A 72,089-nucleotide genomic window follows, 5' to 3' on the forward strand; every position below is an offset into this window, starting at 1 on the left:
TTCACGCTACATCTGAGACCCCGACCTTTCGGTTAACAGCTGAACGCGCTAACCATTGCGCCACGGAAGCCCAAAAATTAAATGTTCGTCAGGTATTGTGGAAAAACTTTTGTTTTTACGTTACATTTGAGACTACACAACACCGCTCCCGGGTGTGATCGAACCACCAACCTTTCGGTTAACAGCCGAACGCGCTAACCATTGCGCCAAGGAAGCCCAAAAATTAAATGTCCGTCAGGTATTGTGGAAAAACTTTTCTTTTAACGTTACATTTGAGACTACATAACACCGCTCCCGGGTGGGCTCGAACCACCAACCTATTGGTTAACTGCCGAACGCGCTAACCATTGCGCCACGGAAGCCCAAAAATTAAAGGTTCGTCAGGTATTGTGGAAAAACTCTGACTTTTTACGTTACATTTGAGATCCCATAACGCCGCTCCCGTGTGGGCTCGAACCACCAACCTATTGGTTAACAGCCGAACGCGCTAACCATTGAGCCACGGAAGCTCAGAAATTAAATGTTTGTCACGTATTGTGGAAAAGTTTTGACTTTTTACGCTACATCTGAGACACCAAAACACCTCTCCCGGGTGGGCTCGAACCACCAACCTTTCGGATAACAGCTGAACGCGCTAACCATTGCGCCAAGGAAGCCCAAAAATTAAATGCTCGTCAGGTATTGTGGAAAAACTCTGACTTTTTACGTTACATTTGAGATCCCATAACGCCGCTCCCGTGTGGGCTCGAACCACCAACCTATTGGTTAACAGCCGAACGCGCTAACCATTGAGCCCCGGAAGCTCAGAAATTAGATGTTTGTCACGTATTGTGGAAAAGTTTTGACTTTTTACGCTACATCTGAGACACCAAAACACCTCTCCCGGGTGGGTTCGAACCACCAACCTTTCGGATAACAGCTGAACGCGCTAACCATTGCGCCAAGGAAGCCCAAAAATTACATGCTCGTCAGGTATTGTGGAAAAACTCTGACTTTTTACGTTACATTTGAGAGCCCTTAACACCGCTCCCGGGTGGGCTCGAACCATCAACCTATTGGTTAACAGCCGAACGCGCTAACCATTGAGCCACGGAAGCTCAGAAATTAAAAGGTTGTCAGGTATTGTGGAAAAGTTATGACTTTTCACGCTACATCTGAGACCCCACAACACCTCTTCCGGGTAGGCTCGAACCACCAACCTTTCGGTTAACAGCTGAACGCGCTAACCATTGAGCCACGGAAGCTCAGAAATTAAATGGCTGTCAGGTATTGTGGAAAAGTTATGACTTTTCACGCTACATCTGAGACCCCAACCTTTCGGTTAACAGCTGAACGCGCTAACCATTGCGCCAAGGAAGCCCAAAAATTAAATGTCCGTCAGGTATTGTGGAAAAACTTTTCTTTTAACGTTACATTTGAGACTACATAACACCGCTCCCGGGTGGGCTCGAACCACCAACCTATTGGTTAACTGCCGAACGCGCTAACCATTGAGCCACGGAAGCTCAGAATTTAAATGGTTGTCTGGTATTGTGGAAAAGTTATGACTTTTCACGCTACATCTGAGACCCCACGTCACCTCTCCCGGATGGGCTCGAACCACCAAATTATTGGTTAACAGCCGAACGCGCTAACCATGGAGCCAAACAAGCTCAGAAATGAAAAGGTCTTCAGGTATTGTGGAAATACTTTGACGTTTTACGTTACATTTGAGATCCCTTAACACCGCTCCCGGGTGGGCTCGAACCACCAACCTTTCGGTTAACAGCCAAACGCGCTAACCATTGAGCCACGGAAGCTCAGAAATTAAATGGTTGTCAGGTATTGTGGAAAAGTTATGACTTTTCACGCTACATCTGAGACCCCACAACACCTCTCCCGGGTGGGCTCGAACCACCAACCTTTCGGTTAACAGCTGAACGCGCTAACCATTGCGCCACGGAAGCCCAAAAATTAAATGTTCGTCAGGTATTGTGGAAAAACTTTTCTTTTTACGTTACATTTGAGACTACATAACACCGCTCCCGGGTGGGCTCGAACCACCAACCTATTGGTTAACAGCCGAACGCGCTAACCATTGAGCCACGGAAGCTCAGATATTAAATGTTTGTCAGGTATTGTGGAAAAGTTATGTCTTTTCACGCTACATCTGAGACCCCGACCTTTCGGTTAACAGCTGAACGCGCTAACCATTGCGCCACGGAAGCCCAAAAATTAAATGTTCGTCAGGTATTGTGGAAAAACTTTTGTTTTTACGTTACATTTGAGACTACACAACACCGCTCCCGGGTGTGATCAAACCACCAACCTTTCGGTTAACAGCCGAACGCGCTAACCATTGCGCCAAGGAAGCCCAAAAATTAAATGTCCGTCAGGTATTGTGGAAAAACTTTTCTTTTAACGTTACATTTGAGACTACATAACACCGCTCCCGGGTGGGCTCGAACCACCAACCTATTGGTTAACTGCCGAACGCGCTAACCATTGCGCCACGGAAGCCCAAAAATTAAAGGTTCGTCAGGTATTGTGGAAAAACTCTGACTTTTTACGTTACATTTGAGATCCCATAACGCCGCTCCCGTGTGGGCTCGAACCACCAACCTATTGGTTAACAGCCGAACGCGCTAACCATTGAGCCACGGAAGCTCAGAAATTAAATGTTTGTCACGTATTGTGGAAAAGTTTTGACTTTTTACGCTACATCTGAGACCCCACAACACCTCTTCCGGGTGGGCTCGAACCATCAACCTTTCGGTTAACAGCTGAACGCGCTAACCATTGAGCCACGGAAGCTCAGAAATTAAATGGCTGTCAGGTATTGTGGAAAAGTTATGACTTTTCACGCTACATCTGAGACCCCAACCTTTCGGTTAACAGCTGAACGCGCTAACCATTGCGCCAAGGAAGCCCAAAAATTAAATGTCCGTCAGGTATTGTGGAAAAACTTTTCTTTTAACGTTACATTTGAGACTACATAACACCGCTCCCGGGTGGGCTCGAACCACCAACCTATTGGTTAACTGCCGAACGCGCTAACCATTGAGCCACGGAAGCTCAGAATTTAAATGGTTGTCAGGTATTGTGGAAAAGTTATGACTTTTCACGCTACATCTGAGACCCCACGTCACCTCTCCCGGATGGGCTCGAACCACCAAATTATTGGTTAACAGCCGAACGCGCTAACCATGGAGCCAAACAAGCTCAGAAATGAAAAGGTCTTCAGGTATTGTGGAAATACTTTGACGTTTTACGTTACATTTGAGATCCCTTAACACCGCTCCCGGGTGGGCTCGAACCACCAACCTTTCGGTTAACAGCCGAACGCGCTAACCATTGAGCCACGGAAGCTCAGAAATTAAATGGTTGTCAGGTATTGTGGAAAAGTTATGACTTTTCACGCTACATCTGAGACCCCACAACACCTCTCCCGGGTGGGCTCGAACCACCAACCTTTCGGTTAACAGCTGAACGCGCTAACCATTGCGCCACGGAAGCCCAAAAATTAAATGTTCGTCAGGTATTGTGGAAAAACTTTTGTTTTTACGTTACATTTGAGACTACACAACACCGCTCCCGGGTGTGATCGAACCACCAACCTTTCGGTTAACAGCCGAACGCGCTAACCATTGCGCCAAGGAAGCCCAAAAATTAAATGTCCGTCAGGTATTGTGGAAAAACTTTTCTTTTAACGTTACATTTGAGACTACATAACACCGCTCCCGGGTGGGCTCGAACCACCAACCTATTGGTTAACTGCCGAACGCGCTAACCATTGCGCCACGGAAGCCCAAAAATTAAAGGTTCGTCAGGTATTGTGGAAAAACTCTGACTTTTTACGTTACATTTGAGATCCCATAACGCCGCTCCCGTGTGGGCTCGAACCACCAACCTATTGGTTAACAGCCGAACGCGCTAACCATTGAGCCACGGAAGCTCAGAAATTAAACGTTTGTCACGTATTGTGGAAATGTTTTGACTATTTACGCTACATCTTAGACACCAAAACACCTCTCCCGGGTGGGCTCAAACCACCAACCTTTCGGTTAACAGCCGAACGCGCTAACCATTGCGCCAAGGAAGCCCAAAAATTAAATGTCCGTCAGGTATTGTGGAAAAACTTTTCTTTTAACGTTACATTTGAGACTACATAACACCCCTCCCGGGTGGGCTCGAACCACCAACCTATTGGTTAACTGCCGAACGCGCTAACCATTGCGCCACGGAAGCCCACAAATTAAATGTTCGTCAGGTATTGTGGAAAAACTCTGACTTTTACGTTACATTTGAGAACCCTTAACACCGCTCCCGGGTGGGCTCGAACCATCAACCTATTGGTTAACAGCCGAACGCGCTAACCATTGAGCCACGGAAGCTCAGAAATTAAATGGTTGTCAGGTATTGTGGAAAAGTTTTGACTTTTCACGCTACTTCTGAGACCCCACGTCACCTCTCCCGGGTGGGCTCGAACCACCAACCTATTGGTTAACAGCCGAACGCGCTAACCATGGAGCCAAACAAGCTCAGAAATGAAAAGGTCTTCAGGTATTGTGGAAAAACTTTGACTTTTTACGTTACATTTGAGATCCCTTAACACCGCTCCCGGGTGGGCTTGAACCACCAACCTATTGGTTAACAGCCGAACGCGCTAACCATTGAGCCACGGAAGCTCAGAAATTAAATGTTTGTCAGGTATTGTGGAAAAGTTATGTCTTTTCACGCTTCATCTGAGACCCCAACCTTTCGGTTAACAGCTGAACGCGCTAACCATTGCGCCACGGAAGCCCAAAAATTAAATGTTCGTCAGTTATTGTGGAAAAACTTTTGTTTTTACGTTACATTTGAGACTACACAACACCGCTCCCGGGTGTGATCGAACCACCAACCTTTCGGTTAACAGCCGAACGCGCTAACCATTGCGCCAAGGAAGCCCAAAAATTAAATGTCCGTCAGGTATTGTGGAAAAACTTTTCTTTTAACGTTACATTTGAGACTACATAACACCCCTCCCGGGTGGGCTCGAACCACCAACCTATTGGTTAACTGCCGAACGCGCTAACCATTGCGCCACGGAAGCCCACAAATTAAATGTTCGTCAGGTATTGTGGAAAAACTCTGACTTTTACGTTACATTTGAGAACCCTTAACACCGCTCCCGGGTGGGCTCGAACCATCAACCTATTGGTTAACAGCCGAACGCGCTAACCATTGAGCCACGGAAGCTCAGAAATTAAATGGTTGTCAGGTATTGTGGAAAAGTTATGACTTTTCACGCTACTTCTGAGACCCCACGTCACCTCTCCCGTGTGGGCTCGAACCACCAACCTATTGGTTAACAGCCGAACGCGCTAACCATGGAGCCAAACAAGCTCAGAAATGAAAAGGTCTTCAGGTATTGAGGAAAAACTTTGACTTTTTACGTTACATTTGAGATCCCTTAACACCGCTCCCGGGTGGGCTCGAACCACCAACCTTTCGGTTAACAGCTGATCGCGCTAACCATTGCGCCACGGAAGCCCAAAAATTAAATGTTCGTCAGGTATTGTGGAAAAACTTTTCTTTTTACGTTACATTTGAGACTACACAACACCGCTCCCGGGTGTGATCGAAACACCACTCTTTCGGTTAACAGCCGAACGCGCTAACCATTGCGCCACGGAAGCCCAAAAATTAAATGCCCGTCAGGTATTGTGGAAAAACTTTTCTTTTTACGTTACATTTGAGACTACATAACACCACTCCCGGGTGGGCTCGAACCACCAACCTATTGGTTAACAGCCGAACGCGCTAACCATGGAGCCAAACAAGCTCAGAAGTTAAATGGTTGTCAGGTATTGTGGAAAAGTTATGTCTTTTCACGCTACATCTGAGACCCCAACCTTTCGGTTAACAGCTGAACGCGCTAACCATAGCGCCACGGAAGCCCAAAAATTAAATGTTCGTCAGGTATTGTGGAAAAACTCTGACTTTTTACGTTACATTTGAGATCCCATAACGCCGCTCCCGTGTGGGCTCGAACCACCAACCTATTGGTTAACATCCGAACGCGCTAACCATTGAGCCACGGAAGCTCAGAAATTAAATGTTTGTCACGTATTGTGGAAAAGTTTTGACTTTTTACGCTACATCTGAGACACCAAAACACCTCTCCCGGGTGGGCTCGAACCACCAACGTTTCGGATAACAGCTGAACGCGCTAACCATTGCGCCAAGGAAGCCCAAAAATTAAATGCTCGTCAGGTATTGTGGAAAAACTCTGACTTTTTACGTTACATTTGAGAACCCTTAACACCGCTCCCGGGTGGGCTCGAACCATCAACCTATTGGTTAACAGCCGAACGCGCTAACCATTGAGCCACGGAAGCTCAGAAATTAAAAGGTTGTCAGGTATTGTGGAAAAGTTATGACTTTTCACGCTACTTCTGAGACCCACGTCACCTCTCCCGGGTGGGCTCGAACCACCAACCTATTGGTTAACAGCCGAACGCGCAAACCATGGAGCCAAACAAGCTCAGAAATTAAAAGGTCTTCAGGTATTGTGGAAAAACTTTGACTTTTTACGTTACATTTGAGATCCCTTAACACCGCTCCCGGGTGGGCTCGAACTACCAACCTTTCGGTTAACAGCTGAACGCGTTAACCATTGCGCCACGGAAGCCCAAAAATTAAATGTTCGTCAGGTATTGTGGAAAGACTTTTCTTTTTACGTTACATTTGAGACTACACAACACCGCTCCCGGGTGTGATCCAACCACCACCCTTTCGGTTAACAGCCGAACGCGCTAATCATTGCGCCAGGGAAGCCCAAAAATTAAATGTCCGTCAGGTATTGTGGAAAAACTTTTCTTTTTACGTTACATTTGAGACCACATAACACCGCTCCCGGGTGGGCTCGAACCACCAACCTATTGGTTAACAGCCGAACGCGCTAACCATGGAGCCAAACAAGCTCAGAAGTTAAATGGTTGTCAGGTATTGTGGAAAAGTTATGTCTTTTCACGCTACATCTGAGACCCCAACCTTTCGGTTAACAGCTGAACGCGCTAACCATAGCGCCACGGAAGCCCAAAAATTAAATGTTCGTCAGGTATTGTGGAAAAACTCTGACTTTTTACGTTACATTTGAGATCCCATAACGCCGCTCCCGTGTGGGCTCGAACCACCAACCTATTGGTTAACAGCCGAACGCGCTAACCATTGAGCCACGGAAGCTCAGAAATTAAATGTTTGTCACGTATTGTGGAAAAGTTTTGACTTTTTACGCTACATCTGAGACACCAAAACACCTCTCCCGGGTGGGCTCGAACCACCAACGTTTCGGATAACAGCTGAACGCGCTAACCATTGCGCCAAGGAAGCCCAAAAATTAAATGCTCGTCAGGTATTGTGGAAAAACTCTGACTTTTTACGTTACATTTGAGAACCCTTAACACCGCTCCCGGGTGGGCTCGAACCATCAACCTATTGGTTAACAGCCGAACGCGCTAACCATTGAGCCACGGAAGCTCAGAAATTAAAAGGTTGTCAGGTATTGTGGAAAAGTTATGACTTTTCACGCTACTTCTGAGACCCACGTCACCTCTCCCGGGTGGGCTCGAACCACCAACCTATTGGTTAACAGCCGAACGCGCAAACCATGGAGCCAAACAAGCTCAGAAATTAAAAGGTCTTCAGGTATTGTGGAAAAACTTTGACTTTTTACGTTACATTTGAGATCCCTTAACACCGCTCCCGGGTGGGCTCGAACTACCAACCTTTCGGTTAACAGCTGAACGCGTTAACCATTGCGCCACGGAAGCCCAAAAATTAAATGTTCGTCAGGTATTGTGGAAAGACTTTTCTTTTTACGTTACATTTGAGACTACACAACACCGCTCCCGGGTGTGATCCAACCACCACCCTTTCGGTTAACAGCCGAACGCGCTAATCATTGCGCCAGGGAAGCCCAAAAATTAAATGTCCGTCAGGTATTGTGGAAAAACTTTTCTTTTTACGTTACATTTGAGACCACATAACACCGCTCCCGGGTGGGCTCGAACCACCAACCTATTGGTTAACAGCCGAACGCGCTAACCATGGAGCCAAACAAGCTCAGAAGTTAAATGGTTGTCAGGTATTGTGGAAAAGTTATGTCTTTTCACGCTACATCTGAGACCCCAACCTTTCGGTTAACAGCTGAACGCGCTAACCATAGCGCCACGGAAGCCCAAAAATTAAATGTTCGTCAGGTATTGTGGAAAAACTCTGACTTTTTACGTTACATTTGAGATCCCATAACGCCGCTCCCGTGTGGGCTCGAACCACCAACCTATTGGTTAACATCCGAACGCGCTAACCATTGAGCCACGGAAGCTCAGAAATTAAATGTTTGTCACGTATTGTGGAAAAGTTTTGACTTTTTACGCTACATCTGAGACACCAAAACACCTCTCCCGGGTGGGCTCGAACCACCAACGTTTCGGATAACAGCTGAACGCGCTAACCATTGCGCCAAGGAAGCCCAAAAATTAAATGCTCGTCAGGTATTGTGGAAAAACTCTGACTTTTTACGTTACATTTGAGAACCCTTAACACCGCTCCCGGGTGGGCTCGAACCATCAACCTATTGGTTAACAGCCGAACGCGCTAACCATTGAGCCACGGAAGCTCAGAAATTAAAAGGTTGTCAGGTATTGTGGAAAAGTTATGACTTTTCACGCTACTTCTGAGACCCACGTCACCTCTCCCGGGTGGGCTCGAACCACCAACCTATTGGTTAACAGCCGAACGCGCAAACCATGGAGCCAAACAAGCTCAGAAATTAAAAGGTCTTCAGGTATTGTGGAAAAACTTTGACTTTTTACGTTACATTTGAGATCCCTTAACACCGCTCCCGGGTGGGCTCGAACTACCAACCTTTCGGTTAACAGCTGAACGCGTTAACCATTGCGCCACGGAAGCCCAAAAATTAAATGTTCGTCAGGTATTGTGGAAAAACTTTTCTTTTTACGTTACATTTGAGACTACACAACACCGCTCCCGGGTGTGATCCAACCACCACCCTTTCGGTTAACAGCCGAACGCGCTAATCATTGCGCCAGGGAAGCCCAAAAATTAAATGTCCGTCAGGTATTGTGGAAAAACTTTTCTTTTTACGTTACATTTGAGACCACATAACACCGCTCCCGGGTGGGCTCGAACCACCAACCTATTGGTTAACAGCCGAACGCGCTCACCATTGAGCCACGGAAGCTCAGAAATTAAATGGTTGTCAGGTATTGTGGAAAAGTTATGTCTTTTCACGCTACATCTGAGACCCCAACCTTTCGGTTAACAGCTGAACGCGCTAACCATTGCGCCACGGAAGCCCAAAAATTAAATGTTCGTCAGGTATTGTGGAAAAACTCTGACTTTTTACGTTACATTTGAGATCCCATAACGCCGCTCCCGTGTGGGCTCGAACCACCAACCTATTGGTTAACAGCCGAACGCGCTAACCATTGAGCCACGGAAGCTCAGAAATCAAATTTTTGTCACGTATTGTGGAAAAGTTTTGACTTTTTACGCTACATCTGAGACACCGAAACACCTCTCCCGGGTGGGCTCGAACCACCAACCTTTCGGTTAACAGCCGAACGCGCTAACCATTGAGCCACGGCAGCTCAGAAATTAAATGGTTGTCAGGTATTGTGGAAAAGTTTTGACTTTTTACGCTACATCTGAGACCCCACAACACCTCTCCCGGGTGGGCTCGAACCAGCAACCTTTCGGTTAACAGCCGAACGCGCTAACCATTGCGCCACGGTAGCCCAAAAATTAAATGTTCGTCTGGTATTGTGGAAAAACTCTGACTTTTTACGTTACATTTGAGACCCCATAACACCGCTCCCGGGTGGTCTCGAACAACAAACCTATTGGTTAACAGCCGAACGCGCTAACTATTGAGCCATGGAAGCTCAGAAATTAAATGGTTGTCAGGTATTGTGGATAAGTTATGACTTTTCACGCTACATCTGAGACCCCACAACACCTCTCCCGGGTGGGCTCTAACCACCAACCTTTCAGTTAACAGCCGAACGCGATAACCATTTCGCCACGGAAGCCCAAAAATTAAATGCTCGTCAGGTATTGTGGAAAAACTCTGACTTTTTACGTTACATTTGAGAACCCTTAACACCGCTCCCGGGTGGGCTCGAACCATCAACCTATTGGTTAACAGCCGAACGCGCTAACCATTGAGCCACGGAAGCTCAGAAATTGAAAGGTTGTCAGGTATTGTGGAAAAGTTATGACTTTTCACGCTACTTCTGAGACCCCACGTCACCTCTCCCGGGTGGGCTCGAACCACCAACCTATTGGTTAACAGCCGAACGCGCTAACCATGGAGCCAAACAAGCTCAGAAATGAAAAGGTCTTTAGGTATTGTGGAAAAACTTTGACTTTTTACGTTACATTTGAGATCCCTTAACACCGCTCCCGGGTGGGCTCGAACCACCAACCTATTGGTTAACAGCCGAACGCGCTAACCATTGAGCCACGGAAGCTCAGAAATTAAATGTTTGTCAGGTATTGTGGAAAAGTTATGTCTTTTCACGCTACATCTGAGACCCCAACCTTTCGGTTAACAGCTGAACGCGCTAACCATTGCGCCACGGAAGCCCAAAAATTAAATGTTCGTCAGGTATTGTGGAAAAACTTTTGTTTTTACGTTACATTTGAGACTACACAACACCGCTCCCGGGTGTGATCGAACCACCAACCTTTCGGTTAACAGCCGAACGCACTAACCATTGCGCCAAGGAAGCCCAAAAATTAAATGTCCGTCAGGAATTGTGGAAAAACTTTTCTTTTAACGTTACATTTGAGACTACATAACACCCCTCCCGGGTGGGCTCGAACCACCAACCTATTGGTTAACTGCCGAACGCGCTAACCATTGCGCCACGGAAGCCCACAAATTAAATGTTCGTCAGGTATTGTGGAAAAACTCTGACTTTTACGTTACATTTGAGAACCCTTAACACCGCTCCCGGGTGGGCTCGAACCATCAAAATATTGGTTAACAGCCGAACGCGCTAACCATTGAGCCACGGAAGCTCAGAAATTAAATGGTTGTCAGGTATTGTGGAAAAGCTATGACTTTTCACGCTACTTCTGAGACCCCACGTCACCTCTCCCGTGTGGGCTCGAACCACCAACCTATTGGTTAACAGCCGAACGCGCTAACCATGGAGCCAAACAAGCTCAGAAATGAAAAGGTCTTCAGGTATTGAGGAAAAACTTTGACTTTTTACGTTACATTTGAGATCCCTTAACACCGCTCCCGGGTGGGCTCGAACCACCAACCTTTCGGTTAACAGCTGAACGCGCTAACCATTGCGCCACGGAAGCCCAAAAATTAAATGTTCGTCAGGTATTGTGGAAAAACTTTTCTTTTTACGTTACATTTGAGACTACACAACACCGCTCCCGGGTGTGATCGAACCACCACTCTTTCGGTTAACAGCCGAACGCGCTAACCATTGCGCCACGGAAGCCCAAAAATTAAATGCCCGTCAGGTATTGTGGAAAAACTTTTCTTTTTACGTTACATTTGAGACTACATAACACCACTCCCGGGTGGGCTCGAACCACCAACCTATTGGTTAACAGCCGAACGCGCTAACCATGGAGCCAAACAAGCTCAGAAGTTAAATGGTTGTCGGGTATTGTGGAAAAGTTATGTCTTTTCACGCTACATCTGAGACCCCAACCTTTCGGTTAACAGCTGAACGCGCTAACCATTGCGCCACGGAAGCCCAAAAATTAAATGTTCGTCAGGTATTGTAGAAAAACTCTGACATTTTACGTTACATTTGAGATCCCATAACGCCGCTCCCGTGTGGGCTCGAACCACCAACCTATTGGTTAACAGCCGAACGCGCTAACCATTGAGCCACGGAAGCTCAGAAATTAAATGTTTGTCACGTATTATGGAAAAGTTTTGACTTTTTACGCTACATCTGAGACACCAAAACACCTCTCCCGGGTGGGCTCGAACCACCAACGTTTCGGATAACAGCTGAACGCGCTAACCATTGCGCCAAGGAAGCCCAAAAATTAAATGCTCGTCAGGTATTGTGGAAAAACTCTGACTTTTTACGTTACATTTGAGAGCCCTTAACACCGCTCCCGGGTGGGCTCGAACCATCAACCTATTGGTTAACAGCCGAACGCGCTAACCATTGAGCCACGGAAGCTCAGAAATTAAAAGGTCTTCAGGTATTGTGGAAAAACTCTGACTTTTTACGTTACATTTGAGATCCCATAACGCCGCTCCCGTGTGGGCTCGAACCACCAACCTATTGGTTAACAGCCGAACGCGCTAACCATTGAGCCACGGAAGCTCAGAAATCAAATTTTTGTCACGTATTGTGGAAAAGTTTTGACTTTTTACGCTACATCTGAGACACCGAAACACCTCTCCCGGGTGGGCTCGAACCACCAACCTTTCGGTTAACAGCCGAACGCGCTAACCATGGAGCCAAACAAGCTCAGAAATGAAAAGGTCTTCAGGTATTGTGGAAAAACTTTGACTTTTTACGTTACATTTGAGATCCCCTAACACCGCTCCCGGGTGGGCTCGAACCACCAACCTTTCAGTTAACAGCTTAACGCGCTAACCATTGCGCCACGGAAGCCCAAAAATTAAATGTTCGTCAGGTATTGTGGAAAAACTTTTCTTTTTACGTTTCATTTGAGACTACACAACACCGCTCCCGGGTGTGATCCAACCACCACCCTTTCGGTTAACAGCCGAACGCGCTAATCATTGCGCCTGGGAAGCCCAAAAATTAAATGTCCGTCAGGTATTGTGGAAAAACTTTTCTTTTTACGTTACATTTGAGACCACATAACACCGCTCCCGGGTGGGCTCGAACCACCAACCTATCGGTTAACAGCCGAACGCGCTAACCATTGAGCCACGGAAGCTCAGAAATTAAATGGTTGTCAGGTATTGTGGAAAAGTTATGTCTTTTCACGCTACATCTGAGACCCCAACCTTTCGGTTAACAGCTGAACGCGCTAACCATTGCGCCACGGAAGCCCAAAAATTAAATGTTCGTCAGGTATTGTGGAAAAACTTTTCTTTTTACGTTACATTTGAGACTACACAACACCGCTCCCGGGTGTGATCGAACCACCACCCTTTCGGTTAACAGCCGAACGCGCTAACCATTGCGCCACGGAAGCTCAGAAATTAAATGGTTGTCAGGTATTGTGGAAAAGTTATGTCTTTTCACGCTACATCTGAGACCCCAACCTTTCGGTTAACAGCTGAACGCGCTAACCATTGCGCCACGGAAGCCCAAAAATTAAATGTTCGTCAGGTATTGTGGAAAAACTCTGACTTTTTACGTTACATTTGAGATCCCATAACGCCGCTCCCGTGTGGGCTCGAACCACCAACCTATTGGTTAACAGCCGAACGCGCTAACCATTGAGCCACGGAAGCTCAGAAATCAAATTTTTGTCACGTATTGTGGAAAAGTTTTGACTTTTTACGCTACATCTGAGACACCGAAACACCTCTCCCGGGTGGGCTCGAACCACCAACCTTTCGGTTAACAGCCGAACGCGCTAACCATGGAGCCAAACAAGCTCAGAAATGAAAAGGTCTTCAGGTATTGTGGAAAAACTTTGACTTTTTACGTTACATTTGAGATCCCCTAACACCGCTCCCGGGTGGGCTCGAACCACCAACCTTTCAGTTACCAGCTTAACGCGCTAACCATTGCGCCACGGAAGCCCAAAAATTAAATGTTCGTCAGGTATTGTGGAAAAACTTTTCTTTTTACGTTTCATTTGAGACTACACAACACCGCTCCCGGGTGGGCTTGAACCACCAACCTTTCGGTTAACAGCCGAACGCGCTAACTATTGAGCCACGGAAGCTCAGAAATTAAATGGTTGTCACGTATTGTGGAAAATTTATGACTTTTCACGCTACATCTGAGACCCCACAACACCTCTCCCGGGTGGGCTAGAACCACCAACCTTTGGGTTAACAACTGAACGCGCTAACCATTGCTTCACGGAAGCCCAAAAATTAAATGTTCGTCAGGTATTGTGGAAAAACTCTGACTTTTTACGTTACATTTGATCTCCCATAACACCGCTCCCGGGTGGGCTCGAACCACCAACCTATTGGTTAACAGCCGAACGCGCAAACCATTGAGCCACGGCAGCTCAGAAATTAAATGGTTGTCAGGTATTGTGGAAAAGTTTTGACTTTTTACGCTACATCTGAGACCCCACAACACCTCTCCCGGGTGGGCTCGAACCAGCAACCTTTCGGTTAACAGCCGAACGCGCTAACCATTGCGCCACGGTAGCCCAAAAATTAAATGTTCGTCAGGTATTGTGGAAAAACTCTGACTTTTTACGTTACATTTGAGACCCCATAACACCGCTCCCGGGTGGGCTCGAACAACAAACCTATTGGTTAACAGCCGAAAGCGCTAACCATTGAGCCACGGAAGCTCAGAAATTAAATGTTTGTCACGTATTGTGGAAAAGTTATGACTTTTCACGCTACATTTGAGACCCCACTACACCTCTCCCGGCTGGGCTCGAACCACCAACCTATTGGTTAACAGCCGAACGCGCTTACCATTGAGCCACGGAAGATCAGAAATTAAATGGTCGTCAGGTATTGTGGAAAACCTTTGGCTTTTTACGTTACATTTGAGACTTCACAACAGCGCTCCCGGGTGGGCTCGAACCAGCAACCTATTGGTTAACAGCCGAAAGCGCTAACCATTGAGCCACGGAAGCTCAGAAATTAAATGTTTGTCACGTATTGTGGAAAAGTTTTGACTTTTTACGCTACATCTGAGACCCCACAACACCTCTCCCGGGTGGGCTCGAACCAGCAACCTTTCGGTTAACAGCCGAACGCGCTAACCATTGCGCCACGGTAGCCCAAAAATTAAATGTTCGTAAGGTATTGTGGAAAAATTCTGACTTTTTACGTTACATTTGAGATCCCATAACACCGCTCCCGGGTGGGCTCGAACCACCAACCTATTGGTTAACAGCCGAACGCGCAAACCATTGAGCCACGGCAGCTCAGAAATTAAATGGTTGTCAGGTATTGTGAAAAAGTTATGACTTTTCACGCTACATCTGAGACCCCACCACTCCTCTCCCGGCTGGGCTCGAACCACCAACCTATTGGTTAACAGCCGAACGCGCTTACCATTGCGCCACGGAAGCCCAAAAATTAAATGGTCGTCAGGTATTGTGGAAAAACTTTGGCTTTTTACGTTACATTTGAGACTTCACAACACCGCTACCGCTTGGGCTCGAACCAGCAACCTATTGGTTAACAGCCGAACGCGATAACCATTGCGCCACGGAAGCCCAAAAATTAATGTTCGTCAGGTATTGTGGAAAAACTTTGACTTTTTTCGTTACATCTGAGACCCCACAACACCTCTCCCGGGTGGGCTAGAACCACCAACCTTTGGGTTAACAACTGAACGCGCTAACCATTGCTTCACGGAAGCCCAAAAATTAAATGTTCGTCAGGTATTGTGGAAAAACTCTGACTTTTTACGTTACATTTGAGATCCCATAACACCGCTCCCGGGTGGGCTCGAACCACCAACCTATTGTTTAACAGCCGAACGCGCAAACCATTGAGCCACGGCAGCTCAGAAATTAAATGGTTGTCAGGTATTGTGGAAAAGTTTTGACTTTTTACGCTACATCTGAGACCCCACAACACCTCTCCCGGGTGGGCTCGAACCAGCAACCTTTCGGTTAACAGCCGAACGCGCTAACCATTGCGCCACGGTAGCCCAAAAATTAAATGTTCGTCAGGTATTGTGGAAAACCTTTGGCTTTTTACGTTACATTTGAGACTTCACAACAGCGCTCCCGGGTGGGCTCGAACCAGCAACCTATTGGTTAACAGCCGAACGCGATAACCATTGCGCCACGGAAGCCCAAAAAATAAATGTTCGTCAGGTATTGTGGAAACACTCTGACTTTTTACGTTACATTTGAGATCCCATAACACCGCTCCCGGGTGGGTTCGAACCACCAACCTATTGGTTAACAGCCGAAAGCGCTAACCATTGAGCCACGGAAGCTCAGAAATTAAATGTTTGTCACGTATTGTGGAAAAGTTTTGACTTTTTACGCTACATCTGAGACCCCACAACACCTCTCCCGGGTGGGCTCGAACCAGCAACCTTTCGGTTAACAGCCGAACGCGCTAACCATTGCGCCACGGTAGCCCAAAAATTAAATGTTCGTCAGGTATTGTGGAAAAACTCTGACTTTTTCCGTTTCATTTGAGATCCCATAACACCGCTCCCGGGTGGGCTCGAACCACCAACCTATTGGTTAACAGCCGAACGCGCAAACCATTGAGCCACGGCAGCTCAGAAATTAAATGGTTGTCAGGTATTGTGAAAAAGTTATGACTTTTCACGCTACATCTGAGACCCCACTACACCTCTCCCGGCTGGGCTCGAACCACCAACCTATTGGTTAACAGCCGAACGCGCTTACCATTGCGCCACGGAAGCCCAAAAATTAAATGGTCGTCAGGTATTGTGGAAAAACTTTGGCTTTTTACGTTACATTTGAGACTTCACAACACCGCTCCCGGGTGGGCTCGAACCAGCAACCTATTGGTTAACAGCCGAACGCGATAACCATTGCGCCACGGAAGCCCAAAAATTAAATGTTCGTCAGGTATTGTGGAAACACTCTGACTTTTTACGTTACATTTGAGTTCCCATAACACCGCTCCCGGGTGGGTTCGAACCACCAACCTATTGGTTAACAGCCGAAAGCGCTAACCATTGAGCCACGGAAGCTCAGAGATTAAATGGTTGTCACGTATTGTGGAAAAGTTTTGACTTTTTACGCTACATCTGAGACCCCACAACACCTCTCCCGGGTGGGCTCGAACCAGCAACCTTTCGGTTAACAGCCGAACGCGCTAACCATTGCGCCACGGTAGCCCAAAAATTAAATGTTCGTCAGGTATTGTGGAAAAACTCTGACTTTTTACGTTACATTTGAGACCCCATAACACCGCTCCCGGGTGGGCTCGAACAACAAACCTATTGGTTAACAGCCGAAAGCGCTAACCATTGAGCCACGGAAGCTCAGAAATTAAATGTTTGTCACGTATTGTGGAAAAGTTTTGACTTTTTACGCTACATCCGAGACCCCACAACACCTCTCCCGGGTGGGCTCGAACCACCAACCTTTCGGTTAACAGCCGAATGCGCTATCCATTGCGCCAAGGAAGCCCAAAAAAAAAATGGTCGTCAGGTATTGTGGAAAAACTTTTCTTTTTACGTTTAATTTGAGACTACACAACACCGCTCCCGGGTGGGCTCGAACCACCAAACTATTGGTTAACAGCCGAACGCGCAAACCATTGAGCCACGGCAGCTCAGAAATTAAATGGTTGTCAGGTATTGTGAAAAAGTTATGACTTTTCACGCTACATCTGAGACCCCACCACACCTCTCCCGGCTGGGCTCGAACCACCAACCTATTGGTTAACAGCCGAACGCGCTTACCATTGCGCCACGGAAGCCCAAAAATTAAATGGTCGTCAGGTATTGTGGAAAAACTTTGGCTTTTTACGTTACATTTGAGACTTCACAACACCGCTCCCGGGTGGGCTTGAACCCCCAACCTTTCGGTTAACAGCCGAACGCGCTAACCATTGAGCCACGGAAGCTCAGAAATTAAATGGTTGTCACGTATTGTGGAAAATTTATGACTTTTCACGCTACATCTGAGACCCCACAACACCTCTCCCGGGTGGGCTAGAACCACCAACCTTTGGGTTAACAACTGAACGCGCTAACCATTGCTTCACGGAAGCCCAAAAATTAAATGTTCGTCAGGTATTGTGGAAAAACTCTGACTTTTTACGTTACATTTGAGATCCCATAACACCGCTCCCGGGTGGGCTCGAACCACCAACCTATTGGTTAACAGCCGAACGCGCAAACCATTGAGCCACGGCAGCTCAGAAATTAAATGGTTGTCAGGTATTGTGGAAAAGTTTTGACTTTTTACGCTACATCTGAGACCCCACAACACCTCTCCCGGGTGGGCTCGAACCAGCAACCTTTCGGTTAACAGCCGAACGCGCTAACCATTGCGCCACGGTAGCCCAAAAATTAAATGTTCGTCAGGTATTGTGGAAAAACTCTGACTTTTTACGTTACTTTTGAGACCCCATAACACCGCTCCCGGGTGGGCTCGAACAACAAACCTATTGGTTAACAGCCGAACGCGATAACCATTGCGCCACGGAAGCCCAAAAATTAATGTTCGTCAGGTATTGTGGAAAAACTTTGACTTTTTACGTTACATCTGAGACCCCACAACACCTCTCCCGGGTGGGCTCGAACCACCAACCTTTCGGTTAACAGTCGAACGCGCTAACCATTGCGCCAAGGAAGCCCAAAAAATAAATGGTCGTCAGGTATTGTGGAAAAACTTTTCTTTTTACGTTTCATTTGAGACTACACAACACCGCTCCCGGGTGGGCTTGAACCCCCAACCTTTCGGTTAACAGCCGAACGCGCTAACCATTGAGCCACGGAAGCTCAGAAATTAAATGGTTGTCACGTATTGTGGAAAATTTATGACTTTTCACGCTACATCTGAGACCCCACAACACCTCTCCCGGGTGGGCTAGAACCACCAACCTTTGGGTTAACAACTGAACGCGCTAACCATTGCTTCACGGAAGCCCAAAAATTAAATGTTCGTCAGGTATTGTGGAAAAACTCTGACTTTTTACGTTACATTTGAGATCCCATAACACCGCTCCCGGGTGGGCTCGAACCACCAACCTATTGGTTAACAGCCGAACGCGCAAACCATTGAGCCACGGCAGCTCAGAAATTAAATGGTTGTCAGGTATTGTGGAAAAGTTTTGACTTTTTACGCTACATCTGAGACCCCACAACACCTCTCCCGGGTGGGCTCGAACCAGCAACCTTTCGGTTAACAGCCGAACGCGCTAACCATTGCGCCACGGTAGCCCAAAAATTAAATGTTCGTCAGGTATTGTGGAAAAACTCTGACTTTTTACGTTACTTTTGAGACCCCATAACACCGCTCCCGGGTGGGCTCGAACAACAAACCTATTGGTTAACAGCCGAACGCGCTAACTATTGAGCCATGGAAGCTCAGAAATTAAATAGTTGTCAGGTATTGTGGAAAAGTTATGACTTTTCACGCTACATCTGAGACCCCACAACACCTCTCCCGGGTGGGCTCTAACCACCAACCTTTCAGTTAACAGCCGAACGCGATAACCATTGCGCCACGGAAGCCCAAAAATTAAATGTTCGTCAGGTATTGTGGAAAAACTCTGACTTTTTACGTTACATTTGAGATCCCAAAACTCCGCTCCCGGGTGGGCTCGAACCACCAACCTATTGGTTAACAGCCGAACGCGCAAACCATTGAGCCACGGCAGCTCAGAAATTAAATGGTTGTCAGGTATTGTCAAAAGTTATGACTTTTCACGCTACATCTGAGACCCCACTACACCTCTCCCGGCTGGGCTCGAACCACCAACCTATTGGTTAACAGCCGAACGCGCTTACCATTGAGCCACGGAAGATCAGAAATTAAAAGGTCGTCAGGTATTGTGGAAAACCTTTGGCTTTTTACGTTATATTTGAGACTTCACAACAGCGCTCCCGGGTGGGCTCGAACCAGCAACCTATTGGTTAACAGCCGAACGCGATAACCATTGCGCCACGGAAGCCCAACAAATAAATGTTCGTCAGGTATTGTGGAAACACTCTGACTTTTTACGTTACATTTGAGATCCCATAACACCGCCCCGGGTGGGTTCGAACCACCAACCTATTGGTTAACAGCCGAAAGCGCTAACCATTGAGCCACGGAAGCTCAGAAATTAAATGTTTGTCACGTATTGTGGAAAAGTTTTGACTTTTTACGCTACATCTGAGACCCCACAACACCTCTCCCGGGTGGGCTCGAACCAGCAACCTTTCGGTTAACAGCCGAACGCGCTAACCAATGCGCCACGGTAGCCCAAAAATTAAATGTTCGTCAGGTATTGTGGAAAAACTCTGACTTTTTACGTTACATTTGAGATCCCATAACACCGCTCCCGGGTGGGCTCGAACCACCAACCTATTGGTTAACAGCCGAAAGCGCTAACCATTGAGCCACGGAAGCTCAGAAATTAAATGTTTGTCACGTATTGTGGAAAAGTTTTGACTTTTTACGCTACATCTGAGACCCCACAACACCTCTCCCGGGTGGGCTCGAACCAGCAACCTTTCGGTTAACAGCCGAACGCGCTAACCATTGCGCCACGGTAGCCCAAAAATTAAATGTTCGTCAGGTATTGTGGAAAAACTCTGACTTTTTACGTTACATTTCAGATCCCATAACACCGCTCCCGGGTGGGCTCGAACCACCAACCTATTGGTTAACAGCCGAAAGCGCTAACCATTGAGCCACGGAAGCTCAGAAATTAAATGTTTGTCACGTATTGTGGAAAAGTTTTGACTTTTAACGCTACATCCGAGACCCCACAACACCTCTCCCGGGTGGGCTCGAACCACCAACCTTTCGGTTAACAGCCGAACGCGCTATCCATTGCGCCAAGAAAGCCCAAAAAATAAATGGTCGTCAGGTATTGTGGAAAAACTTTTCTTTTTACGTTTAATTTGAGACTACACAACACCGCTCCCGGGTGGGCTCGAACCACCAAACTATTGGTTAACAGCCGAACGCGCAAACCATTGAGCCACGGCAGCTCAGAAATTAAATGGTTGTCAGGTATTGTGAAAAAGTTATGACTTTTCACGCTACATCTGAGACCCCACCACACCTCTCCCGGCTGGGCTCGAACCACCAACCTATTGGTTAACAGCCGAACGCGCTTACCATTGCGCCACGGAAGCCCAAAAATTAAATGGTCGTCAGGTATTGTGGAAAAACTTTGGCTTTTTACGTTACATTTGAGACTTCACAACACCGCTACCGCTTGGGCTCGAACCAGCAACCTATTGGTTAACAGCCGAACGCGATAACCATTGCGCCACGGAAGCCCAAAAATTAATGTTCGTCAGGTATTGTGGAAAAACTTTGACTTTTTACGTTACATCTGAGACCCCACAACACCTCTCCCGGGTGGGCTCGAACCACCAACCTTTCGGTTAACAGTCGAACGCGCTAACCATTGCGCCAAGGAAGCCCAAAAAATAAATGGTCGTCAGGTATTGTGGAAAAACGTTTCTTTTTACGTTTCATTTGAGACCCCACGTCACCTCTCCCGGGTGGGCTCGAACCACCAACCTATTGGTTAACAGCCGAACGCGCTAACCATTGAGCCACGGAAGCTCAGAAATTAAATGGTTGTCACGTATTGTGGAAAAGTTTTGACTTTTTACGCTACATCTGAGACCCCACAACACCTCTTCCGGGTGGGCTCGAACCAACAACCTTTCGGTTAACAGCTGAACGCGCTAACCATTGCGCTAAGGAAGCCCAAAAGTTAAATGTTCGTCAGGTATTTTGGAAAAACTCTGACTTTTTACGTTACATTTGAGATCCCATAACACCGCTCCCGGGTGGGCTCGAACCACCAACCTTTCGGTTAACAGCTGAACGCGCTAACCATTGCGCCACGGAAGCCCAAAAATTAAATGTTCGTCAGGTATTGTGGAAAAACTTTGCTTTTTACGTTACATTTGAGACAACACAACACCGCTCCCGGGTGGGCTCGAACCAACAACCTTTCGGTTAACAGCGGAACGCGCTAACCATTGCGCCAAGGAGGCCCAAAATTTAAATGTTCGTCAGGTATTGTGGAAAAACTCTGACTTTTTACGTTACATTTGAGATCCCATAACACCGCTCCCGGGTGGGCTCGAACCACCAACCTATTGGTTAACAGCCGAACGCGCTATCCATTGAGCCACGGAAGCTTAGAAATTTAATGATTGTCACGTATTGTGGAAAAGTTTTGACTTTTTACGCTACATCTGAGACCCCACGTCACCTCTCCCGGGTGGGCTCGAACCACCAACCTATTGGTTAACAGCCGAACGCGACAACCATTGAGCCACGGGAGCTCAGACATTAAATGGTTGTCACGTATTGGGGAAAAGTTATGACTTTTCACGCTACATCTGAGACCCCACAACACCTTTTCCGGGTGGGCTCGAACCAACAACCTTTAGGTTAACAGCCGAACGCGCTTACCATTGCGCCACGGAAGCCCAAAAATTAAATGGTCGTCAGGTATTGTGGAAAAACTTTGGCTTTTTACGTTACATCTGAGACCCCACGTCACCTCTCCCGGGTGGGCTCGAACCACCAACCTATTGGTTAACAGCCGAACGCGACAACCATTGAGCCACGGGAGCTCAGAAATTAAACGGTTGTCACGTATTGGGGAAAAGTTATGACTTTTCACGCTACATCTGAGACCCCACAACACCTCTTCCGGGTGGGCTCGAACCAACAACCTTTCGGTTAACAGCTGAACGCGCTAACCATTGAGCCACGGGAGCTCAGACATTAAATGGTTGTCACGTATTGGGGAAAAGTTATGACTTTTCACGCTACATCTGAGACCCCACAACACCTCTTCCGGGTGGGCTCGAACCAACAACCTTTCGGTTAACAGCTGAACGCGCTAACCATTGCGCCAAGGAATCCCAAAAGTTAAATGTTCGTCAGGTATTGTGGAAAAACTCTGATTTTTACGTTACATTTGAGATCCCTTAACACCGCTCCCGGGTGGGCTCGAACCACGAACCTATTGGTTAACAGCCGAACGCGCTAACCATTGAGCCACGGAAGCTCAGAAATTAAATGGCTGTCAGGTATTGTGGAAAAGTTATGACTTTTCACGCTACATCTGAGACCCCACGTCACCTCTCCCGGGTGGGCTCGAACCACCAACCTATTGGTTAACAGCCGAACGCGCTAACCATTGAGCCACGGAAGCTCAGAAATTAAATGGTTGTCACGTATTGTGGAAAAGTTTTGACTTTTTACGCTACATCTGAGACCCCACGTCACCTCTCCCGGGTGGGCTCGAACCACCAACCTATTGGTTAAGAGCCGAACGCGCTAACCATTGCGCCAAGGAAGCCCAAAAGTTAAATGTTCGTCAGGTATTGTGGAAAAACTCTGATTTTTACGTTACATTTGAGATCCCTTAACACCGCTCCCGGGTGGGCTCGAACCACGAACCTATTGGTTAACAGCCGAACGCGCTAACCATTGAGCCACGGAAGCTCAGAAATTAAATGGCTGTCAGGTATTGTGGAAAAGTTATGACTTTTCACGCTACATCTGAGACCCCACGTCACCTCTCCCGGGTGGGCTCGAACCACCAACCTATAGGTTAACAGCCGACCGCGCTAACCATTGAGCCACGGAAGCTCAGAAATTAAATGGTTGTCAGGTATTGTGGAAAAGTTATGACTTTTCACGCTACATCTGAGACCTCACTACACCTCTCCCGGCTGGGCTCGAACCACTAACCTATTGGTTAACAGCCGAACGCGCTTACCATTGCGCCACGGAAGCCCAAAAATTAAATGGTCGTCAGGTATTGTGGAAAAACTTTGGCTTTTTACGTTACATCTGAGACCCCACGTCACCTCTCCCGGGTGGGCTCGAACCACCAACCTATTGGTTAACAGCCGAACGCGACAACCATTGAGCCACGGGAGCTCAGAAATTAAACGGTTGTCACGTATTGGGGAAAAGTTATGACTTTTCACGCTACATCTGAGACCCCACAACACCTCTTCCGGGTGGGTTCGAACCAACAACCTTTCGGTTAACAGCTGAACGCGCTAACCATTGCGCTAAGGAAGCCCAAAAGTTAAATGTTCGTCAGGTATTGTGGAAAAACTCTGACTTTTTACGTTACATTTGAGATCCCATAACACCGCTCCCGGGTGGGCTCGAACCACCAACCTATTGGTTAACAGCCGAACGCGCTAACCATTGAGCCACGGAAGCTCAGAAATTAAATGGTTGTCACGTATTGTGGAAAAGTTTTGACTTTTTACGCTACATCTGAGACCCCACGTCACCTCTCCCGGGTGGGCTCGAACCACCAACCTATTGGTTAACAGCCGAACGCGCTAACCATGGAGCCAAACAAGCTCAGAAATGAAAAGGTCTTCAGGTATTGTGGAAAAACTTTGACTTTTTACGTTACATTTCAGATCCCTTAACACCGCTCCCGGGTGGGCCCGAACCAACAACCTTTCGGTTAACAGCTGAACGCGCTAACCATTGCGCCACGGAAGCCCAAAAATTAAATGTTCGTCAGGTATTGTGGAAAAACTTTTCTTTTTACGTTACATTTGAGACTATACAACACCGCTCCCGGGTGTGATCGAACCACCAACCTTTCGGTTAACAGCCGAACGCGCTAACCATTGCGCCACGGAAGCCCACAAATTAAATGTTCGTCAGGTATTGTGGAAAAACTCTGACTTTTTACGTTACATTTGAGATCCCATAACACCGCTCCCGGGTGGGCTCGAACCACCAACCTATTGGTTAACAGCCGAACGCGCTATCCATTGAGCCACGGAAGCTTAGAAATTTAATGGTTGTCACGTATTGTGGAAAAGCTTTGACTTTTTACGCTACATCTGAGACCCCACGTCACCTCTCCCGGGTGGGCTCGAACCACCAACCTATTGGTTAACAGCCGAACGCGCTAACCATTGAGCCACGGAAGCTCAGAAATTAAATGGTTGTCACGTATTGGGGAAAAGTTATGACTTTTTACGCTACATCTGAGACCCCACGTCACCTCTCCCGGGTGGGCTCGAACCACCAACCTATTGGTTAACAGCCGAACGCGACAACCATTGAGCCACGGGAGCTCAGACATTAAATGGTTGTCACGTATTGGGGAAAAGTTATGACTTTTCACGCTACATCTGAGACCCCACAACACATCTTCCGGGTGGGCTCGAACCAACAACCTTTCGGTTAACAGCTGAACGCGCTAACCATTGCGCCAAGGAAGCCCAAAAGTTAAATGTTCGTCAGGTATTGTGGAAAAACTCTGATTTTTACGTTACATTTGAGATCCCTTAACACCGCTCCCGGGTGGGCTCGAACCACGAACCTATTGGTTAACAGCCGAACGCGCTAACCATTGAGCCACGGAAGCTCAGAAATTAAATGGCTGTCAGGTATTGTGGAAAAGTTATGACTTTTCACGCTACATCTGAGACCCCACGTCACCTCTCCCGGGTGGGCTCGAACCACCAACCTATTGGTTAACAGCCGAACGCGCTAACCATTGAGCCACGGAAGCTCAGAAATTAAATGGCTGTCAGGTATTGTGGAAAAGTTATGACTTTTCACGCTACATCTGAGACCCCACGTCACCTCTCCCGGGTGGGCTCGAACCACCAACCTATAGGTTAACAGCCGACCGCGCTAACCATTGAGCCACGGAAGCTCAGATATTAAATGGTTGTCAGGTATTGTGGAAAAGTTATGACTTTTCACGCTACATCTGAGACCTCACTACATCTCTCCCGGCTGGGCTCGAACCACTAACCTATTGGTTAACAGCCGAACGCGCTTACCATTGCGCCACGGAAGCCCAAAAATTAAATGGTCGTCAGGTATTGTGGAAAAACTTTGGCTTTTTACGTTACATCTGAGACCCCACGTCACCTCTCCCGGGTGGGCTCGAACCACCAACCTATTGGTTAACAGCCGAACGCGACAACCATTGAGCCACGGGAGCTCAGAAATTAAATGGTTGTCACGTATTGGGGAAAAGTTTTGACTTTTTACGCTACATCTGAGACCCCACGTCACCTCTCCCGGGTGGGCTCGAACCACCAACCTATTGGTTAACAGCCGAACGCGCTAACCATGGAGCCAAACAAGCTCAGAAATGAAAAGATCTTCAGGTATTGTGGAAAAACTTTGACTTTTTACGTTACATTTCAGATCCCTTAACACCGCTCCCGGGTGGGCCCGAACCAACAACCTTTCGGTTAACAGCTGAACGCGCTAACCATTGCGCCACGGAAGCCCAAAAATTAAATGTTCGTCAGGTATTGTGGAAAAACTTTTCTTTTTACGTTACATTTGAGACTATACAACACCGCTCCCGGGTGTGATCGAACCACCAACCTTTCGGTTAACAGCCGAACGCGCTAACCATTGCGCCACGGAAGCCCACAAATTAAATGTTCGTCAGGTATTGTGGAAAAACTCTGACTTTTTACGTTACATTTGAGATCCCATAACACCGCTCCCGGGTGGGCTCGAACCACCAACCTATTGGTTAACAGCCGAACGCGCTATCCATTGAGCCACGGAAGCTTAGAAATTTAATGGTTGTCACGTATTGTGGAAAAGCTTTGACTTTTTACGCTACATCTGAGACCCCACGTCACCTCTCCCGGGTGGGCTCGAACCACCAACCTATTGGTTAACAGCCGAACGCGCTAACCATTGAGCCACGGAAGCTCAGAAATTAAATGGTTGTCACGTATTGGGGAAAAGTTATGACTTTTTACGCTACATCTGAGACCCCACGTCACCTCTCCCGGGTGGGCTCGAACCACCAACCTATTGGTTAACAGCCGAACGCGACAACCATTGAGCCACGGGAGCTCAGACATTAAATGGTTGTCACGTATTGGGGAAAAGTTATGACTTTTCACGCTACATCTGAGACCCCACAACACCTTTTCCGGGTGGGCTCGAACCAACAACCTTTCGGTTAACAGCTGAACGCGCTAACCATTGCGCCAAGGAAGCCCAAAAGTTAAATGTTCGTCAGGTATTGTGGAAAAACTCTGATTTTTACGTTACATTTGAGATCCCTTAACACCGCTCCCGGGTGGGCTCGAACCACGAACCTATTGGTTAACAGCCGAACGCGCTAACCATTGAGCCACGGAAGCTCAGAAATTAAATGGCTGTCAGGTATTGTGGAAAAGTTATGACTTTTCACGCTACATCTGAGACCCCACGTCACCTCTCCCGGGTGGGCTCGAACCACCAACCTATTGGTTAACAGCCGAACGCGCTAACCATTGAGCCACGGAAGCTCAGAAATTAAATGGCTGTCAGGTATTGTGGAAAAGTTATGACTTTTCACGCTACATCTGAGACCCCACGTCACCTCTCCCGGGTGGGCTCGAACCACCAACCTATAGGTTAACAGCCGACCGCGCTAACCATTGAGCCACGGAAGCTCAGATATTAAATGGTTGTCAGGTATTGTGGAAAAGTTATGACTTTTCACGCTACATCTGAGACCTCACTACATCTCTCCCGGCTGGGCTCGAACCACTAACCTATTGGTTAACAGCCGAACGCGCTTACCATTGCGCCACGGAAGCCCAAAAATTAAATGGTCGTCAGGTATTGTGGAAAAACTTTGGCTTTTTACGTTACATCTGAGACCCCACGTCACCTCTCCCGGGTGGGCTCGAACCACCAACCTATTGGTTAACAGCCGAACGCGACAACCATTGAGCCACGGGAGCTCAGAAATTAAATGGTTGTCACGTATTGGGGAAAAGTTTTGACTTTTTACGCTACATCTGAGACCCCACGTCACCTCTCCCGGGTGGGCTCGAACCACCAACCTATTGGTTAACAGCCGAACGCGCTAACCATGGAGCCAAACAAGCTCAGAAATGAAAAGGTCTTCAGGTATTGTGGAAAAACTTTGACTTTTTACGTTACATTTCAGATCCCTTAACACCGCTCCCGGGTGGGCCCGAACCAACAACCTTTCGGTTAACAGCTGAACGCGCTAACCATTGCGCCACGGAAGCCCAAAAATTAAATGTTCGTCAGGTATTGTGGAAAAACTTTTCTTTTTACGTTACATTTGAGACTATACAACACCGCTCCCGGGTGTGATCGAACCACCAACCTTTCGGTTAACAGCCGAACGCGCTAACCATTGCGCCACGGAAGCCCACAAATTAAATGTTCGTCAGGTATTGTGGAAAAACTCTGACTTTTTACGTTACATTTGAGATCCCATAACACCGCTCCCGGGTGGGCTCGAACCACCAACCTATTGGTTAACAGCCGAACGCGCTATCCATTGAGCCACGGAAGCTTAGAAATTTAATGGTTGTCACGTATTGTGGAAAAGCTTTGACTTTTTACGCTACATCTGAGACCCCACGTCACCTCTCCCGGGTGGGCTCGAACCACCAACCTATTGGTTAACAGCCGAACGCGCTAACCATTGAGCCACGGAAGCTCAGAAATTAAATGGTTGTCACGTATTGGGGAAAAGTTATGACTTTTTACGCTACATCTGAGACCCCACGTCACCTCTCCCGGGTGGGCTCGAACCACCAACCTATTGGTTAACAGCCGAACGCGACAACCATTGAGCCACGGGAGCTCAGACATTAAATGGTTGTCACGTATTGGGGAAAAGTTATGACTTTTCACGCTACATCTGAGACCCCACAACACCTTTTCCGGGTGGGCTCGAACCAACAACCTTTCGGTTAACAGCTGAACGCGCTAACCATTGCGCCAAGGAAGCCCAAAAGTTAAATGTTCGTCAGGTATTGTGGAAAAACTCTGATTTTTACGTTACATTTGAGATCCCTTAACACCGCTCCCGGGTGGGCTCGAACCACGAACCTATTGGTTAACAGCCGAACGCGCTAACCATTGAGCCACGGAAGCTCAGAAATTAAATGGCTGTCAGGTATTGTGGAAAAGTTATGACTTTTCACGCTACATCTGAGACCCCACGTCACCTCTCCCGGGTGGGCTCGAACCACCAACCTATTGGTTAACAGCCGAACGCGCTAACCATTGAGCCACGGAAGCTCAGAAATTAAATGGCTGTCAGGTATTGTGGAAAAGTTATGACTTTTCACGCTACATCTGAGACCCCACGTCACCTCTCCCGGGTGGGCTCGAACCACCAACCTATAGGTTAACAGCCGACCGCGCTAACCATTGAGCCACGGAAGCTCAGATATTAAATGGTTGTCAGGTATTGTGGAAAAGTTATGACTTTTCACGCTACATCTGAGACCTCACTACATCTCTCCCGGCTGGGCTCGAACCACTAACCTATTGGTTAACAGCCGAACGCGCTTACCATTGCGCCACGGAAGCCCAAAAATTAAATGGTCGTCAGGTATTGTGGAAAAACTTTGGCTTTTTACGTTACATCTGAGACCCCACGTCACCTCTCCCGGGTGGGCTCGAACCACCAACCTATTGGTTAACAGCCGAACGCGACAACCATTGAGCCACGGGAGCTCAGAAATTAAACGGTTGTCACGTATTGGGGAAAAGTTATGACTTTTCACGCTACATCTTAGACCCCACAACACCTCTTCCGGGTGGGTTCGAACCAACAACCTTTCGGTTAACAGCTGAACGCGCTAACCATTGCGCTAAGGAAGCCCAAAAGTTAAATGTTCGTCAGGTATTGTGGAAAAACTCTGACTTTTTACGTTACATTTGAGATCCCATAACACCGCTCCCGGGTGGGCTCGAACCACCAACCTATTGGTTAACAGCCGAACGCGCTATCCATTGAGCCACGGAAGCTTAGAAATTTAATGGTTGTCACGTATTGTGGAAAAGTTTTGACTTTTTACGCTACATCTGAGACCCCACGTCACCTCTCCCGGGTGGGCTCGAACCACCAACCTATTGGTTAACAGCCGAACGCGCTAACCATTGAGCCACGGAAGCTCAGAAATTAAATGGTTGTCACGTATTGTGGAAAAGTTTTGACTTTTTACGCTACATCTGAGACCCCACAACACCTCTTCTGGGTGGGCTCGAACCAACAACCTTTCGGTTAACAGCTGAACGCGCTAACCATTGCGCTAAGGAAGCCCAAAAGTTAAATGTTCGTCAGGTATTGTGGAAAAACTCTGACTTTTTACGTTACATTTGAGATCCCATAACACCGCTCCCGGGTGGGCTCGAACCACCAACCTTTCGGTTAACAGCTGAACGCGCTAACCATTGCGCCACGGAAGCCCAAAAATTAAATGTTCGTCAGGTATTGTGGAAAAACTTTGCTTTTTACGTTACATTTGAGACTACACAACACCGCTCCCGGGTGGACTCGAACCAACAACCTTTCGGTTAACAGCGGAACGCGCTAACCATTGCGCCAAGGAGGCCCAAAATTTAAATGTTCGTCAGGTATTGTGGAAAAACTCTGACTTTTTACGTTACATTTGAGATCCCATAACACCGCTCCCGGGTGGGCTCGAACCACCAACCTATTGGTTAACAGCCGAACGCGACAACCATTGAGCCACGGGAGCTCAGAAATTAAATGGTTGTCACGTATTGGGGAAAAGTTATGACTTTTTACGCTACATCTGAGACCCCACGTCACCTCTCCCGGGTGGGCTCGAACCACCAACCTATTGGTTAACAGCCGAACGCGACAACCATTGAGCCACGGGAGCTCAGACATTAAATGGTTGTCACGTATTGGGGAAAAGTTATGACTTTTCACGCTACATCTGAGACCCCACAACACCTCTTCCGGGTGGGCTCGAACCAACAACCTTTCGGTTAACAGCTGAACGCGCTAACCATTGCGCCAAGGAAGCCCAAAAGTTAAATGTTCGTCAGGTATTGTGGAAAAACTCTGACTTTTTACGTTACATTTGAGATCCCATAACACCGCTCCCGGGTGGGCTCGAACCACCAACCTATTGGTTAACGGCCGAACGCGCTATCCATTGTGCCACGGAAGCTTAGAAATTTATTGGTTGTCACGTATTGTGGAAAAGTTTTGACTTTTTACGCTACATCTGAGACCCTACGTCACCTCTCCCGGGTGGGCTCGAACCACCAACCTATTGGTTAACAGCCGAACGCGCTAACCATTGAGCCACGGAAGCTCAGAAATTAAATGGTTGTCACGTATTGTGGAAAAGTTTTGACTTTTAAACGCTACATCTGAGACCCCACGTCACCTCTCCCGGGTGGGCTCGAACCACCAACCTATTGGTTAACAGCCGAACGCGACAACCATGGAGCCACGGGAGCTCAGACATTAAATGGTTGTCACGTATTGGGGAAAAGTTATGACTTTTCACGCTACATCTGAGACCCCACAACACCTCTTCCGGGTGGGCTCGAACCAACAACCTTTCGGTTAACAGCTGAACGCGCTAACCATTGCGCCAAGGAAGCCCAAAAGTTAAATGTTCGTCAGGTATTGTGGAAAAACTCTGATTTTTACGTTACATTTGAGATCCCATAACACCCTCCCGGGTGGGCTCGAACCACCAACCTATTGGTTAACAGCCGAACGTGCTAACCATTGAGCCACGGAAGCTTAGAAATTTAATGGTTGTCTCGTATTGTGGAAAAGTTTTGACTTTTTACGCTACATCTGAGATTCCACAACACCTCTCCCGGGTGGGCTCGAACCACCAACCTTTCGGTTAACAGCTGAACGCGCTAACCATTGCGCCACGGAAGCCCAAAAATTAAATGTTCGTCAGGTATTGTTGAAAAATGTTTCTTTATACGTTACATTTGAGACTACACAACACAGCTCCCGGGTGGGCTCGAACCACCAACCTTTCGGTTTACAACCGAACGCGCTAACCATTGCGCCACGGAAGCCCAAAAATTAAATGTTCGTCAGGTATTGTGGAAAAACTTTTCTTTTTACGTTACATTTGAGACTACACAACACCGCTCCCGGGTGCGCTCGAACCACCAACCTTTCGGTTAACAACCGAACGCGCTAACCATTGCGCCACGGAAGCCCAAAAATTAAATGTTCGTCAGGTATTGTGGAAAAACTCTGACTTTTTACGTTACATTTGAGATCCCTTAACACCGCTCCCGGGTGGGCTCGAACCACGAACCTATTGGTTAACAGCCGAACGCGCTAACCATTGAGCCAAGGAAGCTCAGAAATTAAATGGCTGTCAGGTATTGTGGAAAAGTTATGACTTTTCACGCTCCATCTGAGACCCCACGTCACCTCTCCCGGGTGGGCTCGAACCACCAACCTATTGGTTAACAGCCGAACGCGCTAACCATTGAGCCACGGAAGCTCAGAAATTAAATGGTTGTCACGTATTGTGGAAAAGTTTTGACTTTTTACGCTACATCTGAGACCCCACGTCACCTCTCCCGGGTGGGCTCGAACCACCAACCTATTGGTTAACAGCCGAACGCGACAACCATTGAGCCACGGGAGCTCAGAAATTAAATGGTTGTCACGTATTGGGGAAAAGTTATGACTTTTCACGCTACATCTGAGACCCCACAACACCTCTCCCGGGTGGGCTCGAACCACCAACCTTTCGGTTAACAGCTGAACGCGCTAACCATTGCGCCACGGAAGCCCAAAAGTTAAATGTTCGTCAGGTATTGTGGAAAAACTTTTCTTTTTACGTTACATTTGAGACTACACAACACCGCTCCCGGGTGCGCTCGAACCACCAACCTTTCGGTTAACAGCCGAACGCGCTAACCATTGCGCCATGGAAGCCCAAAAATTAAATGTTCGTCAGGTATTGTGGAAAAACTCTGACTTTTTACGTTACATTTGAGATCCCTTAACACCGCTCCCGGGTGGGCTCGAACCATCAACCTATTGGATAACAGCCGAACGCGCTAACCATTGAGCCACGGAAGCTCAGAAATTAAATGGCTGTCAGGTATTGTGGAAAAGTTATGACTTTTCACGCTACATCTGAGACCCCACGTCACCTCTCCCGGGTGGGCTCGAACGACCAACCTATTGGTTAACAGCCGAACGCGCTAACCATTGAGCCACGGAAGCTCAGAAATTAAATGGTTGTCACGTATTGTGGAAAAGTTTTGACTATTTACGCTACATCTGAGACCCCACGTCACCTCTCCCGGGTGGGCTCGAACCACCAACCTATTGGTTAACAGCCGAACGCGACAACCATTGAGCCACGGGAGCTCAGAAATTAAATGGTTGTCACGTATTGGGGAAAAGTTATGACTTTTCACGCTACATCTGAGACCCCACAACACCTCTCCCGGGTGGGCTCGAACCACCAACCTTTCGGTTAACAGCTGAACGCGATAACCATTGCGCCACGGAAGCCCAAAAATTAAATGTTCGTCAGGTATTGTGGAAAAACTCTGACTTTTTATGTTACATTAGAGATCCCATAACACCGCTCCCGGGTGAGCTCGAACCACCAACCTATTGGTTAACAGCCGAACGCGCAAACCATTGAGCCACGGAAGCCCAAAAATTAAATGTTCGTCAGGTATTGTGGAAAAACGTTTCTTTTTACGTTACATTTGAGACTACACAACACAGCTCCCGGGTGGGCTCGAACCACCAACCTTTCGGTTTACAACCGAACGCGCTAACCATTGCGCCACGGAAGCCCAAAAATTAAATGTTCGTCAGGTATTGTGGAAAAACTTTTCTTTTTACGTTACATTTGAGACTACACAACACCGCTCCCGGGTGCGCTCGAACCACCAACCTTTCGGTTAACAACCGAACGCGCTAACCATTGCGCCACGGAAGCCCAAAAATTAAATGTTCGTCAGGTATTGTGGAAAAACTCTGACTTTTTACGTTACATTTGAGATCCCATAACACCGCTCCCGGGTGGGCTCGAACCACCAACCTATTGGTTAACGGCCGAACGCGCTATCCATTGTGCCACGGAAGCTTAGAAATTTATTGGTTGTCACGTATTGTGGAAAAGTTTTGACTTTTTACGCTACATCTGAGACCCTACGTCACCTCTCCCGGGTGGGCTCGAACCACCAACCTATTGGTTAACAGCCGAACGCGCTAACCATTGAGCCACGGAAGCTCAGAAATTAAATGGTTGTCACGTATTGTGGAAAAGTTTTGACTTTTATACGCTACATCTGAGACCCCACGTCACCTCTCCCGGGTGGGCTCGAACCACCAACCTATTGGTTAACAGCCGAACGCGACAACCATGGAGCCACGGGAGCTCAGACATTAAATGGTTGTCACGTATTGGGGAAAAGTTATGACTTTTCACGCTACATCTGAGACCCCACAACACCTCTTCCGGGTGGGCTCGAACCAACAACCTTTCGGTTAACAGCTGAACGCGCTAACCATTGCGCCAAGGAAGCCCAAAAGTTAAATGTTCGTCAGGTATTGTGGAAAAACTCTGATTTTTACGTTACATTTGAGATCCCATAACACCCTCCCGGGTGGGCTCGAACCACCAACCTATTGGTTACCAGCCGAACGTGCTAACCATTGAGCCACGGAAGCTTAGAAATTTAATGGTTGTCACGTATTGTGGAAAAGTTTTGACTTTTTACGCTACATCTGAGATTCCACAACACCTCTCCCGGGTGGGCTCGAACCACCAACCTTTCGGTTAACAGCTGAACGCGCTAACCATTGCGCCACGGAAGCCCAAAAATTAAATGTTCGTCAGGTATTGTTGAAAAATGTTTCTTTTTACGTTACATTTGAGACTACACAACACAGCTCCCGGGTGGGCTCGAACCACCAACCTTTCGGTTTACAACCGAACGCGCTAACCATTGCGCCACGGAAGCCCAAAAATTAAATGTTCGTCAGGTATTGTGGAAAAACTTTTCTTTTTACGTTACATTTGAGACTACACAACACCGCTCCCGGGTGCGCTCGAACCACCAACCTTTCGGTTAACAACCGAACGCGCTAACCATTGCGCCACGGAAGCCCAAAAATTAAATGTTCGTCAGGTATTGTGGAAAAACTCTGACTTTTTACGTTACATTTGAGATCCCTTAACACCGCTCCCGGGTGGGCTCGAACCACGAACCTATTGGTTAACAGCCGAACGCGCTAACCATTGAGCCACGGAAGCTCAGAAATTAAATGGCTGTCAGGTATTGTGGAAAAGTTATGACTTTTCACGCTCCATCTGAGACCCCACGTCACCTCTCCCGGGTGGGCTCGAACCACCAACCTATTGGTTAACAGCCGAACGCGCTAACCATTGAGCCACGGAAGCTCAGAAATTAAATGGTTGTCACGTATTGTGGAAAAGTTTTGACTTTTTACGCTACATCTGAGACCCCACGTCACCTCTCCCGGGTGGGCTCGAACCACCAACCTATTGGTTAACAGCCGAACGCGACAACCATTGAGCCACGGGAGCTCAGAAATTAAATGGTTGTCACGTATTGGGGAAAAGTTATGACTTTTCACGCTACATCTGAGACCCCACAACACCTCTCCCGGGTGGGCTCGAACCACCAACCTTTCGGTTAACAGCTGAACGCGCTAACCATTGCGCCACGGAAGCCCAAAAGTTAAATGTTCGTCAGGTATTGTGGAAAAACTTTTCTTTTTACGTTACATTTGAGACTACACAACACCGCTCCCGGGTGCGCTCGAACCACCAACCTTTCGGTTAACAGCCGAACGCGCTAACCATTGCGCCATGGAAGCCCAAAAATTAAATGTTCGTCAGGTATTGTGGAAAAACTCTGAATTTTTACGTTACATTTGAGATCCCTTAACACCGCTCCCGGGTGGGCTCGAACCATCAACCTATTGGATAACAGCCGAACGCGCTAACCATTGAGCCACGGAAGCTCAGAAATTAAATGGCTGTCAGGTATTGTGGAAAAGTTATGACTTTTCACGCTACATCTGAGACCCCACGTCACCTCTCCCGGGTGGGCTCGAACGACCAACCTATTGGTTAAAAGCCGAACGCGCTAACCATTGAGCCACGGAAGCTCAGAAATTAAATGGTTGTCACGTATTGTGGAAAAGTTTTGACTTTTTACGCTACATCTGAGACCCCACGTCACCTCTCCCGGGTGGGCTCGAACCACCAACCTATTGGTTAACAGCCGAACGCGACAACCATTGAGCCACGGGAGCTCAGAAATTAAATGGTTGTCACGAATTGGGGAAAAGTTATGACTTTTCACGCTACATCTGAGACCCCACAACACCTCTCCCGGGTGGGCTCGAACCACCAACCTTTCGGTTAACAGCTGAACGCGATAACCATTGCGCCACGGAAGCCCAAAAATTAAATGTTCGTCAGGTATTGTGGAAAAACTCTGACTTTTTATGTTACATTAGAGATCCCATAACACCGCTCCCGGGTGAGCTCGAACCACCAACCTATTGGTTAACAGCCGAACGCGCAAACCATTGAGCCACGGAAGCCCAAAAATTAAATGTTCGTCAGGTATTGTGGAAAAACGTTTCTTTTTACGTTACATTTGAGACTACACAACACAGCTCCCGGGTGGGCTCGAACCTCCAACCTTTCGGTTTACAACCGAACGCGCTAACCATTGCGCCACGGAAGCCCAAAAATTAAATGTTCGTCAGGTATTGTGGAAAAACTTTTCTTTTTACGTTACATTTGAGACTACACAACACCGCTCCCGGGTGCGCTCGAACCACCAACCTTTCGGTTAACAACCGAACGCGCTAACCATTGCGCCACGGAAGCCCAAAAATTAAATGTTCGTCAGGTATTGTGGAAAAACTCTGACTTTTTACGTTACATTTGAGATCCCATAACACCGCTCCCGGGTGGGCTCGAACCACCAACCTATTGGTTAACGGCCGAACGCGCTATCCATTGTGCCACGGAAGCTTAGAAATTTATTGGTTGTCACGTATTGTGGAAAAGTTTTGACTTTTTACGCTACATCTGAGACCCTACGTCACCTCTCCCGGGTGGGCTCGAACCACCAACCTATTGGTTAACAGCCGAACGCGCTAACCATTGAGCCACGGAAGCTCAGAAATTAAATGGTTGTCACGTATTGTGGAAAAGTTTTGACTTTTTACGCTACATCTGAGACCCCACGTCACCTCTCCCGGGTGGGCTCGAACCACCAACCTATTGGTTAACAGCCGAACGCGACAACCATTGAGCCACGGGAGCTTAGAAATTAAATGGTTGTCACGTATTGGGGAAAAGTTATGACTTTTCACGCTACATCTGAGACCCCACAACACCTCTCCCGGGTGGGCTCGAACCACCAACCTTTCGGTTAACAGCTGAACGCGCTAACCATTGCGCCACGGAAGCCCAAAAGTTAAATGTTCGTCAGGTATTGTGGAAAAACTTTTCTTTTTACGTTACATTTGAGACTACACAACACCGCTCCCGGGTGCGCTCGAACCACCAACCTTTCGGTTAACAGCCGAACGCGCTAACCATTGCGCCATGGAAGCCCAAAAATTAAATGTTCGTCAGGTATTGTGGAAAAACTCTGACTTTTTACGTTACATTTGAGATCCCTTAACACCGCTCCCGGGTGGGCTCGAACCATCAACCTATTGGATAACAGCCGAACGCGCTAACCATTGAGCCACGGAAGCTCAGAAATTAAATGGCTGTCAGGTATTGTGGAAAAGTTATGACTTTTCACGCTACATCTGAGACCCCACGTCACCTCTCCCGGGTGGGCTCGAACGACCAACCTATTGGTTAACAGCCGAACGCGCTAACCATTGAGCCACAGAAGCTCAGAAATTAAATGGTTGTCACGTATTGTGGAAAAGTTTTGACTATTTACGCTACATCTGAGACCCCACGTCACCTCTCCCGGGTGGGCTCGAACCACCAACCTATTGGTTAACAGCCGAACGCGACAACCATTGAGCCACGGGAGCTCAGAAATTAAATGGTTGTCACGTATTGGGGAAAAGTTATGACTTTTCACGCTACATCTGAGACCCCACAACACCTCTCCCGGGTGGGCTCGAACCACCAACCTTTCGGTTAACAGCTGAACGCGATAACCATTGCGCCACGGAAGCCCAAAAATTAAATGTTCGTCAGGTATTGTGGAAAAACTCTGACTTTTTATGTTACATTAGAGATCCCATAACACCGCTCCCGGGTGAGCTCGAACCACCAACCTATTGGTTAACAGCCGAACGCGCAAACCATTGAGCCACGGAAGCCCAAAAATTAAATGTTCGTCAGGTATTGTGGAAAAACGTTTCTTTTTACGTTACATTTGAGACTACACAACACAGCTCCCGGGTGGGCTCGAACCACCAACCTTTCGGTTTACAACCGAACGCGCTAACCATTGCGCCACGGAAGCCCAAAAATTAAATGTTCGTCAGGTATTGTGGAAAAACTTTTCTTTTTACGTTACATTTGAGACTACACAACACCGCTCCCGGGTGCGCTCGAACCACCAACCTTTCGGTTAACAACCGAACGCGCTAACCATTGCGCCACGGAAGCCCAAAAATTAAATGTTCGTCAGGTATTGTGGAAAAACTCTGACTTTTTACGTTACATTTGAGATACCTTAACACCGCTCCCGGGTGGGCTCGAACCACCAACCTTTCGGTTAACAGCTGAACGCGCTAACCATTGCGCCACGGAAGCCCAAAAGTTAAATGTTCGTCAGGTATTGTGGAAAAACTTTTCTTTTTACGTTACATTTGAGACTACACAACACCGCTCCCGGGTGCGCTCGAACCACCAACCTTTCGGTTAACAGCCGAACGCGCTAACCATTGCGCCATGGAAGCCCAAAAATTAAATGTTCGTCAGGTATTGTGGAAAAAGTCTGACTATGGCGTCCTCCAGGAAGGCATAGACGCCATTGGCCCTTATCTGTGCAGGATATTTAGAGCCTGCATTGCTCTGGCGCATATTCCAGATTTCTGGAAGCGCTCGAAGGTTATCTTTATTTCCAAACCTGGGAAGACGAGCTATCTTGAGGCTAAGGCATTCAGACCTATCTGTCTTACCTCTTTCTTCCTAAAGACTTTAGAGAAATTGGTGGACAGGTATCTACGGGATGGTGTTCTATCCCACACACCCCTGTCCACTTTTCAGTTTGCCTATCAGAAAGGCAAGTCCACAGAGACGGCGCTTCATGGCATTTTGAACTGCCTTGACAGGGCCATCGAGTTCAAGGAGATGTCTTTGGCCATCTTCCTTGATATTGAGGGTGCCTTTGATAGGGTCTCTAGTGAAGTCATCCTTCGCGCTGCGGAGCGGTTTGGTATTGACGACACTTTGTGTCGTTGGATAAAATCCATAATCACGTATTGCAGGGTGACGGCGTCTCTTCTCGGGGAAACCTTGGAGACCTCCACCGACCGTGGCTGTCCTCAGGGAGGGGTTCTTTCCCCTCTTCTTTGGTGCCTGGTGGTGGATGAGCTGCTGGGTCGACTCGGGGAGAGGGAATGTCACTGTTTTGGCTATGCGGATGACATCGCAGTGATTGTTACAGGGAGGTTCCCTACAACTATCGCTGCACTGATGAAATCTGTCTTGCATGATGTTGAGGATTGGTGTAGGGGTGTTAACCTAACCGTCAATCCCAACAAGACTGTCCTTGTACCGTTTACTCGGAAAAGGACTAATGACCTATTCAACGATATTTCCTTCTTTGGACAGGTTTTAAAGAAGTCCTCCGAGGTCAAATACCTTGGCGTGACTTTCGATGCCAAGCTTACTTGGAAGTCCCACCTTGATCTGAGTATCAAGAAGGCCGAAATTTTATTTTGGCGTTTAAGAAGTTCAGTCAGCAAGTCCTGGGGCTTAAGCCCTAGGGCTGTAAACTGGATTTATACCAGGATCATCAGGCCAGTGGTTTCCTATGGAGCTCTTGTCTGGTGGCCCAGGGTTCGCCTTAAAACAGCCCAAGATGAACTACGCAAGCTTCAAAGGCTGGCGTGCATCGGTATCACGGGGTCCATGAGAACAGCCCCCACAGCTTCTCTGGAAATCCTTCTCAATATGCTTCCTCTTCACCGCTTTATTGAGGAGGAAGCTATTATGGGAAGCCTGACGAACATTTAATTTTTGGGCTTCCGTGGCGCAATGGTTAGCGCGTTCAGCTGTTAACCGAAAGGTTGGTGGTTCGAGCCCACCCGGGAGAGGTGTTGTGGGGTCTCAGATGTAGCGTGAAAAGTCATAACTTTTCCACAATACCTGACAACCATTTAATTTCTGAGCTTCCGTGGCTCAATGGTTAGCGCGTTCGGCTGTTAACCAACAGGTTGGTTGTTCAAGCCCACCCGGGAGCGGTGTTAAGGGATCTCAAATGTAACGTTAAAAGTCAGAGTTTTTCCACAATACCTGACGAACATTTAATTTTTGGGCTTCCGTGACGCAATGGTTAGCGCGTTCAGCTGTTAACCGAAAGGTTGGTGGTTCGAGCCCACCCGGGAGAGGTGTTGTGGGGTCTCAGATGTAGCGTAAAAAGTCAAAACTTTTCCACAATACGTGACAACCATTAAATTTCTAAGCTTCCGTGGCTAAATGTTTAGCGCGTTCGGCTGTTAACCAATAGGTTGGTGGTTCGAGACCACCCGGGAGCGGTGTTAAGGGATCTCAAATGTAACGTAAAAAGTCAGAGTTTTTTTCACAATACCTGACGAACATTTTATTTTTGGGCTTCCTTGGCGCAATGGTTAGCGCGTTCGGCTGTTAACCGAAAGGTTGGTGGTTCGAGCCCACCCGGGAGAGGTGTTGTGGGGTCTCAGATGTAGCGTGAAAAGTCATAACTTTTTCACAATACCTGACAACCATTTAATTTCTAAGCTTCCGTGGCTCAATGGTTAGCGCGTTCGGCTGTTAACCAATAGGTTGGTGGTTCGAGCCCACCCGGGAGCGGTGTTATGGGGTCTCCAATGTAACGTGAAAAGTCAGAGGTTTTCCACAATACCTGACGAACATTTAATTTTTGGGCTTCCGTGGCGCAATGATTAGCGCGTTCAGCTGTTAACCGAAAGGTTGGTGGTACGAGCCCACCCGGGAGAGGTGTTGTGGGGTCTCAGATAAAGCTTGAAAAGTCATAACTTTTCCACAATACGTGACAACCATTTAATTTCTGAGCATACGTGGCTCAATGGTTAGCGCTTTCGGCTGTTAACCAATAGGTTCGTGGTTCGAGCCCACAAGGGAGCGGTGTTAAGGGATCTTAAATGTAACGTAAAAAGTCAGAGTTTTTCCACAATACCTGACGAACATTTAGTTTTTGGGCTTCCGTGGCGCAATGGTTAGCGCGTTCGGTTGTTAACCGAAAGGTTGGTGGTTCGAGCGCACCCGGGAGCGGTGTTGTGTAGTCTCAAATGTAACGTAAAAAGAAAAGTTTTTCCACAATACCTGACGAACATTTAATTTTTGGGCTTCCGTGGCGCAATGGTTAGCGCGTTCAGCTGTTAACCGAAAGGTTGGTGGTTCGAGCCCACCCGGGAGAGGTGTTGTGGGGTCTCAGATGTAGCGTGAAAAGTCATAACTTTTCCACAATACCTGACAACCATTTAATTTCTGAGCTTCCGTGGCTCAATTGTTAGCGCGTTCGGCTGTTAACCAACAGGTTGGTTGTTCAAGCCCACCCGGGAGCGGTGTTAAGGGATCTCAAATGTAACGTTAAAAGTCAGAGTTTTTCCACAATACCTGACGAACATTTAATTTTTGGGCTTCCGTGACGCAATGGTTAGCGCGTTCAGCTGTTAACCGAAAGGTTGGTGGTTCGAGCCCACCCGAGAGAGGTGTTGTGGGGTCTCAGATGTAGCGTAAAAAGTCAAAACTTTTCCACAATACGTGACAACCATTAAATTTCTAAGCTTCCGTGGCTCAATGGTTAGCGCGTTCGGCTGTTAACCAATAGGTTGGTGGTTCGAGCCCACCCGGGAGCGGTGTTATGGGGTCTCCAATGTAACGTGAAAAGTCAGAGGTTTTCCACAATACCTGACGAACATTTAATTTTTGGGCTTCCGTGGCGCAATGGTTAGCGCGTTCGGCTGTTAACCGAAAGGTTGGTGGTTCGAGCCCACCCGGGAGAGGTGTTGTGGGGTCTCAGATGTAGCGTGAAAAGTCATAACTTTTTCACAATACCTGACAACCATTTAATTTCTAAGCTTCCGTGGCTCAATGGTTAGCGCGTTCGGCTGTTAACCAATAGGTTGGTGGTTCGAGCCCACCCGGGAGCGGTGTTATGGGGTCTCCAATGTAACGTGAAAAGTCAGAGGTTTTCCACAATACCTGACGAACATTTAATTTTTGGGCTTCCGTGGCGCAATGATTAGCGCGTTCAGCTGTTAACCGAAAGGTTGGTGGTACGAGCCCACCCGGGAGAGGTGTTGTGGGGTCTCAGATAAAGCTTGAAAAGTCATAACTTTTCCACAATACGTGACAACCATTTAATTTCTGAGCATACGTGGCTCAATGGTTAGCGCTTTCGGCTGTTAACCAATAGGTTCGTGGTTCGAGCCCACAAGGGAGCGGTGTTAAGGGATCTTAAATGTAACGTAAAAAGTCAGAGTTTTTCCACAATACCTGACGAACATTTAGTTTTTGGGCTTCCGTGGCGCAATGGTTAGCGCGTTCGGTTGTTAACCGAAAGGTTGGTGGTTCGAGCGCACCCGGGAGCGGTGTTGTGTAGTCTCAAATGTAACGTAAAAAGAAAAGTTTTTCCACAATACCTGACGAACATTTAATTTTTGGGCTTCCGTGGCGCAATGGTTAGCGCGTTCAGCTGTCAACCGAAAGGTTGGTGGTTCGAGCCCACCCGGGAGAGGTGTTGTGGGGTCTCAGATGTAGCGTGAAAAGTCATAACTTTTCCACAATACCTGACAACCATTTAATTTCTGAGCTTCCGTGGCTCAATGGTTAGCGCGTTCGGCTGTTAACCAACAGGTTGGTTGTTCAAGCCCACCCGGGAGCGGTGTTAAGGGATCTCAAATGTAACGTTAAAAGTCAGAGTTTTTCCACAATACCTGACGAACATTTAATTTTTGGGCTTCCGTGACGCAATGGTTAGCGCGTTCAGCTGTCAACCGAAAGGTTGGTGGTTCGAGCCCACCCGGGAGAGGTGTTGTGGGGTCTCAGATGTAGCGTAAAAAGTCAAAACTTTTCCACAATACGTGACAACCATTAAATTTCTAAGCTTCCGTGGCTAAATGTTTAGCGCGTTCGGCTGTTAACCAATAGGTTGGTGGTTCGAGACCACCCGGGAGCGGTGTTAAGGGATCTCAAATGTAACGTAAAAAGTCAGAGTTTTTTTCACAATACCTGACGAACATTTTATTTTTGGGCTTCCTTGGCGCAATGGTTAGCGCGTTCGGCTGTTAACCGAAAGGTTGGTGGTTCGAGCCCACCCGGGAAGGTGTTGTGGGGTCTCAGATGTAGCGTGAAAAGTCATAACTTTTTCACAATACCTGACAACCATTTAATTTCTAAGCTTCCGTGGCTCAATGGTTAGCGCGTTCGGCTGTTAACCAATAGGTTGGTGGTTCGAGCCCACCCGGGAGCGGTGTTATGGGGTCTCCAATGTAACGTGAAAAGTCAGAGGTTTTCCACAATACCTGACGAACATTTAATTTTTGGGCTTCCGTGGCGCAATGGTTAGCGCGTTCAGCTGTTAACCGAAAGGTTGGTGGTACGAGCCCACCCGGGAGAGGTGTTGTGGGGTCTCAGATAAAGCTTGAAAAGTCATAACTTTTCCACAATACGTGACAACCATTTAATTTCTGAGCATACGTGGCTCAATGGTTAGCGCTTTCGGCTGTTAACCAATAGGTTCGTGGTTCGAGCCCACAAGGGAGCGGTGTTAAGGGATCTTAAATGTAACGTAAAAAGTCAGAGTTTTTCCACAATACCTGACGAACATTTAGTTTTTGGGCTTCCGTGGCGCAATGGTTAGCGCGTTCGGTTGTTAACCGAAAGGTTGGTGGTTCGAGCGCACCCGGGAGCGGTGTTGTGTAGTCTCAAATGTAACGTAAAAAGAAAAGGTTTTCCACAATACCTGACGAACATTTAATTTTTGGGCTTCCGTGGCGCAATGGTTAGCGCGTTCAGCTGTTAACCGAAAGGTTGGTGGTTCGAGCCCACCCGGGAGAGGTGTTGTGGGGTCTCAGATGTAGCGTGAAAAGTCATAACTTTTCCACAATACCTGACAACCATTTAATTTCTGAGCTTCCGTGGCTCAATGGTTAGCGCGTTCGGCTGTTAACCAACAGGTTGGTTGTTCAAGCCCACCCGGGAGCGGTGTTAAGGGATCTCAAATGTAACGTTAAAAGTCAGAGTTTTTCCACAATACCTGACGAACATTTAATTTTTGGGCTTCCGTGACGCAATGGTTAGCGCGTTCAGCTGTTAACCGAAAGGTTGGTGGTTCGAGCCCACCCGGGAGAGGTGTTGTGGGGTCTCAGATGTAGCGTAAAAAGTCAAAACTTTTCCACAATACGTGACAACCATTAAATTTCTAAGCTTCCGTGGCTAAATGTTTAGCGCGTTCGGCTGTTAACCAATAGGTTGGTGGTTCGAGACCACCCGGGAGCGGTGTTAAGGGATCTCAAATGTAACGTAAAAAGTCAGAGTTTTTTTCACAATACCTGACCAACATTTTATTTTTGGGCTTCCTTGGCGCAATGGTTAGCGCGTTCGGCTGTTAACCGAAAGGTTGGTGGTTCGAGCCCACCCGGGAAGGTGTTGTGGGGTCTCAGATGTAGCGTGAAAAGTCATAACTTCTTCACAATACCTGACAACCATTTAATTTCTAAGCTTCCGTGGCTCAATGGTTAGCGCGTTCGGCTGTTAACCAATAGGTTGGTGGTTCGAGCCCACCCGGGAGCGGTGTTATGGGGTCTCCAATGTAACGTGAAAAGTCAGAGGTTTTCCACAATACCTGACGAACATTTAATTTTTGGGCTTCCGTGGCGCAATGGTTAGCGCGTTCAGCTGTTAACCGAAAGGTTGGTGGTACGAGCCCACCCGGGAGAGGTGTTGTGGGGTCTCAGATAAAGCTTGAAAAGTCATAACTTTTCCACAATACGTGACAACCATTTAATTTCTGAGCATACGTGGCTCAATGGTTAGCGCTTTCGGCTGTTAACCAATAGGTTCGTGGTTCGAGCCCACAAGGGAGCGGTGTTAAGGGATCTTAAATGTAACGTAAAAAGTCAGAGTTTTTCCACAATACCTGACGAACATTTAGTTTTTGGGCTTCCGTGGCGCAATGGTTAGCGCGTTCGGTTGTTAACCGAAAGGTTGGTGGTTCGAGCGCACCCGGGAGCGGTGTTGTGTAGTCTCAAATGTAACGTAAAAAGAAAAGTTTTTCCACAATACCTGACGAACATTTAATTTTTGGGCTTCCGTGGCGCAATGGTTAGCGCGTTCAGCTGTTAACCGAAAGGTTGGTGGTTCGAGCCCACCCGGGAGAGGTGTTGTGGGGTCTCAGATGTAGCGTGAAAAGTCATAACTTTTCCACAATACCTGACAACCATTTAATTTCTGAGCTTCCGTGGCTCAATGGTTAGCGCGTTCGGCTGTTAACCAACAGGTTGGTTGTTCAAGCCCACCCGGGAGCGGTGTTAAGGGATCTCAAATGTAACGTAAAAAGTCAGAGTTTTTCCACAATACCTGACGAACATTTAATTTTTGGGCTTCCGTGACGCAATGGTTAGCGCGTTCAGCTGTTAACCGAAAGGTTGGTGGTTCGAGCCCACCCGGGAGAGGTGTTGTGGGGTCTCAGATGTAGCGTAAAAAGTCAAAACTTTTCCACAATACGTGACAACCATTAAATTTCTAAGCTTCCGTGGCTAAATGTTTAGCGCGTTCGGCTGTTAACCAATAGGTTGGTGGTTCGAGCCCACCCGGGAGCGGTGTTAAGGGATCTCAAATGACACGTAAAAAGTCAGAGTTTTTTTCACAATACCTGACGAACATTTTATTTTTGGGCTTCCTTGGCGCAATGGTTAGCGCGTTCGGCTGTTAACCGAAAGGTTGGTGGTTCGAGCCCACCCGGGAAGGTGTTGTGGGGTCTCAGATGTAGCGTGAAAAGTCATAACTTTTTCACAATACCTGACAACCATTTAATTTCTAAGCTTCCGTGGCTCAATGGTTAGCGCGTTCGGCTGTTAACCAATAGGTTGGTGGTTCGAGCTCACCCGGGAGCGGTGTTATGGGGTCTCCAATGTAACGTGAAAAGTCAGAGGTTTTCCACAATACCTGACGAACATTTAATTTTTGGGCTTCCGTGGCGCAATGGTTAGCGCGTTCAGCTGTTAACCGAAAGGTTGGTGGTACGAGCCCACCCGGGAGAGGTGTTGTGGGGTCTCAGATAAAGCTTGAAAAGTCATAACTTTTCCACAATACGTGACAACCATTTAATTTCTGAGCATACGTGGCTCAATGGTTAGCGCTTTCGGCTGTTAACCAATAGGTTCGTGGTTCGAGCCCACAAGGGAGCGGTGTTAAGGGATCTTAAATGTAACGTAAAAAGTCAGAGTTTTTCCACAATACCTGACGAACATTTAATTTTTGGGCTTCCGTGGCGCAATGGTTAGCGCGTTCGGTTGTTAACCGAAAGGTTGGTGGTTCGAGCGCACCCGGGAGAGGTGTTGTGGGGTCTCAGATAAAGCTTGAAAAGTCATAACTTTTCCACAATACGTGACAACCATTTAATTTCTGAGCATACGTGGCTCAATGGTTAGCGCTTTCGGCTGTTAACCAATAGGTTCGTGGTTCGAGCCCACAAGGGAGCGGTGTTAAGGGATCTTAAATGTAACGTAAAAAGTCAGAGTTTTTCCACAATACCTGACGAACATTTAATTTTTGGGCTTCCGTGGCGCAATGGTTAGCGCGTTCAGCTGTTAACCGAAAGGTTGGTGGTTCGAGCCCACCCGGGAGAGGTGTTGTGGGGTCTCAGATGTAGCGTGAAAAGTCATAACTTTTCCACAATACCTGACAACCATTTAATTTCTGAGCTTCCGTGGCTCAATGGTTAGCGCGTTCGGCTGTTAACCAACAGGTTGGTTGTTCAAGCCCACCCGGGAGCGGTGTTAAGGGATCTCAAATGTAACGTAAAAAGTCAGAGTTTTTCCACAATACCTGACGAACATTTAATTTTTGGGCTTCCGTGACGCAATGGTTAGCGCGTTCAGCTGTTAACCGAAAGGTTGGTGGTTCGAGCCCACCTGGGAGAGGTGTTGTGGGGTCTCAGATGTAGCGTAAAAAGTCAAAACTTTTCCACAATACGTGACAACCATTAAATTTCTAAGCTTCCGTGGCTAAATGTTTAGCGCGTTCGGCTGTTAACCAATAGGTTGGTGGTTCGAGCCCACCCGGGAGCGGTGTTAAGGGATCTCAAATGTAACGTAAAAAGTCAGAGTTTTTTTCACAATACCTGACGAACATTTTATTTTTGGGCTTCCTTGGCGCAATGGTTAGCGCGTTCGGCTGTTAACCGAAAGGTTGGTGGTTCGAGCCCACCCGGGAGAGGTGTTGTGGGGTCTCAGATGTAGCGTGAAAAGTCATAACTTTTTCACAATACCTGACAACCATTTAATTTCTAAGCTTCCGTGGCGCAATGGTTAGCGCGTTCGGCTGTTAACCGAAAGGTTGGTGGTTCGAGCCCACCCGGGAGAGGTGTTGTGGGGTCTCAGATAAAGCTTAAAAAGTCATAACTTTTCCACAATACGTGACAACCATTTAATTTCTGAGCATCCGTGGCTCAATGGTTAGCGCTTTCGGCTGTTAACCAATAGGTTCGTGGTTCGAGCCCACCCGGGAGCGGTGTTAAGGGATCTTAAATGTAACGTAAAAAGTCAGAGTTTTTCCACAATACCTGACGAACATTTATTTTTTGGGCTTCCGTGGCGCAATGGTTAGCGCGTTCGGTTGTTAACCGAAAGGTTGGTGGTTCGAGCGCACCCGGGAGCGGTGTTGTGTAGTCTCTAATGTAACGTAAAAAGAAAATTTTTTCCACAATACCTGACGAACATTTAATTTTTGGGCTTCCGTGGCGCAATGGTTAGCGCGTTCAGCTGTTAACCGAAAGGTTGGTGGTTCGAGCCCACCCGGGAGAGGTGTTGTGGGGTCTCAGATGTAGCGTGAAAAGTCATAACTTTTCCACAATACCTGACAACCATTTAATTTCTGAGCATACGTGGCTCAATGGTTAGCGCTTTCGGCTGTTAACCAATAGGTTCGTGGTTCGAGCCCACAAGGGAGCGGTGTTAAGGGATCTTAAATGTAACGTAAAAAGTCAGAGTTTTTCCACAATACCTGACGAACATTTAATTTTTGGGCTTCCGTGGCGCAATGGTTAGCGCGTTCAGCTGTTAACCGAAAGGTTGGTGGTTCGAGCCCACCCGGGAGAGGTGTTGTGGGGTCTCAGATGTAGCGTGAAAAGTCATAACTTTTCCACAATACCTGACAACCATTTAATTTCTGAGCTTCCGTGGCTCAATGGTTAGCGCGTTCGGCTGTTAACCAACAGGTTGGTTGTTCAAGCCCACCCGGGAGCGGTGTTAAGGGATCTCAAATGTAACGTAAAAAGTCAGAGTTTTTCCACAATACCTGACGAACATTTAATTTTTGGGCTTCCGTGACGCAATGGTTAGCGCGTTCAGCTGTTAACCGAAAGGTTGGTGGTTCGAGCCCACCTGGGAGAGGTGTTGTGGGGTCTCAGATGTAGCGTAAAAAGTCAAAACTTTTCCACAATACGTGACAACCATTAAATTTCTAAGCTTCCGTGGCTAAATGTTTAGCGCGTTCGGCTGTTAACCAATAGGTTGGTGGTTCGAGCCCACCCGGGAGCGGTGTTAAGGGATCTCAAATGTAACGTAAAAAGTCAGAGTTTTTTTCACAATACCTGACGAACATTTTATTTTTGGGCTTCCTTGGCGCAATGGTTAGCGCGTTCGGCTGTTAACCGAAAGGTTGGTGGTTCGAGCCCACCCGGGAGAGGTGTTGTGGGGTCTCAGATGTAGCGTGAAAAGTCATAACTTTTTCACAATACCTGACAACCATTTAATTTCTAAGCTTCCGTGGCGCAATGGTTAGCGCGTTCGGCTGTTAACCGAAAGGTTGGTGGTTCGAGCCCACCCGGGAGAGGTGTTGTGGGGTCTCAGATAAAGCTTAAAAAGTCATAACTTTTCCACAATACGTGACAACCATTTAATTTCTGAGCATCCGTGGCTCAATGGTTAGCGCTTTCGGCTGTTAACCAATAGGTTCGTGGTTCGAGCCCACCCGGGAGCGGTGTTAAGGGATCTTAAATGTAACGTAAAAAGTCAGAGTTTTTCCACAATACCTGACGAACATTTATTTTTTGGGCTTCCGTGGCGCAATGGTTAGCGCGTTCGGTTGTTAACCGAAAGGTTGGTGGTTCGAGCGCACCCGGGAGCGGTGTTGTGTAGTCTCTAATGTAACGTAAAAAGAAAATTTTTTCCACAATACCTGACGAACATTTAATTTTTGGGCTTCCGTGGCGCAATGGTTAGCGCGTTCAGCTGTTAACCGAAAGGTTGGTGGTTCGAGCCCACCCGGGAGAGGTGTTGTGGGGTCTCAGATGTAGCGTGAAAAGTCATAACTTTTCCACAATACCTGACAACCATTTAATTTCTGAGCTTCCGTGGCTCAATGGTTAGCGCGTTCGGCTGTTAACCAACAGGTTGGTTGTTCAAGCCCACCCGGGAGCGGTGTTAAGGGATCTCAAATGTAACGTAAAAAGTCAGAGTTTTTCCACAATACCTGACGAACATTTAATTTTTGGGCTTCCGTGACGCAATGGTTAGCGCGTTCAGCTGTTAACCGAAAGGTTGGTGGTTCGAGCCCACCTGGGAGAGGTGTTGTGGGGTCTCAGGTGTAGCGTAAAAAGTCAAAACTTTTCCACAATACGTGACAACCATTAAATTTCTAAGCTTCCGTGGCTAAATGTTTAGCGCGTTCGGCTGTTAACCAATAGGTTGGTGGTTCGAGCCCACCCGGGAGCGGTGTTAAGGGATCTCAAATGTAACGTAAAAAGTCAGAGTTTTTTTCACAATACCTGACGAACATTTTATTTTTGGGCTTCCTTGGCGCAATGGTTAGCGCGTTCGGCTGTTAACCGAAAGGTTGGTGGTTCGAGCCCACCCGGGAGAGGTGTTGTGGGGTCTCAGATGTAGCGTGAAAAGTCATAACTTTTTCACAATACCTGACAACCATTTAATTTCTAAGCTTCCGTGGCGCAATGGTTAGCGCGTTCGGCTGTTAACCGAAAGGTTGGTGGTTCGAGCCCACCCGGGAGAGGTGTTGTGGGGTCTCAGATAAAGCTTAAAAAGTCATAACTTTTCCACAATACGTGACAACCATTTAATTTCTGAGCATCCGTGGCTCAATGGTTAGCGCTTTCGGCTGTTAACCAATAGGTTCGTGGTTCGAGCCCACCCGGGAGCGGTGTTAAGGGATCTTAAATGTAACGTAAAAAGTCAGAGTTTTTCCACAATACCTGACGAACATTTATTTTTTGGGCTTCCGTGGCGCAATGGTTAGCGCGTTCGGTTGTTAACCGAAAGGTTGGTGGTTCGAGCGCACCCGGGAGCGGTGTTGTGTAGTCTCTAATGTAACGTAAAAAGAAAATTTTTTCCACAATACCTGACGAACATTTAATTTTTGGGCTTCCGTGGCGCAATGGTTAGCGCGTTCAGCTGTTAACCGAAAGGTTGGTGGTTCGAGCCCACCCGGGAGAGGTGTTGTGGGGTCTCAGATGTAGCGTGAAAAGTCATAACTTTTCCACAATACCTGACAACCATTTAATTTCTGAGCTTCCGTGGCTCAATGGTTAGCGCGTTCGGCTGTTAACCAACAGGTTGGTTGTTCAAGCCCACCCGGGAGCGGTGTTAAGGGATCTCAAATGTAACGTAAAAAGTCAGAGTTTTTCCACAATACCTGACGAACATTTAATTTTTGGGCTTCCGTGACGCAATGGTTAGCGCGTTCAGCTGTTAACCGAAAGGTTGGTGGTTCGAGCCCACCTGGGAGAGGTGTTGTGGGGTCTCAGATGTAGCGTAAAAAGTCAAAACTTTTCCACAATACGTGACAACCATTAAATTTCTAAGCTTCCGTGGCTAAATGTTTAGCGCGTTCGGCTGTTAACCAATAGGTTGGTGGTTCGAGCCCACCCGGGAGCGGTGTTAAGGGATCTCAAATGTAACGTAAAAAGTCAGAGTTTTTTTCACAATACCTGACAACCATTTAATTTCTAAGCTTCCGTGGCGCAATGGTTAGCGCGTTCGGCTGTTAACCGAAAGGTTGGTGGTTCGAGCCCACCCGGGAGAGGTGTTGTGGGGTCTCAGATAAAGCTTAAAAAGTCATAACTTTTCCACAATACGTGACAACCATTTAATTTCTGAGCATCCGTGGCTCAATGGTTAGCGCTTTCGGCTGTTAACCAATAGGTTCGTGGTTCGAGCCCACCCTGGAGCGGTGTTAAGGGATCTTAAATGTAACGTAAAAAGTCAGAGTTTTTCCACAATACCTGACGAACATTTAGTTTTTGGGCTTCCGTGGCGCAATGGTTAGCGCGTTCGGTTGTTAACCGAAAGGTTGGTGGTTCGAGCGCACCCGGGAGCGGTGTTGTGTAGTCTCTAATGTAACGTAAAAAGAAAATTTTTTCCACAATACCTGACGAACATTTAATTTTTGGGCTTCCGTGGCGCAATGGTTAGCGCGTTCAGCTGTTAACCGAAAGGTTGGTGGTTCGAGCCCACCCGGGAGAGGTGTTGTGGGGTCTCAGATGTAGCGTGAAAAGTCATAACTTTTCCACAATACCTGACAACCATTTAATTTCTGAGCTTCCGTGGCTCAATGGTTAGCGCGTTCGGCTGTTAACCAACAGGTTGGTTGTTCAAGCCCACCCGGGAGCGGTGTTAAGGGATCTCAAATGTAACGTAAAAAGTCAGAGTTTTTCCAAAATACCTGACGAACATTTAATTTTTGGGCTTCCGTGACGCAATGGTTAGCGCGTTCAGCTGTTAACCGAAAGGTTGGTGGTTCGAGCCCACCCGGGAGAGGTGTTGTGGGGTCTCAGATGTAGCGTAAAAAGTCAAAACTTTTCCACAATACGTGACAACCATTAAATTTCTAAGCTTCCGTGGCTAAATGTTTAGCGCGTTCGGCTGTTAACCAATAGGTTGGTGGTTCGAGCCCACCCGGGAGCGGTGTTAAGGGATCTCAAATGTAACGTAAAAAGTCAGAGTTTTTTTCACAATACCAGACGAACATTTTATTTTTGGGCTTCCTTGGCGCAATGGTTAGCGCGTTCGGCTGTTAACCGAAAGGTTGGTGGTTCGAGCCCACCCGGGAGAGGTGTTGTGGGGTCTCCAATGTAACGTAAAAAGTCAGAGGTTTTCCAAAATACCTGACGAACATTTAATTTTTGGACTTCCGTGGCGCAATGGTTAGCGCGTTCAGCTGTTAACCGAAAGGTTGGTGGTACAAGCCCACCCGGGAGAGGTGTTGTGGGGTCTCAGATGTAGCTTGAAAAGTCATAACTTTTCCACAATACGTGACAACCATTTAATTTCTGAGCATCCGTGGCTCAATGGTTAGCGCTTTCGGCTGTTAACCAATAGGTTCGTGATTCGAGCCCACCCGGGAGCGGTGTTAAGGGATCTTAAATGTAACGTAAAAAGTCAGAGTTTTTCCACAATACCTGACGAACATTTAGTTTTTGGGCTTCCCTGGCGCAATGGTTAGCGCGTTCGGTTGTTAACCGAAAGGTTGGTGGTTCGAGCGCACCCGGGAGCGGTGTTGTGTAGTCTCAAATGTAACGTAATAAGAAAAGTTTTTCCACAATACCTGACGAACATTTTATTTTTGGGCTTCCGTTGCGCAATGGTTAGCGCGTTCAGCTGTTAACCGAAAGGTTGGTGGTTCGAGCCCACCCGGGAGAGGTGTTGTGGGGTCTCAGATGTAGCGTGAAAAGTCATAACTTTTCCACAATACCTGACAACCATTTAATTTCTGAGCTTCCGTGGCTCAATGGTTAGCGTGTTCGGCTGTTAACCAACAGGTTGGTTGTTCAAGCCCACCCGGGAGCGGTGTTAAGGGATCTCAAATGTAACGTAAAAAGTCAGAGTTTTTCCACAATACCTGACGAACATTTAATTTTTGGGCTTCCGTGACGCAATAGTTAGCGCGTTCAGCTGTTAACCGAAAGGTTGGTGGTTCGAGCCCACCCGGGAGAGGTGTTGTGGGGTCTCAGATGTAGCTTGAAAAGTCATAACTTTTCCACAATACCTGACAACCATTTAATTTCTGAGCTTCCGTGGCTCAATGGTTAGCGCGTTCGGCTGTTAACCAACAGGTTGGTTGTTCAAGCCCACCCGGGAGCGGTGTTAAGGGATCTCAAATGTAACGTAAAAAGTCAGAGTTTTTTTCACAATACCTGACGAACATTTTATTTTTGGGCTTCCTTGGCGCAATGGTTAGCGCGTTCGGCTGTTAACCGAAAGGTTGGTGGTTCGAACTTACACGGGAGCGGTGTTAAGGGATCTCAAGTGTAACGTAAAAAGTCAGAGTTTTTCCACAATATCTGACGAACATATAATTTTTGGGCTTCCGTGGCGCAATGGTAAGCGCGTTCGGCTGTTAACCAATAGGTTGTTGGTTCGAGCCCAGCCGGGAGAGGTGTAGTGGGGTCTCAAATGTAACGTAAAAAGAAAACTTTTTCCACAATACCTGACGAACATTTTATTTTTGGGCTTCCGTGGCGCAATGGTTAGCGCGTTCAGCTGTTAACCGAAAGGTTGGTGGTTCGAGCCCACCCGGGAGAGGTGTTGTGGGGTCTCAGATGTAGCGTGAAAAGTCATAACTTTTCCACAATACCTGACAACCATTTAATTTCTGAGCTTCCGTGGCTCAATGGTTAGCGCGTTCGGCAGTTAACCAATAGGTTGGTGGTTCGAGCCCACCCGGGAGCGGTGTTATGGGGTCTCCAATGTAACGTAAAAAGTCAGAGGTTTTCCACAATACCTGACGAACATTTAATTTTTGGGCTTCCGTGACGCAATGGTTAGCGCGTTCAGCTGTTAACCAACAGGTTGGTTGTTCAAGCCCACCCGGGAGCGGTGTTAAGGGATCTCAAATGTAACGTAAAAAGTCAGAGTTTTTCCACAATACCTGACGAACATATAATTTTTGGGCTTCCGTGGCGCAATGGTAAGCGCGTTCGGCTGTTAACCAATAGGTTGGTGGTTCGAGCCCAGCCGGGAGAGGTGTAGTGGGGTCTCAGATGTAGCGTGAAAAGTCATAACTTTTTCACAATACCTGACAACCATTTAATTTCTGAGCTCCCGTGGCTCAATGGTTAGCGCTTTCGGCTGTTAACCAATAGGTTGGTGGTTCGAGCCCACCCGGGAGCGGTGTTATGGGGTCTCCAATGTAACGTAAAAAGTCAGAGGTTTTCCAAAATATCTGACGAACATTTAATTTTTGGGCTTCCGTGGCGCAATGGTTAGCGCGTTCAGCTGTTAACCGAAAGGTTGGTGGTACGAGCCCACCCGGGAGAGGTGTTGTGGGGTCTCAGATGTAGCTTGAAAAGTCATAACTTTTCCACAATACGTGACAACCATTTAATTTCTGAGCATCCGTGGCTCAATGGTTAGCGCTTTCGGCTGTTAACCAATAGGTTCGTGATTCGAGCCCACCCGGGAGCGGTGTTAAGGGATCTTAAATGTAACGTAAAAAGTCAGAGTTTTTCCACAATACCTGACGAACATTTAGTTTTTGGGCTTCCGTGGCGCAATGGTTAGCGCGTTCGGTTGTTAACCGAAAGGTTGGTGGTTCGAGCGCACCCGGGAGCGGTGTTGTGTAGTCTCAAATGTAACGTAATTAGAAAAGTTTTTCCACAATACCTGACGAACATTTTATTTTTGGGCTTCCGTTGCGCAATGGTTAGCGCGTTCAGCTGTTAACCGAAAGGTTGGTGGTTCGAGCCCACCCGGGAGAGGTGTTGTGGGGTCTCAGATGTAGCGTGAAAAGTCATAACTTTTCCACAATACCTGACAACCATTTAATTTCTGAGCTTCCGTGGCTCAATGGTTAGCGCGTTCGGCAGTTAACCAATAGGTTGGTGGTTCGAGCCCACCCGGGAGCGGTGTTATGGGGTCTCCAATGTAACGTAAAAAGTCAGAGGTTTTCCACAATACCTGACGAACATTTAATTTTTGGGCTTCCGTGACGCAATGGTTAGCGCGTTCAGCTGTTAACCAACAGGTTGGTTGTTCAAGCCCACCCGGGAGCGGTGTTAAGGGATCTCAAATGTAACGTAAAAAGTCAGAGTTTTTCCACAATACCTGACGAACATTTAATTTTTGGGCTTCCGTGACGCAATGGTTAGCGCGTTCAGCTGTTAACCGAAAGGTTGGTGGTTCGAGCCCACCCGGGAGAGGTGTTGTGGGGTCTCAGATGTAGCGTAAAAAGTCAAAACTTTTCCACAATACGTGACAACCATTAAATTTCTAAGCTTCCGTGGCTAAATGTTTAGCGCGTTCGGCTGTTAACCAATAGGTTGGTGGTTCGAGCCCACCCGGGAGCGGTGTTAAGGGATCTCAAATGTAACGTAAAAAGTCAGAGTTTTTTTCACAATACCTGACAAACATTTTATTTTTGGGCTTCCTTGGCGCAATGGTTAGCGCGTTCGGCTGTTAACCGAAGAGTTGGTGGTTCGAGCCCACCCGGGAGAGGTGTTGTGGGGTCTCAGATGTAGCGTGAAAAGTCATAACTTTTTCACAATACCTGACAACCATTTAATTTCTAAGCTTCCGTGGCTCAATGGTTAGCGCGTTCGGCTGTTAACCAATAGGTTGGTGGTTCGAGCCCACCCGGGAGCGGTGTTATGGGGTCTCCAATGTAACGTAAAAAGTCAGAGGTTTTCCACAATACCTGACGAACATTTAATTTTTGGGCTTCCGTGGCGCCATGGTTAGCGCGTTCAGCTGTTAACCAACAGGTTGGTTGTTCAAGCCCACCCGGGAGCGGTGTTAAGGGATCTCAAATGTAACGTAAAAAGTCAGAGTTTTTCCACAATACCTGACGAACATTTAATTTTTGGGCTTCCGTGACGCAATGGTTAGCGCGTTCAGCTGTTAACCGAAAGGTTGGTGGTTCGAGCCCACCCGGGAGAGGTGTTGTGGGGTCTCAGATGTAGCGTAAAAAGTCAAAACTTTTCCACAATACGTGACAACCATTAAATTTCTAAGCTTCCGTGGCTAAATGGTTAGCGCGTTCGGCTGTTAACCATTAGGTTGGTTCTTCGAGCCCACTCGGGAGCGGTGTTAAGGGATCTCAAATGTAACGTAAAAAGTCAGAGTTTTTCCACAATGTCTGACGAACATTTAATTTTTGGGCTTCCGTGGCGCAATGGTTAGCGCGTTCGGCTGTTAACCGAAAGTTTGGTGGTTCGAGCTTACACGGGAGCGGTGTAAAGGGATCTCAAGTGTAACGTAAAAAGTCAGAGTTTTTCCACAATACCTGACGAACATATAATTTTTGGGCTTCCGTGGCGCAATGGTAAGCGCGTTCGGCTGTTAACCAATAGGTTGGTGGTTCGAGCCCAGCCGGGAGAGGTGTAGTGGGGTCTCAGATGTAGCGTGAAAAGTCATAACATTTTCACAATACCTGACAACCATTTAATTTCTGAGCTCCCGTGGCTCAATGGTTATCGCGTTCGGCTGTTAACCGAAAGGTTGGTGGTTCGAGCCCACCCGGGAGAGGTGTTGTGGGGTCTCAGATGTAGCGTGAAAAGTCATAACTTTTCCACAATACCTGACAACCATTTAATTTCTGAGCTTCCATGGCTCAATGGTTAGCGCGTTCGGCTGTTAACCAATAGGTTTGTTGTTCGAGCCCACCCGGGAGCGGTGTTATGGGATCTCAAATGTAACGTAAAAAGTCAGAGTTTTTCCACAATACCTGACGAACATTTAATATTTGGGCTTCCGTGGCGCAATGGTTATCGCGTTCGGCTGTTAACCGAAAGGTTGGTGGTTCGAACCCACCCGGGAGAGGTGTTGTGGGGTCTCAGATGTAGCGTGAAAAGTCATAACTTTTCCACAATACCTGACAACCATTTAATTTCTGAGCTTCCATGGCTCAACGGTTAGCGCTTTCGGCTGTTAACCAATCGGTTGGTGGTTCGAACCCACCCGGGAGGGGTGTTATGGGATCTCAAATGTAACGTAAAAAGTCAGAGATTTTCCACAATACCTGACGAACATTCAATTTTTGGGCTTCCTTGGCGCAATGGTTATCGCGTTCGGCTGTTAACCAATAGGTTGCTGGTTCGAGCCCACCCGGGAGCGGTGTTGTGAAGTCTCAAATGTAACGTAAAAAGCCAAAGTTTTTCCACAATACCTGACGACCATTTAATTTTTGGGCTTCCGTGGCGCAATGGTAAGCGCGTTCGGCTGTTAACCAATAGGTTGGTGGTTCGAGCCCAGCCGGGAGAGGTGTAGTGGGGTCTCAGATGTAGCGTGAAAAGTCATAACTTTTTCACAATACCTGACAACCATTTAATTTTTGAGTTACCGTGGCTCAATGGTTTGCGCGTTCGGCTGTTAACCAATAGGTTGGTGGTTCGAGCCTACCCGGGAGCGGTGTTATGGGATCTCAAATGTAACGTAAAAAGTCAGAGTTTTTCCACAATACCTGACGAACATTTAGTTTTTGGGCTTCCGTGGCGCAATGGTTATCGCGTTCGGCTGTTAACCGAAAGGTTTGTGGTTCGAGCCCACCCGGGAGAGGTGTTGTGGGGTCTCAGATGTAGCGTGAAAAGTCATAACTTTTCCACAATACCTGACGAACATTTAATTTTTGGGCTTCCGTGGCGCAATGGTTATCGCGTTCGGCTGTTAACCGAAAGGTTGGTGGTTCGAGCCCACCCGGGAGAGGTGTTGTGGGGTCTCAGATGTAGCGTGAAAAGTCATAACTTTTCCACAATACCTGACAACCATTTAATTTCTGAGCTTCCATGGCTCAATGGTTAGCGCGTTCGGCTGTTAACCAATAGGTTTGTTATTCGAGCCTAGGGTTCGAAAATTACGGTAATTTTGGAAAATGGTAAATTACGCCGTAATTTACCGCGTAAATTACCGCGTAAATTACCATTCACGGTAATTTACGAAATTCAAAAATTAAATTATGTTGATCGTTTATAAGCTAAATAATGAAAAATATCACTTGAACACAGCTATTATTATTTAAACACCGAGTTTTGATGTTTGCAGCTCCAAAATACTTTTGAACAGCAAGATCCACTTGCTTCTTCTTAGCAATTTTGCGAATTATTGCTATTTCACGATATTAGAACAAAATTCTAGAGAAGGGCCGAATCCAGTTTAAACTGATACCGATATATCGGTTTAGTCAAATTTCGGTACCGATATTGGTATTGGCCCATCTCTAGAAATTTCGAACAACTAAAGCTTTCCAGCAAAGAGGGTAGAAAGAGGGGGAGTAGAAGCTAGCGGCTTTGGCAAGGCATTTTGAGTGTTCTCGCTTTTCTTTTTCATTTATTTGTTATATTTTCCTCCTAATATCCGGTTCACCGTATTTCAACCAATAAGAAGGCAGAGAAAGATGCGCGCGCGCACCGGAAGCTTAGAGGTAAACTTTCAAAGCGAGAACACTCACTTAACACCAACCTTTCCGATAACAGCCGAACGAGCTGAAAATGCGCCACAGAAGCCCGGAAATTGAATGGTTGTCAGGTATCGTGGAAAACTTATGACTTTTTACGCTACATCTGAGACCCCACAACACCTCTCCCGGGTGGAGTGGAACCACCAAACTATCGGTTAAAAGCCGAACGCGAATTTCATTGAGCCACGGAAGCTCTGAAATTTAATGGTCGTCAGGTATTGTTGAAAAACTTTGGCTATTTACGTTACATTTGATATCTCACAAAACCGCTCCCGGGTGGGCTCGAACCACCAACCTTTCGGTTAACAGCCGAACGCGCTAACCATTGAGCCACGGAAGCTTAGAAATTAAATGGCTGTCAGGTATCGTGGAAAACTTATGACTTTTTACGCTACATCTGAGAACCCACAACACCTCTCCCGGGTGGAATGGAACCACCAACCTTTCGGTTAACAGCTGAACGCGCTAACCATTGAGCCACGGAAGCTCAGAAATAAACTGGTTGTCAGGTATTGCGGAGAAACTTTGACTTTTTACGTTACTTATAAAACTTAACACCAACGTTCCCGGGTGGGTTTGAGCCACCAACCTTTCCGATAACAGACGAACGAGCTGAAAATGCGCCACAGAAGCCCGGAAATTGAATGGTCGTCAGGTATTGTGGAAAAACTTTGACTTTTTACGTCACATCTGAGACCTCACAACACCGCTCCTGGATGGGCTCGAACCACCAACCCTTCGGATAACAGCCGAACGAGCTAACCATTGCGCAACGGAAGCCCAAAAATTAAATGTTCATCTGGTATTGTGGAAAAACTCTGACTTTTTACGTTACATCTGACACCTCAAAGCACCGCTCCCGGGTGTTCGAACCACCAACCTTTCGGTTAACAGCCGAACGCGCTATCCATAGCGCAACGGAAGCTCAAAAATTAAATGGTCTTCAGGTATAGTGGAGAAACTATGACTTTTTACGTTACTTATAAATATTAACACCAACGTTCCCGGGTGGGCTTGAGCCACCAACCTTTCGGATGACATCCGAACGCGCTAATCATTGCACCACGCAGGCCCAAAAATGAAATGGACGTCTGGTATTGTAGAAAACTTATGACTTTTTACGCGACATCTGAGACCCCACAACACCTCTCCCGGGTGGAATGGAAGCACCAACCTTTCGGATAACAGCCGAACGCAATTAGCATTGTGCCACGGAAGCTTAGAATTTCAAATGTTGTCAGGTATTGTGGAAAAACCACGGCTTTTTACGTTACATCTGAGATCTCACAACACCTTTCCCGGGTGGGCTCGAACCACCAACCTTTCGGTTAACAGATGAACGCCATAACCATTGCGCCACGGAAGCTCAGAAATTAAATTTTTCGTCAGGTATTGTGGAAAAACTTTGACTTAATACGTTACATCTCAGCCCTCACAACACTGCTCCCGGGTGGGCTCGAACCACCAACCTTTCGGTTAACAGCTGAACGCGCTAACCATTGCGCCACAGAAGCCCAAAAATTAAATGTTCGTCAGGTATTGTGGAAAAACATTGACTTTTTACGTTACATCTGAGACCTCACAACACCGCTCCCGGGTGGGCTGGAACCACCAACCTTTCGGTAAGCAGATGAACGCGATAACCATTGCGCAACGGAAGCCCAAAAATTAAATGGTGTTCAGGTATTGTGGAAAACTTATGACTTTTTACGCGACATCTGAGACCCCACAACACCTCTCATGGGTGGGCTCGAACCACCAACCTTTCGGTTAACAGCTGAACGCGCCAACCATTGCGCCACGGAAGCCCAAAAATTAAACCTTCGTCAGGTATTGTGGAAAAACACTGACTTATTACGTTACATCTGAGACCTCACAACAACGCTCTTGGATGGGCTCGAACCACCAAACTATCGGTTAAAAGCCGAACGCGCTAACAATTGAGCCACGGATGCTCTGAAATTAAATGGTCGTCAGGTATTGTGGAAAAACTTTGACTTTTTACGTAACATCTGAAACCTCACAGCACCGCTCCTGGGTGGGCTCGAACCACCAACCTTTCGGTTAACAGATGAACGCGATAACCATTGCGCAAAAGAAGCCCAAAAATTAAATGGTCTTCAGGTATTGTGGAAAAATTTTGACTTTTTACGTTACTTATAAAACTTAACACCAACGTTCCCGGGTGGGCTGGTACCACCAACCTTTCAGTAAACAGATGAACGCGATAACCATTGCGCCCCGGAAAACCAAAAATTAAATGGACGTCAGGTATTGTGGATAACTTATGACTTTTTACGCGACATCTGAGACCCCACAACACCTCTCATGGGTGGGCTCGAACCACCAACCTTTCGGTTAACAGCTGAACGCGCCAACCATTGCGCCACGGAAGCCCAAAAATTAAACCTTCGTCAGGTATTGTGCAAAAAACACTGACTTATTACGTTACATCTGAGACCTCACAACAACGCTCTTGGATTGGCTCGAACCACCAAACTATCGGTTCAAAGTCGAACGGCCTAACAATTGAGCCACGGAAGCTCTGAAATTAAATGGTCGTCAGGTATCGTGGAAAAACTTTGACTTTTTACGTAACATCTGAAACCTCACAGCACCGCTCCTGGGTGGGCTCGAACCACCAACCTTTCGGTTAACAGATGAACGCGATAACCATTGCGCAACGGAAGCCCAAAAATTAAATGGTCTTCAGGTATTGTGGAAAAACTTTGACTTTTTAAGTTACTTATAAAACTTAACACCAACGTTCCCGGGCGGGCTGGAACCACCAACCTTTCGGTAAGCAGATGAACGCGATAACCATTGCGCCTCGGAAGCCCAAAAATTAAATGGACGTCAGGTATTGTGGAAAAACTTTGACCTTTTACGTCACATCTGAGACCTCACAACACCGCTCCCGGGTGGGCACGAACCACCAACCTTTCGGTTAACAGCGGAACGCGCTAACCATTTAGCCACGGAAGCTCAGAAATTCAATGGTTGTCAGGTATTGTGGAAAACTAATTACTTTCTACGCTACATCTGAGACCCCACAACACCTCTCCTGGGTGGGCTCGAACCACCTACCTTTCGGTTAACAGCTGAGCGCGCCAACCATTGCGCCACGGAAGCCCAAAAATTAAACGTTCGTCAGGTATTGTGGAAAAACACTGACTTACTACGTTACATCTGAGACCTCACAAGAACGCTCTTGGATAGGCTCGAACCACCAAACTATCGGTTAAAAGCCGATCGTGCTAACCATTGAGCCACGGAAGCTCTGAAATTAAATGGTCGTCAGGTATTGTGGAAAACTTATGACTTTTTACGCGACATCTGAGACCCCACAACACCTCTCATGGGTGGGCTCGAACCACCAACCTTTCGGTTAACAGCTGAACGCGCCAACCATTGCGCCACGGAAGCCCAAAAATTAAACCTTCGTCAGGTATTGTGGAAAAACACTGACTTATTACGTTACATCTGAGACCTCACAACAACGCTCTTGGATGGGCTCGAACCACCAAACTATCGGTTAAAATCCGAACGAGCTAACCATTGAGCCACGGAAGCTCTGAAATTAAATGGTCGTCAGGTATTGTGGAAAAACTTTGACTTTTACGTAACATCTGAAACCTCACAGCACCACTCCTGGGTGGGCTCGAACCACCAACCTTTCGGTTAACAGATGAACGCGATAACCATTGCGCAACGGAAGCCCAAAAATTAAATGGTCTTCAGGTATTGTGGAAAAACTTTGACTTTTTACGTTACTTATAAAACTTAACACCAACGTTCCCGGGTGGGCTGGAACCACCAATCTTTCGGTAAGCAGATGAACGCGATAACCATTGCGCCTCGGAAGCCCAAAAATTAAATGGACGTCAGGTATTGTGGAAAAACTTCGACTTTTACGTCACATCTGAGACCTCACAACACCGCTCCCGGGTGGGCACGAACCACCAACCTTTCGGTTAACAGCGGAACGCGCTAACCATTTAGCCACGGAAGCTCAGAAATTCAATGGTTGTCAGGTATTGTGGAAAACTTATTACTTTTTACGCTACATTTAAGACCCCACAACACCTCTCCTGGGTGGGCTCGAACCACCTACCTTTCGGTTAACAGCTGAACGCGCCAACCATTGCGCCACGGAAGCCCAAAAATTAAACGTTCGTCGGGTATTGTGGAAAAACACTGACTTTCTAGGTTACATATGAGACCTCACAACAACGCTCTTGGATAGGGTCGAACCACCAAACTATCGGTTAAAAGCCGAACGTGCTAACCATTGAGCCACGGAAGCTCTGAAATTAAATGGTCGTCAGGTATTGTGGAAAACTTATGACTTTTTACGCTACATCTGAAACCACACAGCACCGCTCCGGGGTGGGTTCGAACCACCAACCTTTCGGTTAACAGATGAACGCGATAACCATTGCGCAACGGAAGCCCAAAAATTAAATGGTCTTCAGGTATTGTGGGAAAACTTTGACTTTTTACATTACTTATAAAACTTAACACCAACGTTCCCGGGTGGGCTGGAACCACCAACCTTTCAGTAAACAGATGAACGCGATAACCATTGCGCCCCGGAAGCCCAAAAATTAAATGGACGTCAGGTATTGTGGAAAAACTTTGACCTTTTACGTCACATCTGAGACCTCACAACACCGCTCCCGGGTGGGCACGAACCACCAACCTTTCGGTTAACAGCGGAACGCGCTAACCATTTAGCCACGGAAGCTCAGAAATTCAATGGTTGTCAGGTATTGTGGAAAACTAATTACTTTTTACGCTACATCTGAGACCCCACAACACCTCTCCTGGGTGGGCTCGAACCACCTACCTTTCGGTTAACAGCTGAACGCGCCAACCATTGCGCCACGGAAGCCCAAAAATTAAACGTTCGTCAGGTATTGTGGAAAAACACTGACTTACTACGTTACATCTGAGACCTCACAAGAACGCTCTTGGATAGGCTCGAACCACCAAACTATCGGTTAAAAGCCGATCGTGCTAACCATTGAGCCACGGAAGCTCTGAAATTAAATGGTCGTCAGGTATTGTGGAAAACTTATGACTTTTTACGCTACATCTGAGACCCCACAACACCTCTCCTGGGTGGGCTCGAACCTCCAAACTTTCGGTTAACAGATGAACGCGATAACCATTGCGCAACGGAAGCCCAAAAGTTAAATGGTCTTCAGGTATTGTGGAAAAACTTTGACTTTTTACGTTACTTATAAAACTTAACACCAACGTTCCCGGGTGGGCTGGAACCACCAACCTTTCAGTAAACAGATGAACGCGATAACCATTGCGCCCCGGAAGCCCAAAAATTAAATGGACGTCAGGTATTGTGGAAAACTTATGACTTTTTACGCGACATCTGAGACCCCACAACACCTCTCATGGGTGGGCTCGAACCACCAACCTTTCGGTTAACAGCTGAACGCGCCAACCATTGCGCCACGGAAGCCCAAAAATTAAACGTTCGTCAGGTATTGTGGAAAAACACTGACTTATTACGTTACATCTGAGACCTCACAACAACGCTCTTGGATGGGCTCGAACCACCAAACTATCGGCTAAAAGCCGAACGCGCTAACCATTGAGCCACGGAAGCTCTGAAATTAAATGGTCGTCAGGTATTGTGGAAAAACTTTGACTTTTTACGTAACATCTGAAACCTCACAGCACCGCTCCTGGGTGGGCTCGAACCACCAACCTTTCGGTTAACAGATGAACGCGATAACCATTGCGCAACGGAAGCCCAAAAATTAAATGGTCTTCAGGTATTGTGGAAAAACTTTGACTTTTTACGTTACTTATTAAACTTAACACCAACGTTCCCGGGTGGGCTGGAACCACCAACCTTTCGGTAAGCAGATGAACGCGATAACCATTGCGCCTCGGAAGCCCAAAAATTAAATGGACGTCAGGTATTGTGGAAAAACTTTGACTTTTTACGTTACTTATAAAACTTAACACCAACGTTCCCGGGTGGGCTGGAACCACCAACCTTTCAGTAAACAGATGAACGCGATAACCATTGCGCCCCGGAAGCCCAAAAATTAAATGGACGTCAGGTATTGTGGAAAACTTATGACTTTTTACGCGACATCTGAGACCCCACAACACCTCTCATGGGTGGGCACGAACCACCAACCTTTCGGTTAACAGCTGAACGCGCCAACCATTGCGCCACGGAAGCCCAAAAATTAAACCTTCGTCAGGTATTGTGGAAAAACACTGACTTACTACGTTACATCTGAGACCTCACAACAACGCTCTTGGATAGGGTCGAACCACCAAACTATCGGTTAAAAGCCGAACGTGCTAACCATAGAGCCACGGAAGCTCTGAAATTAAATGGTCGTCAGGTGTTGTAGAAAAATTATGACTTTTACGCTACATCTGAGACCCCACAACACCTCTCCTGGGTGGGCTCGAACCACCAACCTTTCGGTTAACAGATGAACGCGATAACCATTGCGCAACGGAAGCCCAAAAATTAAATGGTCTTCAGGTATTGTGGAAAAACTTTGACTTTTTAAGTTACTTATAAAACTTAACACCAACGTTCCCGGGCGGGCTGGAACCACCAACCTTTCGGTAAGCAGATGAACGCGATAACCATTGCGCCTCGGAAGCCCAAAAATTAAATGGACGTCAGGTATTGTGGAAAAACTTTGACCTTTTACGTCACATCTGAGACCTCACAACACCGCTCCCGGGTGGGCACGAACCACCAACCTTTCGGTTAACAGCGGAACGCGCTAACCATTTAGCCACGGAAGCTCAGAAATTCAATGTTTGTCAGGTATTGTGGAAAACTTATGACTTTTTACGCTACATCTGAGACCCCACAACACCTCTCCTGGGTGGGCTCGAACCACCAACCTTTCGGTTAACAGCTGAACGCGCCAACCATGGCGCCACAGAAGCCCAAAAATTAAACGTTCATCAGGTATTGTGGTAAAACACTGACTTACTACGTTACATCTGAGACCTCACAACAACGCTCTTGGATGGGCTCGAACCACCAAACTATCGGTTAAAAGCCGAACGCGCTAACCATTGAGCCACGGAAGCTCTGATAATATATGGTCGTCAGGTATTGTGGAAAAACTTTGACTTTTTACGTTACTTATAAAACTTAACACCAACGTTCCCGGGTGGGCTGGAACCACCAACCTTTCGGTAAACAGATGAACGCGATAACCATTGCGCCCCGGAAGCCCAAAAATTGAATGGACGTCTGGTATTGTGGAAAACTTATGACTTTTTACGCGACATCTGAGACCCCACAACACCTCTCCCGGGTGGAATGGAACCACCAAACTTTCGGTTAACAGCGGAACGCGCTAACCATTGAGCCACGGAAGCTCAGAAATAAACTGGTTGTCAGGTATTGCGGAGAAACTATGACTTTTTACGTTACTTATAAAACTTAACACCAACGTTCCCGGGTGGGCTTGAGCCACCAACCTTTCCGATAACAGACGAACGAGCTGAAAATGCGCCACAAAAGCCCGGAAATTGAATGGTTGTCAGGTATCGTGGAAAACTTATGACTTTTTACGCTACATCTGAGACCCCACAACACCTCTCCCGGGTGGAGTGGAACCACCAAACTATAGGTTAAAAGCCGAACGCGAATTTCATTGAGCCACGGAAGCTCTGAAATTTAATGGTCGTCAGGTATTGTTGAAAAACTTTGGCTATTTACGTTACATTTGATATCTCACAAAACCGCTCCCGGGTGGGTTCGAACCACCAACCCTTCGGTTAACAGCCGAACGCGCTAACCATTGAGCCACGGAAGCTCAGAAAATAAATGGCTGTCAGGTATCGTGGAAAACTTATGACTTTTTACGCTACATCTGATTCCCCACAACACCTCTCCCGGGTGGAATGGAACCACCAACCTTTCGGTTAACAGCTGAACGCGCTAACCATTGAGCCACGGAAGCTCTGAAATAAACTGGTTGTCAGGTATTGTGGAGAAACTATGACTTTTTACGTTACTTATAAAACTTAACACCAACGTTCCCGGGTGGGCTTGAGCCACCAACCTTTCCGATAACAGACGAACGAGCTGAAAATGCGCCACAGAAGCCCGGAAATTGAATGGTCGTCAGGTATTGTGGAAAAACTTTGACTTTTTACATCACATCTGAGACCTCACAACACCGCTCCTGGATGGGCTCGAACCACCAACCTTTCGGATAACAGCCGAACGAGCTAACCATTGCGCAACGGAAGCCCAAAAATTAAATGTTCATCTGGTATTGTGGAAAAACTCTGACTTTTTACGTTACATCTGAAACCTCAAAGCACCGCTCCCGGGTGTGCTCGAACCACCAACCTTTCGGTTAACAGCCGAACGCGCTATCCATAGCGCAACGGAAGCTCAAAAATTAAATGGTCTTCAGGTATAGTGGAGAAACTATGACTTTTTACGCAGTGTTCGTACGGGGTCCCCGACCCCGACCCGACAAGTCGGGGATCCCCGGGTTTTGAACCCCGACCCCGACCGGGTCGGGGTGGCCAATTTTGAAGTCGGGTTTTTTTAAATAGTCGGGTTTTGGAATTTGGAGTTTGGACCAAGTTACCAACATAACTTTATAAACAATACAATTATAAAACGTTAAAAACGTTCGATAACGAGAACCAGATGGCAGAGGCAGATTAGCAGAATACAGAAAGGGCAAAATTATAAGCTTCTGGCTATCACCCTTCGTCAAACGAGACACGCATTTTCGACTCGCCCGTTATTGTCAATGAATTTGAAGAATTTCCAATTGAACCATTGGTTTCAACGGAAATAGAGGCAGAAACTGAAGGTTTATGGTTTATCTTCTGATTGCAATTCTTTTTCAATTAAAAGCATAAAATTTTGAAAATATATCTTTTTTTGTTTGTTTTTTTCAATAAACCCCGACCCGACCCGACCCGGTTTTTCGGGGTTTTTTTACTCCCCGACCCCGAAACCGACCCCGACTAAAATCACACCCCGTACGAACACTGTTTTTACGTTACTTATAAATATTAACACCAACGTTCCCGGGTGGGCTTGAGCCACCAACCTTTCGGAATTTATCCGAACGCGCTAACCATTGCACCACGCAGGCCCAAAAATTAAATGGACGTCTGGTATTGTGGAAAACTTATGACTTTTTACGCGACATCTGAGACCCCACATCTCTCCCGGGTGGAATGGAACCACCAACCTTTCGGATAACAGCCGAACGCAATTAGCATTGTGCCACGGAAGCTTAGAATTTCAAATGTTGTCAGGTATTGTGGAAAAACCACGGCTTTTTACGTTACATTTGAGATCTCACAACACCTTTCCCGGGTGGGCTCGAACCACCAACCTTTCGGTTAACAGATGAACGCGATAACCATTGCGCCACGGAAGCTCAGAAATTAAATGGTCGTCAGGTATTGTGGAAAAACTTTGACTTTTTACGTTACATCGGAGCCCTCACAACACTGCTCCCGGGTGGGCTCGAACCACCAACCTTTCGGTTAACAGCTGAACGCGCTAACCATTGCGCCACAGAAGCCCAAAAATTAAATGTTCGTCAGGTATTGTGGAAAAACATTGACTTTTTACGTTACATCTGAGACCTCACAACACCGCTCCCAGATGGGCTCGAACCACCAACCTTTCGGTTAACAGCCGAACGCGATAACCATTGCGCCTCGGAAGCCCAAAAATTAAATGGACGTCAGGTATTGTGGAAAAACTTTGACCTTTTACGTCACATCTGAGACCTCTCAACACCGCTCCCGGGTGGGCTCGAACCACCAACCTTTCGGTTAACAGGGGAACGCGCTAACCATTTAGCCACGGAAGCTCAGAAATTCAATGGTTGTCAGGTATTCTGGAAAAACACTGACTTACTACGTTACATCTGAGACCTCACAACAACGCTCTTGGATGGGCTCGAACCACCAAACTATCGGTTAAAAGCCGAACGCGCTAACCATTGGGCCACGGAAGCTCTGATAATATATGGTCGTCAGGTATTGTGGAAAAACTTTGACTTTTTACGTTACTTATAAAACTTAACACCAACGTTCCCGGGTGGCCTGGAACCACCAACCTTTCGGTAAACAGATGAACGCGATAACCATTGCGCCCCGGAAGCCCAAAAATTGAATGGACGTCTGGTATTGTGGAAAACTTATGACTTTTTATGCGACATCTGAGACCCCACAACACCTCTCCCGGGTGGAATGGAACCACCAAACTTTCGGTTAACAGCGGAACGCGCTAACCATTGAGCCACGGAAGCTCAGAAATAAACTGGTTGTCAGGTATTGCAGAGAAACTATGACTTTTTACGTTACTTATAAAACTTAACACCAACGTTCCCGGGTGGGCTTGAGCCACCAACCTTTCCGATAACAGACGAACGAGCTGAAAATGCGCCACAAAAGCCCGGAAATTGAATGGTTGTCAGGTATAGTGGAAAACTTATGACTTTTTACGCTACATCTGAGACCCCACAACACCTCTCCCGGGTGGAGTGGAACCACCAAACTATCGGTTAAAAGCCGAACGCGAATTTCATTGAGCCACGGAAGCTCTGAAATTTAATGGTCGTCAGGTATTGTTGAAAAACTTTGGCTATTTACGTTACATTTGATATCTCACAAAACCGCTCCCGGGTGGGTTCGAACCACCAACCCTTCGGTTAACAGCCGAACGCGCTAACCATTGAGCCACGGAAGCTCAGAAAATAAATGGCTGTCAGGTATCGTGGAAAACGTATGACTTTTTACGCTACATCTGATTCCCCACAACACCTCTCCCGGGTGGAATGGAACCACCAACCTTTCGGTTAACAGCTGAACGCGCTAACCATTGAGCCACGGAAGCTCTGAAATAAACTGGTTGTCAGGTATTGTGGAGAAACTATGACTTTTTACGTTACTTATAAAACTTAACACCAACGTTCCCGGGTGGGCTTGAGCCACCAACCTTTCCGATAACAGACGAACGAGCTGAAAATGCGCCACAGAAGCCCGGAAATTGAATGGTCGTCAGGTATTGTGGAAAAACTTTGACTTTCTACATCACATCTGAGACCTCACAACACCGCTCCTGGATGGGCTCGAACCACCAACCTTTCGGATAACAGCCGAACGAGCTAACCATTGCGCAACGGAAGCCCAAAAATTAAATGTTCATCTGGTATTGTGGAAAAACTCTGACTTTTTACGTTACATCTGAAACCTCAAAGCACCGCTCCCGGGTGTGCTCGAACCACCAACCTTTCGGTTAACAGCCGAACGCGCTATCCATAGCGCAACGGAAGCTCAAAAATTAAATGGTCTTCAGGTATAGTGGAGAAACTATGACTTTTTACGTTACTTATAAATATTAACACCAACGTTCCTGGGTGGGCTTGAGCCACCAACCTTTCGGATAACATCCGAACGCGCTAACCATTGCACCACGCAGGCCCAAAAATTAAATGGACGTCTGGTATTGTGGAAAACTTATGACTTTTTACGCGACATCTGAGACCCCACATCTCTCCCGGGTGGAATGGAACCACCAACCTTTCGGATAACAGCCGAACGCAATTAGCATTGTGCCACGGAAGCTTAGAATTTCAAATGTTGTCAGGTATTGTGGAAAAACCACGGCTTTTTACGTTACATTTGAGATCTCACAACACCTTTCCCGGGTGGGCTCGAACCACCAACCTTTCGGTTAACAGATGAACGCGATAACCATTGCGCCACGGAAGCTCAGAAATTAAATGGTCGTCAGGTATTGTGGAAAAACTTTGACTTTTTACGTTACATCGGAGCCCTCACAACACTGCTCCTGGGTGGGCTCGAACCACCAACCTTTCGGTTAACAGCTGAACGCGCTAACCATTGCGCCACAGAAGCCCAAAAATTAAATGTTCGTCAGGTATTGTGGAAAAACATTGACTTTTTACGTTACATCTGAGACCTCACAACACCTCTCCCGGGTGGGCTCGAACCACCAACCTTTCGGTTAACAGCTGAACGCGCTAACCATTGAGCCACGGAAGCTCTGAAATTAAACGGTCGTCAGGTATTGTCGAAAAACTTTGACTTTTTACGTCACAACTGAGACCTCACAACACCGCTCCCGAATGGGCTCGAACCACCAACTTTTCGGTTAACAGATGAACGCGATAACCATTGTGCAACGGAAGCCCAAAAATGAAATGGTCGTCAGGTATTGTTGAAAAACTTTGGCTTTTTACGTTACATTTGAGATGTCACAACACCTCTCCCGGGTGGGCTCGAACCACCTACCTTTCGGTTAACAGCTGAACGCGCTAACCATTGCGCCACGGAAGCCCAAAAATTAAATGTTCGTCAGGTATTGTGGAAAAACTCTAACTTTTTACGTTACATCTGAGACCTCACAACACCGCTCCCGGGTGGGCTCAGATGTAACGTAAAAAGTCATAAGTTTTCCACAATACCTGACGAACTTTTAAATTGGGGGCTTCCGTTGCGCAATAGTTAGCGCGTTCCGCTGTTAACCGAAAGGTTTGTGGTTCGAGCCCATCCGAGAGCGGTGTTGTGAGGTCTCAGATGTAACGTAAAACGTCAGTGTTTTTCCACAATACCTGACGAACATCTAATTTTGGGCTTCCGTGGCGCAATGGCTAACCCACCCTGTCGCACTCGTTTAGCTAACCCACCCTGTCGCACTCGTTTAGCTAACCCACCCTGTCGCACTCGTTTAGCTAACCCACCCTGTCGCACTCGTTTAGCTAACCCACCCTGTCGCACTCGTTTAGCTAACCCATCCTCTCGCACTCGTTTAGCTAACCCACCCTGTCGCACTCGTTTAGCTAACCCACCCTGTCGCACTCCTGTACCTTCGGGTGCTGGGAGTAACGTCTTGGGTACGGACTCTACGCCTGGTGCAAGAGAAGCTACCATCCTTTCTGGAAAGAGAGCTAGGGCTGAGTACCCTGATCCTTCGCCTAGCTTACAAGCTGCGGCGTCAAAGAAGACCAAGTCTTACTGCGACGTCGCTAGTATTGTCAAGATGGCCATTGTTAAAGATGGCTATCCAACCAATGCGGTCACGGAGGAGGACGTTGTTCCCATCCAGGCCGCTATACTTGACGCACTGGACGCTGAGCTTTCTTCGGGAAGCTCGCTGCCGCGTCCTCTCAATATCCACATCATGGCTGGGGCCATGATCTATTCTTGTGGGGACTCTGCGACCGGTGATTGGCTCGTGAAGGTGCTACACCATAATGAGCGTGCCATAGGGGGAACACGGCTTTCAGTAATGAAGGCCAGTGAACTCCCAAAGCCGTTCAAGGTGTCCTTCCGGACCAAGGACCGTCGCACCACTGATCCGGCGGCTCTTCTCCGGCGATTGAAGGCCTACAACGGTAGGTTTCTGACCGACTGTTGGCGGTGCCTGAAGTCGTTTGATGAGAAGAGCACCAGACGCTGGATCTTCTTAATTAATGGCTCCTCCATGGAGGCCATCAAGGAGGCCGGCTTCGAGGGTCTTACTGGCGTGGATGTCGGGACTTTTAAAGTCCTGAATGCGCCTAAGGACCCTCTCCAGAATTCCCTTGAGGC

At 47.2% G+C, this 72,089-nt stretch overlaps 8 non-coding genes across 8 annotated transcripts; 2 read left to right on the forward strand and 6 right to left on the reverse strand.

Moving 5' to 3' along the window:
* Window positions 1-13,692: 13,692 nt before the first annotated feature.
* On the reverse strand, window positions 13,693-13,765 carry TRNAT-GGU (transfer RNA threonine (anticodon GGU)). Its single transcript has one exon. It is a non-coding gene; the product is annotated as a tRNA-Thr (tRNA).
* Window positions 13,766-31,604: 17,839 nt separating this feature from the next.
* Window positions 31,605-31,677, reverse strand: TRNAY-GUA (transfer RNA tyrosine (anticodon GUA)). The gene has a single exon. It is a non-coding gene; the product is annotated as a tRNA-Tyr (tRNA).
* A 1,688-nt stretch (window positions 31,678-33,365) lies between these two features.
* Window positions 33,366-33,438, reverse strand: TRNAY-GUA (transfer RNA tyrosine (anticodon GUA)). Its single transcript has one exon. It is a non-coding gene; the product is annotated as a tRNA-Tyr (tRNA).
* Window positions 33,439-34,538: 1,100 nt separating this feature from the next.
* TRNAY-GUA (transfer RNA tyrosine (anticodon GUA)) lies at window positions 34,539-34,611 on the reverse strand. Its single transcript has one exon. It is a non-coding gene; the product is annotated as a tRNA-Tyr (tRNA).
* A 1,688-nt stretch (window positions 34,612-36,299) lies between these two features.
* On the reverse strand, window positions 36,300-36,372 carry TRNAY-GUA (transfer RNA tyrosine (anticodon GUA)). The gene has a single exon. It is a non-coding gene; the product is annotated as a tRNA-Tyr (tRNA).
* A 1,688-nt stretch (window positions 36,373-38,060) lies between these two features.
* TRNAY-GUA (transfer RNA tyrosine (anticodon GUA)) lies at window positions 38,061-38,133 on the reverse strand. Its single transcript has one exon. It is a non-coding gene; the product is annotated as a tRNA-Tyr (tRNA).
* Window positions 38,134-42,506: 4,373 nt separating this feature from the next.
* TRNAD-GUC (transfer RNA aspartic acid (anticodon GUC)) lies at window positions 42,507-42,579 on the forward strand. The gene has a single exon. It is a non-coding gene; the product is annotated as a tRNA-Asp (tRNA).
* A 221-nt stretch (window positions 42,580-42,800) lies between these two features.
* Window positions 42,801-42,873, forward strand: TRNAD-GUC (transfer RNA aspartic acid (anticodon GUC)). Its single transcript has one exon. It is a non-coding gene; the product is annotated as a tRNA-Asp (tRNA).
* Window positions 42,874-72,089: the final 29,216 nt, after the last annotated feature.

This window comes from Phalangium opilio, unplaced genomic scaffold (assembly GCF_054372755.1).
Source record: "Phalangium opilio isolate 3A_F unplaced genomic scaffold, DU_Popi_V2 ptg000017l_1, whole genome shotgun sequence".
Taxonomy (NCBI): Eukaryota; Metazoa; Arthropoda; class Arachnida; order Opiliones; family Phalangiidae; genus Phalangium; species Phalangium opilio.